The sequence below is a fragment of the Phoca vitulina genome, unplaced genomic scaffold (assembly GCF_004348235.1).
Source record: "Phoca vitulina isolate PV1807 unplaced genomic scaffold, GSC_HSeal_1.0 scaffold6, whole genome shotgun sequence".
NCBI classification, from domain to species: domain Eukaryota; kingdom Metazoa; phylum Chordata; class Mammalia; order Carnivora; family Phocidae; genus Phoca; species Phoca vitulina.
Genome location: NW_022589709.1, coordinates 16,422,860 through 16,489,025, shown reverse-complemented (window position 1 = coordinate 16,489,025; position 66,166 = coordinate 16,422,860). Strand labels below are relative to the sequence as shown.

Below are 66,166 nucleotides of genomic sequence, written 5' to 3'. Positions count from 1 at the left end.
TCGCTGGTATATGGTGTGTGCTGGGTCAGCGTGAGTCGCTGGTATATAGTGAGTGCTCCATCAATGTTAGTAGCCACTGTGATTGCCTCAGCAGCCAGATGACCCGTTAGCCCACACCTTGCAGACCCCTTTCTGAGTCTGGCCACTGCATCTGCCCCTGACCCCACTGCCACCTCTTGCGTCCTCCCCATGGTCTCATAGACTTTTTATGCCTCAGGGCCTTTACTAAAGTGGCTCCTTCTGCCTGGCTCATGCTTCCCTCTAGCCAACTCCCTGCTGCTCTCCTTTCTCCCAGTCCTTGGGCACTCTATCATATCACTCTTTTATTTTCTCCAGGGTCTTATTTTTGCCAGGATCTGAAAGGATCTTTCTCATTTCTTCTATTTATCTGTTTATTATCTGTCCCCTTTAGTTCGGAGGTTCTAGAAAGCATAGACTACGTCTTGCTCCCTGCTCTGATCCCAGCTCATAGTACAAGCCCAGGTACACAGTGTGTATTTGCTGAGAGAAGGAAGGAGGACAGGAAGGGAAGGTGGAAGGAAGTAGAAGAGATGAAGGAGAGGAGGAGGGCAGCAGTGCCTGTTTAAGGAGGCAAGGAAGAGGGGGTGAGCGTGGGGAGCCCCGCACCTCCTCCTCTGCTTCTCCACACAATCCTTTTTCAGATTTCTGTGGTGGCTTTCACCTGAGCCCAATTCCTTTTTAGTTTTTATTTTATTGTGGTGAGAACATTTAGATGAGATCCATCTTCTTAACAGGTCTTTAGGTGCACAGTACGGTCTTGTTAACTCCAGGCACTGTGTACAGCAGATGTCTAGAACTTGCTCATCTTGTGTGACTGAAACTTCATACCTTTTGAAGAATAACTCTCCTTCCCCCTGCCCCTGGCTCCCACCATTCTCCTCTCTGCTTCTACGAGTCCCGTACCTCATATAACTAGAATCATGCAGTATCTGTCCTTCTGTGACTGACTGATTTTCCTCAGCACAGTGTCCTCGAGGTTCCTCCATGTTGTTGCCTATAGCAGGATTTCCTTTTTTTTAAAGGCTGAATAATATTCTGTTGTATGTCTATACCACATTTTCTTTACCCATTCATCTGTCCAAGAACATTTAGGTTGTCTCTACATCTTGGCTATCGTGACTAATGCTGCACTGAGCATCAGAGTTTCTGCACAGCAAAGGAAACAGTAAATAGTGAAAAGGCACCCCACGGAATGGGAGAAAATATTTACAAACCATATGTCAGATAAAGGATATATATCCAAAATATATAAGGAACTTCTATGACTCAATAGCAAAAAAAAAATGAATAACCCACTTAAAAAATGGACTAAACACTTGAATAGGCATTTCTCCAAAGAAGATGCCCAAATGGCCAACAGATATATGAAAAGATGCTCAATGTCACTAATCAGGAAAATGCAAATCAAAACCTCACACCTGTTAGGGTGGCTATTATTAAAAAAAAAAAAAAGACAGCAAGTGTTGGTGAGGATGTCAAGAAACTGGAACCCTTGCACACTGTTGTTGGGAATGCACACTGGTGCAGCCACTGTGGAAACCGGTATGGAGGTTCCTCAAGGCAATAAAAATCAAATTATCACATAGAAACCAAGCTTACTTTTGAAGTAGCCAGTACTCTCCTTCCCCAGGCATCTATTGGGCAGAGGTCACCGTCCTACCCCCCCCCCCACCCCCCCACCTTGTTCCCACTGCCCCTGGGCCTGGGCACTTTGTTGGGCACTCAGCTCAGGAAGCATCTCCTGACGTGATGTAATGAGCACTGGGTGTTATATACAACTGATGAATCACTGAACTCTACCTCGGAAACTAATAATACACTATATGTTAATTAATTGAATTAAAAAAGAAAGCCTGAAACTTCTAAATCTGGTTTCTCATCAGTGAATGAAGATTTTGTTGCACAAGGGGCCTCTGTCGCCACCTACTGGGCATCTGGGGGAAAGGGCTCCTACATTCACCCAAAGAGCCCCTTCTGACATCTGGGCATTTATAAATAAATGCCAACAACAACAACAGCAAGAGCAACAACCATGATTACTCTATATCAGACATTGTACCAGGTGCTTTAAAGACATGTTGCCTTAATCTCCAACAACCTTGTGATGTGGCCGGGGTTATCCTCATGTTACACAGAGAGATGAGGAAACAGAAAGAATGGTCAAGGTCACACAGTTAGTGAATGGCCAAGTCTAACCCAGGTCTCTCTGGCCCCAAAGGGGAGCTGAGCAGTGTCCTGGAGAAAGGCAGAGAGGGAATGAGAGAGCGGGCAGGCAAGATGGGAGAACGGAGTGGAGTGGAGGGCCATAGAAGGCTCTAGAAACTCTTCTGGTGTCCTTCCCAGGAAGGTTCACTCACAGTCACTCTCAGGGCACCCATGCTGTCCCAACGCCTTGCTCTGAGCCCTCCTCAGGACATCCTCCCAGCCTATGCTGGGAAGCCCCCTCGCAGCCGCCTCCAGAAATGCTTTGTGCCTGTCTGCCTCAGGGCCTCCTCTCCCTCCCCGCCCCACCCGTTAGGGAATGTTAACTGAAGGAGCCCACTGAGCCGGGGCAGGCGCATCTCAAAATATGTATCTGATGAATGAATGATGCTCTGAAATGCACATTTTTATCCCCACCTTACAGATGAGGGAATTGAGGCTTGGAAGGGGGGAGGTGATTTGCCCAGGGCCACACAGCTCTGTTGGGGTAGGACCCAGACAGTAGCACCCTGAGTCACCTCCCAGAGGCATCCTCAGAGAGAGCTCTGGGTGGCTGGACTCCCTCAATGCTAGCTGAAGCCCCCAGCTCAGGCTTGGGATCAAAGGCAGCCCTGCAGGAAGCCCTTCCCAGGTCGACTTCCCCAGAACTGGGACAGGCTTTGACGTCAACAGGTCCACATTCCTGCCTCCAGTCCCAGGGCGGGGGCACTGGTTTCCTCCCTCCAGCCTTGGCATCACAAACAGGAAGCTGGGTCATGTGGGTGGGTTGGGGCGGGGCAGCAGCAGAACGGGGCGGGGGGGCGGGGGGGCGGGGGCAGATGCCCAATCCAGGCATCAGCTCCCAGCTTGCAGCCAGTGTCTACCTGGCCGGGGCCCCTGGGGAGGGCCAGGGGCTGGCATTAGGATGTGCCCCAGGGTCACACTGTTTCCAAGGCATGCCCAAGGGGCCCTCAGTGACTTCATCCCTGTTGGTCTCCTCTAGCTAATGCACTCGCATTGACTCCAATTGATCTCACTGATTAACAGTAAAGGCCACCACGGGTTGAGTGCCTCACTCATTCTCATAAACAATCCTCATATCTTCCTTTGCCAGATGAGGGGACTGAGTTATTGGCAAGCTAAATCAGTCGCCCAAAGTCCCGCAGCAGTGGGGAGTGGGCAGGGCAGGGACTCAGAGGGGCGCGGCCTCCTCACCAGCTCAGCCCCTGCCACTGCAGTTGGGAAAATGCAAATCGATTCGTGTCTCTCCTGGGCTAACCCCTCTTCCATGGCTCCCCATTTACCCCAGGGACAAAAATCTGTGCTCTAAGGATGGCATTCTATGCCCTTTTTCTCCTGTTGACCTCACCTCCCCAGTCAGCTTTCCTGCTTTCAGTGTATTGAGCCACTGCTGATTCTGGAAACCATCATTTTTTTCATAATGGGCACCTTTTATAAAGGAGGAATCGGATGGTCAGAGGGGACGGAATTTGTATAAGAGCCATAGAACTGTTGGGGGACAGAGTCAGAATAAACACTTAGGTGTGGCTTCTCCAATGCCTTCCATGTCCAAGGTTCCCAAATGTTAGGGGGCCTGTTCCGATGGCAGCTGCCTGGGCCCAACCTGGGAGATGCAGGGGTGTGGGGGCTGGTAACCTGCCTTGTCAGTGATCTCACCCTCCCCCTTCCCTGCCATGAGTTTGAGCACCTCTGCTTCCCAACACTCCGCGGCCACCAGGGCTGTCTGGTGGACTCCCAGTTGTCGTAGAAACTGTAAGACTTCATCCTGTGGGGCTTTTCTAGCCAGTGGGCCCTACCCACCCAGGGCTCTTATCAGCCAGAGCCCACCTCCCAAGGAACGCCTGACTTCTCACTCCCCTTCTCCCTCAGGGTCCGGCGCGCTTCCCTCCCCTTTGTCTCTCCTTCCCTGGGGGCAGGTACATTTCACAGACCTGAGGAAGGGCTTGATTGTGCTCCTCGTCCTGCGTCCTGCGGAGGGCTCTAGACACAGAAGGCCAGCCCCATCCCAAATCTCTGATTTGGAGGTCCCAGGTGATGCTGCAGCTGCTTCAGGACCACACTGTGAGAACCACAGGTGTAGAGGATGTGAGATGCAGGGGTGACCAGCCAGCAGGCAGGGGGTGGGGGTGAGGTCACCATTTTCTACCATGTACAGCTGTGCCTCAGTTTCCTCATCAACCAACATGGAGAACAAAAATACCTACTTCTCAGAGTTGTGCTGAGGTTTGAATGGTGCATGAGAGTAAGGGACTAGTAATTTGCTTTTCTTTCCCAATCAGAAGTCCTTTTCCAGGCTGGTTCCTTCCACAAATGTTTCTGAGCCAATGCATGTGTCTCCCCTGAGGTTCTTGGGCTCCGATTCCCACAGGGGCAGGGGGAATTTTTGCCATCACTCTGATTTCTGTGGGACTTAAAGCACTAGCTCTGTGGGGCAGGGGCTGGTGGTTCAATAACCCCATTTGACAGACGGGGATACTAGTGGTGGCTGAGCATCCTCTCTGCACACAGCTGGAAAATGGCAGGGAAGGGAATCAAACTGAGTCTCAGTGTCTAGTAGCCCTCAGTGCTTCTCAGGGAGACCACCGCGCTCACCCGGAAGGAGGAGACCCCCGGCGCCCGGCTTCATCCTCTGCCTGGGGCTTGGTGTAGACAGGGTCAGCAGGGCGATTTTTCAGGTTACGGCGCCCTCTAGTGGTCAGCGTGCAAAGGCGAGGAAGGCCTAGAGATAAGAGGCTTGAATTCCAGTAGCTAAGAGAAGGAGGTGGGGATGGAGGTGGGTATCTGTCGGAGTTTTAGGCAACAGGCTCAGGTGCAAAGGTCCTGAGGGCGGAGGAAGCCTGGTGAGTGCGCTGGCGGGATCTGGGCTGAGTGGGGCAGATGGGAGGGGGACAGTGATGGGAGAAAGAGAGTCAGACCCAACCTCACAGGGCCTTCAGAGCCTCCGTGGGAAGTTTGCTTGTCCCCTTGGTGCGCCAGGATGGTGTCATGGTCAAGGGGTGGGCTCTGGCCCTAGGCCATGTGGGTTTGAATCCTGTCTCTGTCTTATGCCAGCTGGGTGACCTCTGGCAAGTTGCTGAAGCTCTTTGTGTCTCAGTTTCTTCACTTGGGCAATTGGGATCTTAACAGAGCTCCCCTCATAGAGCTCCTGTGAGGAATGAGTCTGCACAAGTAATACTCCTGGAACGGGGTTGGGGGGGCAGGTTGGAAGCGCCCGGTGAGTGCTGGCGGGTGTTGTTGTTGTTCTAGTTATTGGAGGGTTCTGGGGCGGGGCGACAGGATCGGAATCCCAGTGGCAGGAGGACTCTGGCCTCTGAGGAGGGTGGCTTGAAGGGGCATGGAACCAGGGAGAGCAGGGAGGGGCTGCTGCAGCCCACCTGAGGCGAGATGGTCACGTGGACTGGGGTGCTGGTGGGGAGGAGACACATTCCACATGTCATGAGGAGGTCAGATCAGTGGGGCTTGGCTGATGGATTAGATATGGTGGGGTCCGGGCGTGAGGGAGAGAGCGGTCCCACATGACTCCCAAGACCCAGGACTGCACAGCTGGACAGAACACCAGCTGGGGACCAGGGGGTTGTTACTGGATGGATTGGTATTAAGTAACTGATGGGGGGCGGGGCGGGGCGCGTGCTGGCGTCTGCAGGAAGCGCAGGGCTAGTGCGCAGCTGCAGGGCGAGGCCTGGAGGAGCTGTCGGGGAGTGGACGGCTGGGAGGCCCAGTGCTCCAGGTGAGAGGGTTTCTGGGTCACCTGCGTCGAGGCCGCCACCGCGAGGGAGAGGATGCGGATGTGAAGGAGGCGAGGCCTGGTTCTGAGCACCAAGGAGAGTCCACTAGCAATGGCTGGTTAGGGAAGGGTGAGCTGGAAAAGATCCCTGGGGCTAGGGTTTCTGGACCTAGCAGCACCTGGCCCAGGAAGGCGCATTTCTGTCTGCCGGGCCTGAGCCTTCTTCCTCAAAAGCCTGTTCAGCTCCATCCACCATGTACATTCTTCTTGTTTCTTGTATTTTTGTTTTGTTTTAAGATTTTATTTATTTATTAGAGAGAGAGAGAGTGCAGAAGCAGGGGAAGCGGCAGAGGGAGAGGGAGAAGCAGACTCCCCGCTGAGCAGGGAGCCTGAGATGACTTGATGACTCGGGGCTTGATCCCAGGACTCTGTTATTTTAAAGATTCACCCCAGGGTGGGGGGATGGCTTAGCCCGGTGATGGGTATTAAGGAGGGCACGTACTGCATGGAGCACTGGGTGTTATACGAAAACAATGATTCGTGGATCACTACATCAAAAACTAATGATGTATTGTATGGTAACTAACATAACATAATAAAATTAAATTAAAAAAAAAGATTCACCACAAAGGCAAAAAACAAGGAAAAGATTGATAGCCTTGGCTACCTGAATTATCATTTTTTCTCTTTACGTATAAAACATCTAAGCAAAATTGAAAGTCAAATAAGAAACTAGGAGAAATACTTTCAACATATCTGGCCAACAAAGGATGATTGTTTTTACTAGTATTCTTACTCTTTGGGAATAACACTTAGCCAAAAAATCCGCAAAGGACAAGGAAAAGTAATTCACAATAAGATAGGCAGTACTCAAACAATAAAATGCAGTTGTTGCCAATAATAATACACAGTGATTGCAACATCAAGGAGAGGCCATATATTTAAAGTATCTAATTGATTAAGGATGAAAAATAAATCATACCCAGAGTTTGTGAGGTTATAGGGAAGTAGATAGTCCCACGTTGCTGGGGAAGTTGTAAATTGTTTCAGGGTTTTTGGAAAGTGGTTTAGCAGCAGAGGTCTAATGTCTTAGATCTTTGCATATTTTTTGACCTAACACTTCCTCTTCAAGGAATTCCTCCTATAGAAATTCCTATAGAAATTATCCTATAGAAATTGTGAAATGAGCAAAAAGAGCTTCAAGGACCTGCATGATAGGGCTGTTAATAATTGGAAAATGTTGCATACAATTAAAATGTTTATTAGTAGGAGAACGATGAATACATTATGGATCATCCAATCAATGGAATACTGTGCAATTCTTAGAATTAATGACAAAAATATACAGTACCAATTCGGAAACTGCCAACACATGGTAAGGACCCTGGGGAGCAGCTGCCCTAGAAGCGACCGCTCAGCTAAAGAAGCCTCGGGGCCACAGGAGTAGAGCAGGGTGGGAGCCCCCGTCCCTGGGAGACTCTCAGGGTGATCCCGCCATGCCTCCCAGCCCTCTGGGCCTTCTGTCTTCCGCCTATAGTCCCTGTACAACCCCTCAGCTGGCCCGATCCTGTCCATCTCCCTCTTCTCTCTCCTCCCCTCCCTGCCCTGCCCTCTCTCTCTTCCACAACACGCACTTCCGCGTTCACTCACACACACTCACACCCTCTCTCGCACATGTCCACACTCACGTGTACCCGCCCACATTCACACACTTAACACTCCCAGAAACTCACACCCACCCCCCCACATATAGGAACACTCAGCCACCATATATTCATATGCACTCACACACTAACACGCACACACCCTTTCACACCCGCACTCCCGCTCAACACATCCTTACACCACCGCTACACACTTACATACACATCACTCCCACCCACACATCCGCACACTCACCCACATATTTGCACATGCTCACGCTGACACCTGGTCTTATATTCTCCTGCACTTGCACTTGACAGGCACTCACAGGCTCACTCCTGCAGCCCCCCGCCCCCCTTCTCTCTGGGATCAGCAGCTGCTGCTCTGAGCAGTCCCCTCCTCTCCTACCTGGGCTGCCCCTGAGGACGGGCTCCCTCTAGGTATTTGAGGCGGAAGACGCGTCCAAACTCACGCTGGGTGCCTGGGGGCCGAGGATGGCTCTGCAGATTCCCAGCTCCCTCTCCTTGAGATTCTATCATCTGGCCACACGGTCCTCCCTTCTGCCTCATGGCTGCCATCTGCCACCCCACTGGACGCCCCCCCAAATCACAGAAGACTGGAGCTCACTTGGGGGGACCTGGATGCTCACAGGAGTGGCCCATCCAAATGCTGAGCTTCATGCCCTCCCACCTCCAGTGACCTTCTCTTCCCCGGCCCCTCAGCCCCCTGGCCCCACTGCACACCAGTGACCTGTCATCCTCAGAAACTACTACCCTGCAATCCCCCCGTGGCTCTCCAGGTTTCCTGTCCCACTCTGAGAACACAGCTTCCCCCGGCTGTCTTTTCTCAAGCCCCCTCCTTCTCCCTTACTCACAGCTGATGATCTCAACTTATTCTTCATGGAGTAATAGAGGTCTCCAGGGGCAAAGCTCACATTCCCCACCACCAAACCTACCACCTTCCCACATGGTGGACGACACCTCCTCTCTCCTGCCACACAGCAGATGTCCTTCTCCCCACCACAGCCACCTTGCCTTTTGGGCTCTGGGTCTCCTTGGGCTTTCTCAGGAGCCTTGCTTATTTGATTTTCCCTCCCTTCCACATCACTGATGTCTTCTTTTTTAGCTGATCTCCCTACAGCATCGTCCACAAACTATGACCCGTGGGCCACATCTGGCCTGCTAACCCCCTGAGTGCAGACCACCTCCATCTTTGTCCCGGACCACTGCGGTGGCCCAGCACGTCTGTCTGGCCTCTCCCAGCCCCCGGTCATTGTCCACAGCTTCTCCAGAGCTTGATTGAGCACCTACCTTGTGCCAGATGCTGGGGGTAAAAAGTGAGTAAGATAGACTTGTCTCTGCTTCCATCCAGCTTCTGATAGGGTGAGAGAGAAAGTAAACCGACAGAATGTGATAAATGCAATGAAGAAGGGACACCTGGGTGGTTCGGTCAGTTAAGCAGCTGCCTTCGGCTCAGGTCATGATCCCAGGGTCCTGGGATAAAGCCTCACATCAGGCTCCCTGCTCAGCGGAGAGCCTGCTTCTCCCTCTCCCTCTGCCTGCCATTCTCCTCCTTGTGCTCTCTCTCCCTGACAAATGGATAAATAAAATCTTTTTTTAAAATGCTATGAAAACGGGGTGCGGGAACACACATCCGCATAGTGTGGTCAGGAAGGGTATTTCTGAGTACGTGACATTTAAGCTGAAACTTTAACATGGCAAGACCTTGCAGGCCCTAATGTGGAGCTTTGGGCTAGATGACATAATCTTTGAAGGATTTTAAGCAGAGGAATTATGTAATTTGGTTTACGTTTTGAGAAACTCTCTCCAGCCGCTGTGTGGCCATCGGATAAGGTGGGGTGAGGTCAGGAGAAGGTGGGAAGCCTGGACCGGCCAGGCCACGTGCACAGCCCTCTGCCGGGGGAATGACACCAGCTGACAGCATCCACACGCATGGGAGTGGGGTGGGATTTGTCTCGTGGCGAAAATTGAGGTGCTGTTTCCCAAAGGAGGGGAATGAAGGCTGGGCAGGAAAAAACAGCTGTCCACGTCAGGGACCAGAATGGAAGGTATCAAAAGGAATATTACGGAGGTGAAGAGCATAAGGAAGGAAAGGGCCGTCTCCACCTGGGATGTGTGGAGGCTCAATGAAAGAAGAGCTAACATAAGTAGAAAATATGGAGGGCTGTGCACTCCGGGAGGAGAGATCTCTCTTCCCTGCTGCTGATTCAGGCAGAGATGGAAGAAGAGTTAGTGACGTTCTATGGTGGTTTCTCGAGGGTGTTCAAGCTTAAAAAGCTGTGGTCCACATTGTCCGGTCTGAGAGACAAGCCAATTTCAACAGCTATCAGAAATAACTCCCTCTTGGACACCTTCACCCGCTGTCTTCCTCACCTACCGGGTAGTCATTTGTTCAAGTGGAGAGCCATCTGGGGGTGCCTACTAAGAGGTGGGCACTGCTCTGAGCACCAGAGATCCAAAAGTGAACTAGATCTTATCCCTCCTCTTGAGGACAAAAGGTTTACCGAAGGAGACAGAGAAGTAAGCAAGTTAGTACAGATTAACCCAGCCCGGTGGTACAGGGGTGAAGGGTGGCATCTGCCAGGGAAGACTTTCTGGAAGAGGTCATGTGGAAACTGTGAGGTTTGAATGGAGAGCAGGTGAGTAGGAGTGACCCTGGTAAAATGTGTGTGAGTGTATGCACTTGGAGTGGGGGCAGAGAGGGAAGCATGTGTACAATTGGTATGACTCTCAATCCATAAACCCAGGCATGCATGAAATGAGTTTTTTTTTTTTTTTAAGATTTTATTTATTTGACAAAGACACAGTGAGAGAGGGAACACAAGCAAGGGGAGTGGGAGAGGGAGAAGCAGGCTTCCCGCGGAGCAGGGAGCCCGATGCGGGGCTCGATCCCAGGACCCTGGGATCGTGACCTGAGCAGAAGGCAGACGCTCAACGGCTGAGCCACCCAGGCGCCCCTGAAATGAGCTTATTTTCCTCACAACTTCATTTCTACTTTGAGACCCCATTCCACTGGGTTTCCCTCCCTTTTCCCCAAGGTCATGGCCAAGTTCCAGGGGCTTGTATCAAGCCAAGATGTTGATGGGGAGTGGACGTAGAACTCAGGAGCTGATCCTCAATTCCATCCATACGGTGACCCAGACTGGTCCTAGAGCATCAATTACCTGCGGAGCCTTTGTGCCCTTTTTGCTTTCTGCCCTGTGGAGAAGAGAGATCCCAGGTAAGGGAGGAGAGGAGAGATCCCAGGTAAGGGAGGGAAGTGCCAGGGGTCAAGGAGACTCAGTTAATATTTAAAAGCTAAGAGCCTCCCACTTTCATAAAATTGGCTTATTCTGGCTAGGGTATAACAAAGTGCAGGGTCAGGGTGATGGGCTGTAGGAACTGTAGGGGAGCAAGAGAGGGCAAGAGTTGGAGTGGACCCCACCCATCCTCGCTCTTTTATCCATGAAGGAGGGGGTGGCCTGAGCCTGACAGGGTCACTGTTCTCTCCATCAGCAATGGGTGGGCTCTTAAAGGCCATCTGGGGGTCTCACAATTTCACTCTTCCCAGATCCTGCAGTGAGAGGTCTTCTGGGTAGTTTGGGGCTACCACCTACCTCTTGTGTTACTGTAGAAACCAAGGGTAACAAACAAGTGCCAATCACTTTGCTGGGGTCATGGAGCTGACATAGCCCACTTCTCAGCCCCTACCCAGGGCACAACGCTGGTTTCCCTTGCAAACAAATGGGGAATGATAAACAGCCCTTGGACACTCATTGTCCTGATTTAATGATTTAACTGCCTAGCATTAGCTGGGCAATTTTGCAATTTATCAGGAAAACCACAGCTCTGGGGAGAGGCTTAAAAGGTGAACCAGGGCTTAAGTGTTTTCTATTTTATGTGAAGGAGGAAGGGAGAATAGCAAGGACTATTTACAAAGAAATATTCAAAAGCTATCATCAAGGTACAGTATACATCCTCTCCAAACCATCTCCTTATACTTTTGTTGTTGTTGTTGTAATTGGCCTGATAAATCACCCAGACTGGAATGAAGCTGCCTTGGGACTTTTGCACCCACTGTTCCATCTACCTAAAAAACCTTTCTTCCTTTTCTCCACCTGGAGACCGTCTGCTCCCCCTTCAAGATGCTCCTCGGGAGGTGCCTCCTTCCAGAAGTCTCCCTTGACCCTCTCAGGGTAGATCAGGGCTCTGACATCCTGGGTTTCGCCTGGTCGCTCTGCTGTGACATCTGCATCCGGTTCTCTCCCGCCCCCTGGTGGCGAGTTTGGTGAGGTCGAGGGTGTACTGTTAGATTAACCTGCTCCCTGGGCTGGGCTCCCCTGGGCCAGCTCTCTAGATGGCTGCCTCGCTTTGTCACATCTCTTTTCCCACTGTCCAGACCCTTCTTGCATTAAACAATGATAATGACATTTCCAGGATTCCTATGCTGAAACCCTGATCCGTCAGCGCGACTGCCTTTGGAGATGGGACCTTTGGGGAGGTCAGGAGGGTTAAATGAGGTCGGAAGGGTGGGCTCGTCCAGTAGGACTGGGGTCCTCATAAGGAGAGGAAGAGACGCCAGGGCACTCTTGCTGTACATGTGCGCAGAGGAAAGGCCAGGCCGGGCCGTGATGACAGGAAGAGAGTCACCAACACACCACCCTGCCAGCACCCTAACCTTGGACTTCCAGCCTCCAGAACGTTTCTGTGGTTTAAACCACCCAGTCTGCGGTATTCTGTTATGGTGGCCCCGGCAAACTGGGACACGAGTGTAGGGGAGCCCCCCGCCCCCCCGCCGTGGCCAGAGCAGCAGGTTTAGCAGCGCTGCCATCCTTCATCTATATTTGAAGAATTTTTTTTCTTTCCATTTTTTTCTTTCCAAATTTTTTTCTTTCCAAAATTGTGGTGGGGTGCCTGGGTGGCTCAGATTGTTAAGCGTCTGCCTTCTGCTCAGGTCATGATCTCAGGGTGCTGGGATCGAGTCCCACTATGGACTCCACGCTCAGCAGGGAGTCTGCCTCTCCCTCTCCCTCTGCTTCTCCCCCTGCTTGTGCTCTCTGTCTCTCTGTCTCTCTGTCTCTCTGTCAAATAAATAAATAAAAGCTTAAAATAAATAAATAAATAAATTAATTAATTAATTGTGGTAAAATACACATATAACATAAAATTTATCATCTTAACCATTTAAAAATATTTTATTTATTTGAAAGAGAGAGCAAGAGTGAGCTGGGGGAGGTGCAGGGGGAGAAGGGAGAGAGAGAATCTCAAGTAGACTGCACGCTGAGCACAGAGCCCGACGAGGGGCTTGATTCCAGAACCCTGAGATCATGACCTGAGCCGAAATCAAGAGTCGGCCGCTTAACTGACTGAGCTCCCCAGGCGCCCCCCATCTTAACCATTTGTAAGCATACAGTTCAGTGACATTAAGTACATCTTTATTGTTCAGCCATCGCTATCATCCTTCTCCAGAACATTTTTCATCTTCCCAGACAGAAACTCTGTGCCAGTTAAATACTAACTCCACACCCCCCCTTCCCCAGTCCATGGTAGCCTCTCTTCAGCCTTCTGTCTCTATGAATTTGACTACTCTAGAGACTGCATGTAAATGGAATCATACAGTATTTGTCTCTTTGTGACTGGCTTATCTCACTCAGCATCATGTCTTGAAGTTTTCTTTTTATTGCATTTCCTACTTGTTTAATTTTAATGTGCCTGACACAGGGTTGTATGTGTGGGTTAGACTGAGCCAGTCAGATCAGTGGCCTGAGGTGGGGACCAGAGTTAGGGGCCAGGGCCTGAGGGTTGTATGTGTGGGTTAGACTGAGCCAGTCAGATCAGTGGCCTGAGGTGGGGACCAGAGTTAGGGGCCAGGTAGCATCCTCCTAGTATTGCAGGGTCTGGGGAAGAAACCTGTCCTGGTCCTAGCCCCAGTCCTTCCCCAACAAAGCTGCAGCCCAACCCAGACTTTGATGTAACCTCAGCCCGGCCCCAGTGTCACCCTAACTTGTCCTCCTCAAGCTTCCCTGGACCCACAAGGCCATTTACAGGAGCCGGGATTCCCAGGTCATCTGGTGACATCTCCAGGATCTGCTAGGGGTGGGGTGGGGGCAGTAGATTCATCCAGCCCCTGGACCTTGACTGCCTGTCCAGCCGTTTCTTTCTGCTTGAGTCTTTGCTCACTCTCTCAAGACCACGAGAGGGCGACCGTGCTCCATCTTCTACAAAGAAACAGCCGCTCCCAAGGAGGAGCCAGGAAAACCCTCTTCTCTGGACCCCAGGACTTCCAGGTTCACGGCCTGGACGGTGAGAATAAGGAAGAACTCGTTGTTCCAAGGGGATGGGGCCCTCCCAAGGCCAAGCTGCTCCTGACCCCTGCGTAGGCTACTCCATTGCCCTGAGCCCTAGCAGGAGCCTTCTTATCCGGAGCTTGGGAAGCCTGGCCTGTGGGAGGAAACCTGCCTAGGAGCCAACTAGCCAGCAGAGTCCTGGGATCCTCTTGGAGGAAGAGAGGCTGGTTGTAGCAGAAGGAAAAGTCTCCTGGGGACCTCTGTCTGGGCCCTGGTCTGTTCTTCCAGCAGGCTGCCCTGCGTCCTCTGTGCTGGGGCAGCTCCCTTCTGCAGAGCGTGCTTGGGCCAGTCTCTGCTGGACGTCTGCTGTCCACCCTCCAAGGCCCAGCTCTTGTGTGACTTGCTCAGGGAAACCTCGACCCGTACCCAGGCCTCTGTTAAGAACACCACCAGCTGAAACCCCCCTTCCCTATCCTTTCTCCCGAAAGGGTGGAAAGACAGGAAAACTGGCCCAGGAAGGAAGGTCCTGGAGTCAAATCTGGATAGCTCTAGAACTACCTGGAACTACCTCTCAGAGGGGGCAGAGGCTGAAGGGAGACTAGAATTGCTCAGAATAATGGAGAGTGTTCTGGTTTTTTTTTGAAGGTGCAGGGTGGTACCAGAAAGGGAGAAGAACACCAGCTAGCAAGGGAGACTAGATGGGAAAGGCCAGAGACATCTCACTGGGAAATTTCTTTCACTTCTGTCCTGTGCTGGCAATGGGCATCTTCTATCTCCGCCCCTACCCCCCTCCCTGCTCCATCCGTCCATGGTGGGGCAGATCTCCCTGGGGGACGTGGAGGTGGGCATGGCCAGTGCTGAAGCTGTGAGCAAGGCCAGGCTGTAGGCAGCTCCCCGCTCAGTTGAGCTGGGGGAAGGCCTGGCCCTTCCCACGCCCCTCCTGGAATGTAGGGCTGCTCCTGGGAGTTGAGCAAAAGTGTGACTTTCCCTCTGGAGTCTGAGGTCAATCAGCCTCCCAGGCCTGGTCCAGCATTCTTGATGGGGAGCCAAAACAAGCAAGGGGCGAGGGGCCGGGGCAGACTCAGAGGGCTGGCAAGCCCCCGCCATTTGATTGCCCCTTGCTTTCATTCCTTGTGGGGAGGAGGTGTGCTAATGCCAGAAATTCCACCCTGGGGGGAGGGGATGTAAATACCAAGGTTCTCCTATTTGGTAGACCCTGCGCTGGTCACCTGTAGATGCTGCTAACAGTGTCACAGGGCCAACTCCTGAGGCAGTACAGGGCCTGAAGGAAGGCCCAGGGGACTGTGGAAGACAGGCCCAGCTGGGATGGGGGGGTGGGTAGTGGGACAAGGGAGGGAAGTGATATAGCACAGCCTATAATACTGGTAAAAAGAATAACCACCGTTACTGAGCACCTCCTGAATGCCAGCCACTTCCTGACTCAGTTGGTTCATCTTGACACAAAAGGGGGCTGAGACCTCAAAGATCCAGAAACTGAGGCTTAAAGAGGGTCAGTAACTTGTCTAAGATCCCACAGCAGAGGCAGGCCTGGCCCCCAGGCTCATCTGTCTTCTCTGCTATGCTCTCATCACCTCCTCACCTCTGCCACCCACCTCCCCGCTAGGCACCAACATGCTGGGAACAGCTGCTCCAAGCTGCGAAGCCAGGATGCAGACTCCCCTGGGCAAAGGTCCCCAGGAGACATTTTCTTTCTGCTACAATCGGCCTCCCTTCCTCCCCCTGCAGGCTTGAGGGGATGGTCCTACAGGCCCCACCTAGGAGCAGGGAAGTGAGGCATAGAGAAGGGGGCTTCCCATTGTACAACTCAAGAGGCCATATCCATGCAAGCTTCAGGATGAACAGCACCCCCGGGGGCCGCCTGGGGAGGCCAAGTGCCCCTGCTTGTTGGGGAAGAGTGTGGATGTGAACTCAGGTCAGTTCTGCGGACTCCTAAGCAGGCCCTTTGGACTCCTGGGAGGATGGCTCAAGCCTTTCCTGGGCAGTTGCGGGGAGGCAGGTGAGGGGCAGTCTGAGGAGCTCTACTCAGGGAGAAAGGTTACACCTGGGCAGGCCAAGCCAGGAGGGGAGGGGGCTGAGGAAAGCTGACTGGCTGCCCCAGGCACTTTGTGTTGATGCAGCTGCCCTGGGCTTCTGGAAGCTTCCCCTGGGTGCATTTAACAGCCAAGGCGGGGGCTCTGTTCCCACTGTGGATGCCTGGAATATTCGTGTTTTCCACATCCCTGTGTGGGAGCCAAAACCAGCTTCCAGGAGCCAGGAGAATTGAGCCTGAAGGGAGACGGGAAGATTCTCTGGCCCTGGAACTGGCCTTTGTGTAAGTAAGGGACCCAGCTAGGCAGATTTCTCTCTTTGTCCTTCTATGTGCACAGCCTGGTTCCCTCCCCTCCTTGCCCCACATTTCTTCTCTTTTCTCCTCCCCCTCCTCTTGCTCATTCCCCCCAACCCCCTTCTGATAATTTACCCACAGACAAACTGTGATGCTGTGGAAAGAGTCAGACCTGGTTCAAATTCCGGCTCCACAGCTCACAGCTGTGTGATTTGGGGCAGGTCATTGCCCTCTCTGAGCCTCTCTTCCTTTGTCTGTAAAATGGGACTATAATATCTATCTGACAGACTCTTGGTGGGGTCAGTGAAATCACAAGTGCGTATGTTCCGGGACCATTTGCCCTTGAAAACCACTGGATCTAGATCCTGGGAACTACTTTGGTCTTTGAGAGGCCATATGGAATGGCATAAAGTTACTTAATCTGAGTCTTGGTTTTCCCTCGTATAAAATGGAAGTAATGTTGGGACCTACTTCAAAGAGCTAGAGTGGGGAGTCAGAGATGTCATGGATGTCCTTAGCACATGGTAAGTGTTCAGTAGGTGATTTGTTATTATCTTTGCGGAGGATTGTTTGTCCTGCAGGAACCCGGGGAATGAGGGAAAGAGAAGTCTCCATATAGAACTCCTCTGAGGCTAGCTGTGCTTCCAGCAGTGGGGTGGTGAGGGTTGGGGCACAGGCTTTGTACATTGAAGCCCTAGAATAGAAATATGATGTACCAGGAAGCATGACCCAGGCATTAGTGAAAGCCTGAACAGCCCGGAGAAAGAAGGATGTTTAAATTATATCACCAAATGATCTATAGTCTTTATGCCTTGAATTCAGTCTGTCCTAGCAGCCTCAGGACCACGCTGGTCTGAACGTGTCTGTTTATGAGTCTGCCTTCCCCTCTAGATTGGTTGGTCCTTGAGGGCAAGGGCCATGTCATCCTTGGTTTCGTGTCAAGTGTGGGTATGTGACAGAAATTGATTTAGAGATTGGGCTTTTGATCCAAGGGGTCAAAAGACAGATGCCCTGAGACTTTTCCTGAAAGGTTTCTAAAGGGTCACTAAGCTGGTATGATATGAGTGAGGAGCCACTGGGGACCATCTTGGTTACCACAAAGGGAGAGCCTGCCTGAGAGTGATGTCAACCCAGAGGAAAGCAGAACTGAGACAGAGGCAGACGCCTGATGACATAGTGTGAGCACCTGGATCCAGCCATTCCTGAAGCAAGGGTTGACCAGTTTAGTTGTGTGAGTTGTTTCTTAAGTTGTTTTTCTTGAGTTGGGTTTCAGTCTCTTAAAACCCAAAGAGTCTAGATTAGTATGGTCTTTCCCCACCTTTATTTAAAAAAGAAAAAGTCTTGATTATCAGAAGATAGCTATGAAAATGTCCCCTGGCCTAGTAGAGATAAGTGATATCTTTCAGAGGCACATTTTGCCTTAGCTCTGAAACAGGCACATCTAGGGTCCAATCCTTCTTCTACCTTGAAGGGACCCTGGTTCCCTTACCTGTAAAATAAGACCAACATTGTTGTGAAGAATCATCGAAAGAAGTAGGAAAATCATGGTTTCTTCAGCTTCATAAATGCAACTTCATTTCTCTTACCCCATTGCTCCCCAAACTCAGTGTCACCAAACCAGGCTATTTCAGCAAGCCAGGAAAAACAGGCCTAAGCAGCTCCACCTTCTCCCTTCGCCTGCTACTCCTGATACCATGCAAGGCTCCACCCCCAGAAATCTGGGTCCTAAAGCCTGGTCTGGAGGAAGCCCAACCAAACTGGTCAGCCTGGCCTGGTCTCCACTGGAAGCTTGCAGGCCTTTATCTCCACCGTGACTAAATTTGGATCTCAAACTCAGACAATCAGCCTGGGAATTCCTGACGAATTCCAGCAAGCGTTAGCTGTTTTCATTGGTTTTTACAGAGACGGGAGATATTTTTTCCAAGTAACAAGTTTAAAAGCAATAATTTGTCATTAGAGAAAATTTAGAAAACAGGGGGAAAAGTCCAATAATACCATTATCCTGACACAGGCCCCATGGAGATTTTTGCTTCTTTCCTGTTGGTTATTCCAACACAGTCTTGTTTGGAGGCTGTTGTTTGTTCGTTTGCTTGCTTGCTTGTTTTTACATCCACGAGATCAGAGTGTCTGTGCGGTTTTATATCTTAATTTTCCCACCATGTTTTGACCTAAACATGTTCCCGGGTTACAAACTCTTTGCTGAGTGCCAGACGCGGTGCCTAGCACATCACCAGCATGATCTCGATAATGCTCACGCCCATCCTAAAATCAAGAAACCTTACAATTCTTTCTTTGCAGATGAGCAAACTGAGGCACAAAGAGGTTAAGTGTCTCTCCCAGTCATGGTAAGGACAGGGCTGTCTGGCTTCACGGGCCATACTATTAACTAGGTATACATGTGTATCACAGTGCGTTCAACGTTTCTTAGAGAGATAGAGATGCCCATTGCTCCTGCCTGCCCAGCACTAGTTCTTCTCTGGAGACTGCGATTTCCTACTCTCAGTTCTAGGAGAGCAGCTATTGGGTGGAGTTGAGCGCCTATGCTGGGTCTGGCCAATCAGAGGCCCGTATCTCCCTGGCCTCTGCGATTGGCTCAGGAAGGGACACGTGATCCAGGTGGGCGCACACAGGGAGGCTGTAGGCTGCGCCCGCGTTGTGCTGTGGCCAGTTGTCTTCAGAACCTGCCTGGGAATGGGCCGCTGCAAAGGAGGACAGAGCGAGAAGCGGGGGAGACCAAGTCCCGTTGCAGCATTTCAGATTCTGGATCCAGTTGCACCTGAAGTGGGTTCTTGGGTTCATGATACTGGACTTTGCAGTTAGCTGAGCTTTTTAATTCCCTTAAACCAGTTTGAGTTTGGTTTCTGTCACTTGCAACCGAGAGTTCTGGCAAGTTCACCATTGCTGTTGGACGTTAGGGTGGCTTATACAATTTTTTTTTTACCATTATAAATAATGCTGCAATGAACATCTTTACATATAGAGCTTATCCTTGATTAGAACTATTTCCTTGTGATATTTTCACAAAAGTTACTTGGCAAAAGGATCAAACATTATCAGGATTCTATGGACATTTTGCAAATCGTTCCCTCAAGGTCGGCAATGTTTTGTATCCCTCACCTTCACTCCCCAACAGTATGTGCAACTGCGATTTTTAAAATTGAGTTCTGAAGAAGCTTTCTTTTTTAACAAGCCAAAGTTGTATTTGTTTTTTAAACAGAAAAATTATGTTAATATAAAACAGGTAAAAATAGACAAAAACCAAAACACACAACACACAAAAGCACAACACACAGGACCAGTGCAAACCCTTTCCAACCCACTCCCCCCAAGTTTTAAAACCTTTATTACAGATCCCCAAAGATTAGATTGTATTGGAGAAGTCACAGTATTGAATCAGAAAAATAAGAAAAGAGACATTTTTAAAAAGGTCTGTATACAGGTAGTGGGGGGATGGGATGAGAGAGTACACTTCATCACTCCTACATCAAAAACATAATGCAGAAGGGTTTCAGTGATGAGCACATATGTCTAGAATACTACTATGTATGCTAGTCCCCTGCCCACTTTTTAAAGTTGCTTTTAAAAAGGATAAAAAGTGCACAGACACTTTCATAAGGCACAGACAGATTGGTGTACAAGTCATTTCATTAGGGGCTTGGGGAAGACAATTAAATACCAAGAAATGCCACATGTTCCTGAGCAGGCATCCCTCTGCCAGAACTGGGGCAGGGATGGGATTGGGCAGGGAGAGGTTACTGCCTCTCGTTCTCCAAGACTGCACAAGCCCATTCTCAACTGGAACTGATGGGGCTCTCTGGGGACCTAGGTATTGATTCCAGCAACCACTCCCAAGCCTGAAAGTAGCAGGTAGCCATCTCCCCACGGGTCTCCCTGGTGGGACCTGAGGGTAATCATCCAGCGGTGGGGCCTTTGAGGGTTCTGCCCAAGGCCATTTTGGCAGCAGCTCACTGACTACAAAATACCTGGCATTTCTAATGCAGAGGAGGCTTCTCAAAGCAGGCAGGAGGCTCTGGGTCAGGAAAGCAGTCATGGGCACTCACCAGAATAGATCCCCAAAGGCAACAGAATGGCCAAAAAAGCCCAAAGGATTCTGTCCCTAGCATCTCATTATCCCCTAATGTCTCTACCTCTGAAGGCAGAGCTAGGGTGCTGTCCTCTCTGCTCCGCATTCCCAGCACCCCACACCTAGTAGGCACGCAGCAGATGCTTGTTGAATGACTTTGTGTGCATGTATATGTGTTTTACCAAACCCCTGAGCCCTCGTAACTTGATTTCGGATTTCTCCTGTAAACCTTTAATGAGTACCTACTATGTGCTAGCACAGGACCCAACGCTGGAGGGAGCAAATAAAAGTTTACAAATCCGTCCAGCTCCGGACTGTCCGCTCCCTGCAGCTCTGTCTTTAGGCCCAGTTTCCAACACTGCATGCAGAACCCAGGCCATGCTGATGAGCGGGTGTTTAGCAAAGTGTTACCGCACATAGAGGGGCAGCTGCCCTGGGCAGCTAAACCCCAGCAGCCTCCCAGTTCTGGGAATGGACTAGGAAAAGGAGCTTGTGTTGACTTGGAAACAGCCCAATTTCTCTGGTGGTTCAAAATAAGCAGGCACAAGACCACAACAAGGGAGTATCTTCTGGTCACCCCCTTCTTAGCCCTAGCGTCCCTGCCTGAGGGGGTGGCAGTGTTGAGGCCCAGGAAGGTGGTGGGACAACGCCCTCAGCCCCTCCACGAAGTTGCCCCGTATGTGCACCCCTGTGTCACCAAAGGAGGCCTTCAGGTTGGACTCAGGATCTCACATAGCTCAGCTCTGCCAGGAGAAGGCAGGCAGCGGGAAGGTGAGCCTGAAAGGAAGGACACTTGTCCTTCTAGGGTATGGGTGGCAGAGGGACCACAGCCTGGGGCTGGAAGCCTCCATACAGGCGCCAGTGCCCAGGCTCTCTCCAGGGGCTGCCCAGAGAAGTTTCAAGAAAGAAAACTCAAGGCAGTCTCAAGCTTTCCGGGGCTTGGGGCCAGGCAGCGGAGAGAGTGGGATTCAGCACCAGACACTCCTGGGTTTGAATCCCAGCCCTACCACCTACTGCATGTGATCCTATCACTTCACTCACAGGACCTCAGTTCTCTTACCTGTCAAACGGGAATAATACCGTGTTTTGTCAATTCTAAATAGCACAGCTTTTTTTTTTTTCACATTTCAAGTCTCTGATTAGAATGAATCATATAGCTGTGGTATCTTACAGTTAAAATTCGCATTTTTTCCCTTAGCGGTACATAAAATGGTGTATTTTACAATCAGTGGTGTTTTAGATGTGACTCAGTGGGGTAAGAAGACCTGCCTCACAGGAGTAATGCGTGGAGACGCCTCTCCAGCCCAGCGCCGAGGCACATAATGACGTGAAGTGAAAGAGAGGGGTTCCCTTTCCTCTTTCTCCCGCCATGTGGGGGCCATGTGAGCAGCTCCTCTATAGCACTGAATAAATCAGTTTAGAGCATCAGGAAATGTCTGATTTTTAGAAGACAAACACCCCCTTAATTCCTCTTGGAAACAGGGAGGCTATTTATAGCAGCTGCGGAGCAAGTTAAACAGGCCACCAGCTCCTTTTGATCCAGGTAGCAGGTCACCAGGAGCATGGCCCGGTCCACGTCGGGTCCAGGCCCTCAGTCACTGGTTTCCTGGTGGTGGCTGTACATGACCCTGGCTGGAACCCAGGGGTGGGGGCAGTTAGGAAGAGCAAGAGGCAGGGGAGACCAGCTGCCTCCCGCTGGCTTCGAGGACCACCAGAGCTTGTGATTGGCTCAATCCGGTCAGTGGGCACTGCTGCCTGGAGAACCAGCTCTGGTGGGGAGGAGGTCACGAGTCCTCTCCCACATGGTCTGGGCCCATACATGGGGAAATTGGAAGGCTCCTGCTGGCCAAATGCAGCTGGGCACTGAGTGCTACCCAGCGTCTCCGGCTCTTGTCCTCCCCAAAAACTTCCGTCACAAAATTTAAAGGTGGGCATGTTTCCCAGATTCACTAGGGGGACAATAACCAATCAGGGGTTCTTGCAGGGGCAAGAGTGGGGGTTCTGAAGTTGAGATCAGGTCGGAACACTATGACCACTCCAGGCAGAGAAGAAGCAGTTGGTCCAAGACCTAGAACATTACAAAGACCACCTGGTCTTACAGGCTTTGATTTGATGAGGGCCCAGCTGAGCTGGGCTCTGGGCCCCCCAGACACCCAGCACACATGTGTTCTATGAATGCAGAAACTCTCTGAATGTTCTCCTTTCTCTGCCGTCATCTGTGCAGCAGAGGAACAGATTAGGAATTGTAGTAAAAATGTTACCTGTTCTTTGTAGGGTGTCTTGGGCTTTTTAGATGTTATGCTGGTTCCCTCGTGGGTTCTGGAGTGGGACGGACAGATTGAGAACTGAGAATCAGAGAGGCCCAGGGGCTTCCTTAAAAGTACAGCACAAGATAGGGCAGAGGTTAGGCCCTGAACTGGGGGCAGAAGGGAGGAGTGGGCCTGGGCCAGCCTATCAGCCCAGGGGTGGTCTGGGAGTCTGCAGACATGGGCCTCCGCAGGGGTGCGGAAGTCGGGGACAGGGCCAGGTCCCAGGAAATGCCTGCAAATGGCCCTGGGAAGGGGGAGAGTCCCAAGGTCAGCATTTTAATGTCTCAGCTCTTAACATCTTAATGATCATTTAACATCTTAGTAATCAGCAGCGAAAGGGAAGCTGAGAATCAGAACCAGCTGCAAAGTCTTTTCCTCCTACCGTTTCCCCAGCAGGCTGTCCTAGTGATGCCCACTGCTGCTGGTGAATGCCAGGCCCGGGCTGACAACACGAAATGTGAAGAGCCGTCTGCGTGATGGGGTGGCCTTTCCAACTGCAGGTGAGTCACCTGCCTCCAGGATTCTTTCTCTCCCCCAGGAAAAGAGAACCTGCTGCTTGCCTTCTTCTTGGGGACAGCAAGGGATGGGACAGACGAAAAGCATCTAGAGGGACCGAGTCAAGGTGCACTATGCTTATTATTAGGCTGTCTGGGGTGAAGGGGTGAAAAGGCTTCTGGGGATGACACCACCCAGAGCTCTCGGTGGGCCGCAGCACCCATCAAAACTCCTCTCCAGGACTGAGGAAGAAACTAAAAAAGCAAATTGTTCTTTTCTGTTCTCCACCCACCTTCCCCCCAAGGCGTTGCTGCTTTGGAGCTGTAAACAATGAGCTATTTTTTCCTTCCCTTAGAAAATCCGAGTGTCCCTTTTCTATACCATCCAAGGGAGTTCTGTTTAGGTGCAGGCTTCATACATTCAAAACCAGCTGACGTTACAGCCCCAGAGAGTGAACAATTTCTAGTCACGCTACCGTCTGGGCTCTGGATTGCACATTCCTTAGTGTTAAATAACCTCCCAGAGCCAGGATCCCTGGATAAATACCTATGCGTTCTCTCTCACTCGTTCTCTCACACACATTCTCTCTCTCTTCTCTGGCCACTCCCTCCCCTCACCCTCTCTCACACACACTCAACCCAACTCCAGCAAAAAGCATTGCACAGGGAATGCTGTTTCCCAGCCGAGAGGTCACCGAGGGACAGGGTGGTCTGCTAGGCAGTTCCTGAGCTTGCTTTTGGGACGGCCTTTTGGGGGCAAAGCACTTTTGAGCCAGAAGCAGCCCTTGCCTGGGCTCAGACCCCCAGGGCCTCATCTCCATGACTGTCACGCCTTGCCCACCATTGGAGAGTGGCAGATGGGATGGCCACTGCCCTTGGACTCCCTGGTGGCCATAGCAGTTGCCTGGCTCAGGGGGCCTTCAGAAAGGTGACCTTGCTCTGGCCAAGGCCCATTGGTGGGCCAGGCTACGGCCTGTAGATCTTAATGACATCCTTGATGGGTCGCCGGCAGATGGGGCAGCAGGCGCGGGCCTGCCTCTTGAGCCGCAGGCCACAGCTGTGGCACAGACACATATGTCCACACGTGTAGATGACTGTGTCCACTTCCCCGTCAAAGCACACCGTGCACTCGCCATTCTTGCTGCCTGCCGGCTCCGGTGGGGAGAACACAGGGGACACTGGGGGGCTCAGCGGGGAGCTGGGTGCGGTCACTGCAGAAAGGGAGAACAAGACAGACCTTAATAATGTGGTTTTCACGTGGGTTCTGCTGGGGCAACCCCAAGAAGGCAGAGCTTCTATGGCCGAACTTGTGGGGAAACAATTTTGAGAGACATCAATTTGGGGTTTTTCTCCTGGGCTTTGCCCCCTTCCCTACCCTCCCTCCCCCAAGCATCAAGCACCATGATCACCCTTTGGGATACGACATGGAGATTTCTCCTCCCTCTAGATGACTGTACAGCCGAGGAAGGAGAAGATGCAGGGGGAAAAGGTGGCCATCCTTGCTTAGCCTCAGGAAGGCTCTGGCACAGCTGAAGGAGCCAGGCCAGCCACCAGCCCCTACCCCCCCTAGGGTTTATACCTCCTTACCCAGGGATGACTCAGATGCTGAGGAGGACTGGTTGACACTGAAGGCCATATCAGAATCGCTATCATCCTGGGAGCCGCTGAGGGACCCTGATGGGGACGTGGTCGCAGGGCTGGACTGCAGGGTGCCTGAAACCAAAGAGACTCCATCAGGGGTGGTAGAAGGTGAGTCCTGTTCTGCTAGTCCCTGGCTCTTCGCTCTTTTGCACCTTAGCTTCCCCATCTGTCTAATGGGGGGATAAGAGTTACCTCCCAGGTTTCTGCTAATGATTGATGGAATTGTACATGTGTGGTGGACACCTATTCTTTGCCTGCTCGGCCTCCAGTCCTGTTTATTTCAGAAACAGTACCAGGATTTTTTGTTGGGGCACTTACTTCACCCTCACTCACATGATCCAGGCCAGGCCAAGAAGAACTTCCACCCCTTGGTCTCAATGATGGTTTAGGTAAGGCTATATAACCCAGTGAAGGTCAAAGAGGTCTTCATGAGAACACTACAACTGTTGGGAAAGAAGGGGTGCATCCATTGGGAGGTAGGTCTGGCACTATAGAGCCTGCCTGAGAGTGAAGCCAACATAGGGGAAAGTGAGCTTTGGGATGGGATCCTGAGGACATGCTTTTAAAACCTCGATCCATCTGTTCCTGAATCCATCCAATATACTCCCAGACTTTTGAGGTATGTGTACCCATACATTTCCCTTTCAGTTTAGGGCACTCTGGGGTTTTGTCACTTGCAACTACAAGATTCCTAACTAGTCGTAGTCAACACGAATGAGTTTTCTCCCTTATGTTCACTGCTGGTTCAGATAATAATGGGTTATTTCTTAGGTGAGAGAGATGCTCCTTCCCTTACCCTACTTGAGGATGGATGGACAGATAATGCAGTGCTACGGTTGCTGTCAGGTAGAAATCAGGAGGGCAAGTCCCTGGCCTCCAAAAGAAGTCACTTCTATTCTACCTTCTCTTCCTGACCACTCAAGGACTCATCCTGGTTCCTCTGGAGGTGCTGGGGAGGAGGGTAAGGAAGACTGATTCTAGGCTTAGTTCTTGCCAAAGCCCCAGGGGGAACTTAGGCAACTCATCTCAGGGTAAATGGTGACTATGTCTGGTCATTCCTTAAAAACAAAAACAAAAAACCCCAACAAACGATACCACCGCTTCCTTGTTCCTCCTCTGCCTGCAAACAGCAGTCATTGTTGTTACTACGTATTAAACATGCTGAAGGTGGCAGGCACCTGCTGAAAGCATTATATGCACCTCATCATTTCATCCTCATGACAATGCCAGGATGCAGGTAATTGCTCCCTCTGTACACAAAAGGAATCCAAGGCTCAGAGAAGGTCTGTGATTTGCCCAACATCTTCATGGCTGACAAGCTATGTGACTGGGACAGTCAGTTAATCTCTATGTACTTCAATTTTCTTATCTGTGGATGGGATAATGATTTTGGTTTCATAGAGGCATCAGGAGTATAAAATTGAATGAGATAACAGGAAATGTTCATTCTTTCTGTTACCATTTGGACTGACTTCTTGAATCATGAAAATGGAGCTGTGCTCTCTGGGAACCTTCCCTGACTACCACCTCCATTCTACCAAATGGGAGAGAAGCCCCTCTGCAGTGGCCCACATCACATGGTGCAGCTCTCCATTCAGGTGTGTCTGTAAGTTCCTGCTGGGCATGGCCTATGTCCTGTCCTCTACCATGCTCCATCCTGGAGCCCAGGGCCTGGCCCACAGCTGGTGGGTGCTCCGTGTCTATTGGTGGCATGAATGAAGGCAAAATCATGTCAAAATAAGATGGTTCAAGCCTCCATCCCATTTTCTGTGGATGCTGTTATTCTGATGTCCTCTTTTAAGTGTAGTTGTGTTTACTTTTTCTCCTACAACTTAATATTCCTCATGTATATAAAAAATAAATGTGATATAAGTCATAACAGAAATAAAAATTGCACTGACCATTTACCGACTGCATAAAGCCTTCCAGGCCCTGACCCCAGTGGGAACTTAGGTCCTCGTTGGCAAAGTGTGGGCTTGGGAGCAGCAACATGGACATCCCTGGGACACTTGTTAGAACTGTATTTCGGGGCCGCCCCTACTAAATCAGAAACTCTAGGTGGAGGCGGAAGGGCGCTAATAGGCGCTCAAGCCTGGGAAGCGGGCCTGGGCTTCAGCGGTGCGGCTCGAGCTACCCAGTGGCGGCCCGGCGCACGCGCGGTCGGTCGGGGAACTCACCGAGGAGGCGCAGCTGGCCGGCGGCGCCGCCGCGCACGGCGAAGAAGGCCCAGAGCGCCTGCGTGGTGTCGACGCACAGCAGGCGGCCACGCGGGCGCCCGTTGACGCCCAGGAGCACGTCGCCGCCAGGCCGCAGCGTGAAGCTGAGTGCGTCGCCGCCGCTCGGCACGGGCCCGGCACGCGCAACCACCCAGTACTCCTTGCGGTCGAGCAGCGCGTCGGGGTCGGCCGGCAGCTCCGCGGGTCGAAGCCCGCCCGGGTCGCACGACGTGATGCCGAAGGCCAGCGCGCTGGGCGCCGCCAGCCCCGGGCGGCCCACCTCCACGAAGAGGCTTTCGCCGGGTCGCAGCGGGCGTTCGGAGAAGACAAGCGTGCGGCCGCCGTCGGGCCGCGGCGCGCAGGCCACTTTGCGGTCGGCGGACAGGCTCACGTCGGGTCCGCGCGTCGCGTGGAAGCGCAGGTCAGCCTCGAGCAGCGCCGGCGACGATGCGGGCCGCGGGCGCTCGCGAGGCCCGCACGGGATGGCGGCGGCCGAGGCGTCGGCGGGCAGCGGGCCCGGGGCGCGGCCCAGCGCCAGGTGACCCAGCTTGGCCACCACCTGGTTGTTCTCGAGCTCGTTGTTGTCGAAGTTGGCGGCGTCGTGGCTGCTGGGCGGCAGGCAGGCGCTGAAGCGGGCCTGGCTGAGGCGCGCGGGCGTCAGCGTATCGGCGAACGCGCTCTCTGCGCCAGGGCAGAAGGGGGGCCGTGAGGGTGCGGGCCGCCGGCGGGGAGCCCCCGGCACCCGCGGCCTCGGTCCCCCCACCCTCCCCCGCCCCCTCCCCACAGCCCCTCACTTTTTCTAGTTCACGTGTGTATTGATTCAAGAACCACAGGTGCACAGCATCTGAATAAGCACAATCCTGTGTGACTTCTCTTTGGGATGGGCGGATAAGGCCCTCCCTCCGTTTTTCCTTCCTTCGTCCCTCCCTCCCTCCTTCCTTCTTCCTCCCTCCCTTCCTTCACCCTTCCTCCCTCCTTCTTCCTTCCCCCACTCCAGAGGTTTTCTCATACTTTGGAAGATTTGAAAACCCTTTATTGTTGGCCTCCCTAACTAGAACATAAGCTCCAAGAAGTGAATCCTTCTGCTCTTTATTTATGGCCTTATATGACAGGCGCTATTTTAAGCTCCCTTCGCGTGTTATCTGAGTCCTCACACAACCTGTGAGGTGTGTTCTGTTATTACCAGCCATTTAACAAAGAAGGGAGGTGAGGCACAGAGGGGTTAAAGAATTCGACCAAGCTCACACAGCAACTGGCAAAGCCACAACAAGAACCCAGGCTCTTCAACATGTGCTGAATCTGAAAGAACAGAGCCCAGTGCTGCACAAACATTGAATATGTTAGCTTTCTGCAAGAGATGGTCTCATTTTATAGGACAGAAAACTAAGTTTTAAGTCACCGTCATGAAAATATTTTTGAATAATTTTTAGTGGGATGGAAACATGTTCTTGATATTACATATTATATAGTTAAGTAAAAAACAAAATAGTGTTTCATTTAGGTAATACAGGTCCTCATACTTTGGTAGATTACTTGTCCATTGTCTCCCCAACTAGAATGTGAGTCCTTGCCTGTCTGTTCACCACCACCTTCTCAGGGCTTAGCAGGGTTCTGGGCAAAGAACCTTCATTCTTTATTGTATGAATAAATGAATGAATGAGGTTTCTAGAAGACTGCCACTCTGAGTAACAAATCAGGGAAAGAAAGAAAGTCACTAAAGTATTGTGAAGTTTTTTTAGTGATAAAAATATTCTCATTAACCATAATAAGTAAAGCAAGAAAAAGTGTTTTTCAAACTTCTCTAACTAGACTCCTCTAGCTAAGATTTGTCATTCTGTAATTTATATCATGGAAAAAACTATTTCTTCCTCTTTAGTTTTCCAAATATAAAATTAAGTCATAATAGTGAATATGCTTTTTGAAAAAGCATGCCCTAGCCCCTAGTGAGAGTCTGATAAGTTACTCCCTACCCCACCTGCAGAAATCCACAGGGCAGATTTTATAAACTGGCCATCCACGTTCTGACCTGGCTCACAGAACTGTTTGTTTGGCCTACTGGTGTATTATCCAGTATTTCTACAATAAATACGTATATTACAAGTCTTACCAGAAAACCCCAATATTTTAAAAAATCTTTTTCAATTACTAGTTAATAATGTGGGAAAACACCAATGATATAAATTAAGTGAACAAAAGAAGATACAAAACAATATATTATTTGATTCCAATGGTGTGGGAAATGTATATATAGGATGCATAGGAAAAATACAGGAAGGATATACATAACAATGTGAGGGTGGTTATCTCTGGATGGAAATTTGCTTTACAGTTTTTAGATTTTCTCACTTTTCTCTAGTGAACATGTATTGGTTTTGTAATCAGAAAAAAAAAGGCACATATAAAAGATTAAAATAAGGTTTTCTGTTTGTTTTTTTAAGACATTTTAGATAAGTGGATGTTTCTGGTATAGCATCCACTTCTGGTGGAGCCTCCTGGTGTGATGCACTCTCCCAGGGCTCTCTGTCCTACACATCCTGCTAGGCCAAGCCTAAAGGCACTGGCCGTGGCTCACCCTGGGTCTCTGCCCTTGCCAAAGTCTGCTTCTGTCCCACCCCAGTGCTCCTCCTCCTTGCCCAAACAGCTCTACATAGGAGTCCATCCTTCAGTGCAGCATTCTAATTAAGAGCATGGCCTGTGGAGATGGTTCAAGTCCTAGGTTCAGCCTTCCTGGCTATGTGACTTTAGGTAGGTCACTTAATCTTTCAAAGCCTCAGCTTCCTCAGCTTAAAATGGAATAATCCTGGTCCCCCTCCCTCATGTTGTTACAAAGATGAAATGAGATGTTTTTATGAATAGTGTAGCACAGAACATGGGACAAAATAAGTGCTCAAACCATGTTGTTATCATTATTCCTTCAATGTTTTTTGAACAAAATGTATAGAGCACTCGCCATGTGCCAAATGCTGTGCTGGGTGCTGGGTGAAGAGAGGTGAACAAGCAGGCACAGCTCCTGTGTCCATGGAACTCCCATTCCAGTGGGAGAGACAGACTTTAATGAAGCATTGGACATAAAACCGTGTAAGTACAAACTGTGGTGAGTGCTACTAAGGGCCACTGTCCTGCACGGCTCTTTAAAATGAGCATGTTTCAGTGGGGGAACTCAGACTCTGAAAGGCATGGTGAGTTACTCCACGTCACGCAACCAGAGAGTGACAGAACTGGAGTTCTCTGAGCGTGAAAGGGGAACTTGGTCAGAAGTGAGGCCACAACGGGTCTTTGTGACAGTGAAGATGGAGTGAAGACCTGAAGGCCACGGGAGTAGACTGGTGCCTGGGAAGTGGGGTATAACCATTCCAGGCAGAAGGAATAGATTGTGTGAAGGAACAGCATTTCTGAAGTGAAAGCTTAATCTGCGAGCCTGGTGTAACAACATATGTGACAGCATTTAGCCTGATACCTGGCACACAGCAGCCCCTCAGAAAAGGTTGGTTCTCCTCACTTATCTCTATGCAAGCAGCTTTGTCCCCATCAGGCATTGTCCCTGAGTGAGACAGGCCCAAGACAGCACAGTGCTGGCCTAGGCCTGACACTTCAGAATCCATCTCTCAAAAGATTCTCTGTGGAGAACCAGAAATCCCACAATACCAAGAGGCCCCCAAGGGAGCTTATCAAGATTTCCTAACTTTTAACCTGTGATTTGCCTACAAACTCTCTAGACCCGATGAAAGTATATACAGATATTTTTTTGAGACCCTACCTACCAGATGCAGTTCCGCACATTATCCCTATCAGTCCTCACCACTATCTCATGTAGCTCTGTAAAGTGGGCACTTTTCATAGCGGGAGAACACCGAGGCTCTGAGAAGTGGAGCGAGTTATTTAAGGTTGCACAGCCAGGGGTGACAGTAATGGGATTCCTTCTCAGGCTATATGACTCCAAAACCAGATCCCCTGACCACTAGCAGTACTGCCTCCAAAGTTCACCTTTGTTCTACTCTTAGAGCTGCCAGCACGTGGACTCAGCCTCCAGCCAAATGGCTCTTGGAGTTGCAGTCCCCACGAGTCTAATATGACCCCTGAGAGAATGAGTCTGACAATTCTGCCCCCACCCCAAACATCTGAATAGCAGTCCCAGGCCAGGCACAGGGGAGACTGGGGTGGCTAGGATTGGCTCCACAACCTCCCACTCTCGCTGGGCCATGTCCAGAGCCTGGCTCTGGATCTGGGAGAAAGCTGGATTCTTTCCTTTCTTTCCTTTCCCTAGCTCTCTCAGGTCAAATATGTCTGGGACTGGAAGTAGAACAGAATTTATGTCTCAAGAGAAACCATATTTGTGTGAAGACAAAAGAAACCTAGAAGAATTAGAGACAGAAAGGGCCATCCATCAGTCACTTCATTGTCTCCAAAGGTGATTGAGGATATGCACTAGAGGCAGAAGGGGCAGGGCATGCTGGCAGAATGGATGTAAGGCAAGGAAAAGAGGAATCAGGAATGACTCCTGAGGTTTTGGACCAGTCAACTAAGTGGGTGGTGCCCTTCAGTGACAGTGGGGATGGCTGCCTGAATGTGTTCAGTGTGGAATACCTTTTGGATGGTAGGAGGAGATGTGAGTAGGTAGAGGGAAGTCTGGACTTCAAGGGAGCCATCAGGGCTGGGAATATGGATTTGGGAGCCAACATCCTAAAGATGGGATTCAAGGCCTGGTGACAGGCTTGGATCATCATCTGGAGAAAGGGTAGATGGAGAAATGGTCTTGCTCTATGATGGCTTGTTAAACTCCATAGATGTTTTGTACACTTTTCTACATGCATATTGTATTACATGATAGAAAAGAAAGCTGACAATAGAACCCTAGGGTTCTCAGCATGTGGAGACAGGCAGGGAAGGAGCCAAAAAAGAAGCCAAGGAGGAGCAGCCAGGGAGGCTAGAGGAAAACCAGAAGCTTGTGAAGCCAGGAGGCATGAGCAGGTCAGAGAGGCAGGGAGAGACCACCTGTGCCAAAAGTGAGAGGCCAGGTAAGAAGAGGAGGCTGAACTCTGGATCTGGCAGCCTAAAGTCTGGTGAGATAATGAGGACAGCTTGGGAGCAGCCAGATTTCAGTGCATGAGGCAGGAATTGGATAAAATCATTGTGAGGAGGTACATGAGCTCCAGCTACCCCATGTGTCACTGCTGCAGCTAGGAACAATTTTCTTCAAAGTACCTGGTGGTGAACTTAACCCAGGAGAAGATGAAGGACTAAAATGCTGACAGAGCTACTAGTCATCAAGATCAAGTCCTGCCAGACAGGGTCATTGCTAATTGCATTGGTAACTGGTAGAGACCAAATTTTGAACCTCCTCAGTATCCATTTTTTCCTGTACATATTACAAAGCCCTAAGGAACATAAGTTGTTTTTGGTTCAACTTCAAGAGGAAGCCTTGTTTATAGTCCCTAAAAATTACAAGCTGGTAGTTATATCATTGTTTGAATTGTATGACAATGCACCAGGCTATGGATCCATCATTTCTTGTCTCCACCTTCTGAACAGGTTCAGTTTTATATGCAGCTGAATTCTGTGCAGTGGTGAAACAAGCACACAGCCATACACAGTGTAGAATAAACATGGTAGAAAAGTCTTTTGGGGATTTCTTTCCCACTCCCTAAATTGCTATCCACTTTTACTGTTTGAATAGTAGAGTTAATGTGGAGAACAAAGTGTTTGACAAAGACTTGAACTTATGGATCCAGATGCAGGGCCTAGAGGTCAAATGCACCACCAATTATACATGGCCACATATCCATATATATAAATGGTATAAACATATGTGATACATAATTTATTACTGTTTCTACTCATACTTCTTTGTACATTAAAGAAAGTGGACTTTATTTTAAATTTCACATTAAACTTTTAAAAATAAAAAAATACATATTACTGGGATGAGCTAAAGAGGATTGGGATGAGGGAGGTGGAGAGGGTGGCAAAGATATTTTTGAGAAACTTTTGCTCTGAAGAAAGCAGGGAAATGAGAAAGTAGCTGGTGGAGGAGATTGCCAATGGCATTTTAAAAATATATATATTACTTGAGAAAGAGCACGAGCCAGAGGGATGGAGGGAGAATCTCAAGCAGACTCCATGCTGAGCACACAGCCCAACATGGGGCTCAGTCACATGACCCTGAGATCATGATTTGAGCAGAGATCAAAAGTCAGAAGCTTGACCAGATGAGCCATGCAGGCGCCCTAAGGGTTTTTTTTTTTTTTTTAATGGAAACCAGACCTCTTGTGTGTGCTCATGGGAATGATTTTGTGGGGAGGGAGAAAGTGAGGGTGGAGAAAGGGACAAATGATAGGAGCAATGTCTCCAAAGAGGCAGGAGGGTACAGGAGCAGAGCTCCTTCAGCCCTGGCCACAGGAGGGCTTGCAGCAGGGCAGGGGTATTGGGGCTTAAGAAGGAAAGATGCAGATGCCAGGTCTGTGGGCCACTGAGCCCATGCTTTTCCAACCGAAGAAGGCTGGACCAGGGGATACAGACCTCCATTGGACTCTGTCCGGTCCTGGATGTGACCTCAGTTTCCTTCTGCAATGTGAGGGCCTTCACCCCCGTCTCATAGGTCTGTGGGAAAAGTTAATGGCAGATCTGTGGAATAACAATGTACTTGGCACTGTGCCTGGCACAGAGTAGGCTCTCAGGAGCCTGGGAAACCACATTCCTTCAGGCCACCCTGCCAGGCAAATGCCTTACTATCAGGCAGGGAGTTGGGTGCTGGCCTGGACTGGAGAGAATACATTAACTGCAAAAGCCAGTTTCCCTGTGCTGTTGCCCACTGAGGCTCTGGATGAAGCCACCTGCAGCCATTCCTCCTGTGTGATGTGGGGTGCTCACAGGTCCCATGCTGAGGCACCCCCACCCCCAGGGTCCTGGGCCCAACCCCCTCCCTTATCATGACCACTTATCAGCTGGGTGACCTTGGGCAAGTCCCTGCCTCTCTCTAGGCCTCAGTTTCCTCACTTGAAGCATGGGGTGGTGCATTTGACCTCTAGGCCCTGCATCTGGATCCATAAGTTCAAGTCTTTGTCAAACACTTTGTTCATAACGCTAATAAAAAACAAACATGAACTCTAGCACCACCAACTGATGGGTAACCTTGGCCAAATTATCCATTCATGCAGGGTCTGCAAATGGGGATGATGCTATTTCCTGCCTCATAGTGTTCTAGTGAGGACTGGAAAACATCACCCAGGTAAAGTTCCTGGCATAGTTCCTGCTGCATAGTAGGTAACTAAATGAAGGGGCTCAAGGCTTTCAAAAAGGGTAAATGACTCCCTTACAAGTCCTATACAGAGCTACTGTTTCTGGGTGTATGACATCCTCTCCCCCTTCTTCAGGTCCCAGCACCCGGCTTTTCTTCTAGGAGAACTGCCCCCACACCCACCTCCCAGTTCCACTGATTACCTTGAGGAGGAGGCCTTAACTTGGCCAGTCACTGTATCGCATCCTCCTGGCAATGGAGAGCAATGAGGCTAAACCTTGAACTTTAGCTAGACCTTGTAGGAAAGCAGCTGTCCGGCTAGATTTGTTAATCTGGTGGGATGAGAGACATGGGAATGGAGCTGCTGGTGCCCCCCCTCCCCCCCCTCCAAAAGGGAGCCCAGCTGAGGATGATGCTAATAAAGATGACAGCAGGGCAAGAAATAAAGGCAGGCCAATATTTCAGGTGCTGTTCATTGGACCCCTGCATCAAGCCAGCCTTACAGGCAGTCGTTCCCCTGAATTTTCAGTCACATGAGACATTAAATTTTTTTTTCCTTGCTTAAGCAAGATTGAACTGGTTTTTGATACTTAAAACCAAAGATTTCTGACAACATAGGCCACAATGCCATGGCCTTGGACTGGTGTTGCTTATTTGGTCTGACCAGCCTTCTACCACTGGGCAGAGGAAGGACAAAGGGGCTATATGACAGTGACCACTACTGCGTTGTCTGTAAGAGGGACAGAGGTGCCTCAGGACATGGGGCCTGAACTCCAGAGCTCCAAGAAAGAGCTTCTCAGAGGAGCCAGGGAGAGGAGGGGGAAACTTGGCCATACCTGCCTCTCTAACTACTAATTCAACAGAATGTCATTTGCCTGGGCTCAGCCCCTTCTCTTTGGCCCAGAGGAGCATCTAGAGAAATCACAGGTTCTCAAGATGGCCCACTCCGGGATCCAGCAAGGCCATCCTGGTCCGTGCCCCAGAGAATGGTAAACCCCAGAAGCCACAGTACAGCCTTGGGGGAGAGTGTGCCCTGCAATATAGTTTGCTTGGGTGGGGGGGCTGGTGGCGCCCGAGTCCGTCAGTGCAGGAGCTGCTAGGGAACAAGAAACCAGACAGATCTAAAAATGGGGCAAGTGAAAAAAGAACAATGGAGTGATTCTTTGCCCAGTCCCATGCATGTAAAACTCTACTTTTTTTTTTTTTTTTTTTAAATACTAAACACCAGAGTGGTGCCTATCTGGGCAGGGGAAGGGGTGAATGGGAATTTAGAGTAGGGGCTGGGGGTGAAGTAGAAAAGTCAAACAAGAGAAGGGGCTTTTGTGGTCCAGGGATGACCCCCATGCCTTGATCTGACACGTCTGAAGAACTCAGCTCGGCACCCAGCAGGGAGGAGAAACAGGCGCCCGTGCAAAGGTGACTGTTGTGGTCACAAGCCTGGCTATGCCCTGGGATCACCCGAAGAGCCTTGAGAGATCTAGATGCCTGGGGGCCACTCCCTGAAGCTCTGATTGAATTGGTCTGGATACAGCCACGGCTGAGAACCACTGAACTAACGACAGACGACAGACGGACGCATCTGCGTTCTAATCCTCGCTCTGCCACTCACAGACTTGGTGGTTTTAGGCAAGTCACTTCCCTTCCCTGAGTCCTGAAGTCTTGGGGCTAAATCCCCTGTCTTGAGGAGAGAATGAGCAGGTCACAAGAGAAGGCACACCAGACATGGGGGTCTGCAGCTGGACCCCCCTGCAGGAGGATGCTGGGCTAGGAACATAATTGCAACAAGTGAAAGAAATACATGAGGCCTATGAACCTTTTTCTTTCTGAGACTTAACTTTATTTAGCTCAAGTTCCAGGACAAATAAAGGGTCCCCCTGTCCCACAAGACAGGGGGATGTTTCTCAGATGAGGGGTGCCAGATAAAATCCGGGATGCCCAGTGACATTTGAATTTCAGAAAAACAAATGCTTTTATAAGTATGGCCCAAATATTATATGGGACATACTTGTACTAAAAAATTATTTTTCTGAAATTCACATGTAATGAGGTGTCCTGTATTTTTATTTGTTCAATTTGACAAGCTTACTTAGATGATACTTGAGCTTGTTGGTTTTCAGTCTTTATCTACTGGTCTAAGAGAAGTGAGGGAGGGGTGAGGGGTCTCTATTCTGGAGTTTTCCATTCTGGAGTTTCACAGCTGACAATCACTAAAGGAACTATGTCACCTCCTTGTTCCTTGTGAGGAAAAGGAGATCAGAAGGCTCTGGATTGCACAAACACTGGCTGCCTTGTATTTATCCACTTGGTACCTTAGACACCATCATTAGAAAGCCCAGTTCTAAGAATTGGGAGAGGGAGATCCCACTTAGGATGGGATTTCTGTGGTTCTCATGTTGCCTCACCCGTTGCCAGCAACAGTAGGGTATTTGTTGCCTGAACTCAAGCCAGAAAAATCATAAAAGCTTAGCTTTCTTATTTTTATTATAACTTTTTTTTTTTCCTGATCATGAGTCGTTAGTAACTTTGGTGGTAGTGGTGGGGATCACCCATAATCCCTTTACCCAGATGTCCCCGATGTCAATTTACTCTTCCCCTGGGAAGGAAACATTAAGCTTTGATCACATGCCAGAAACTGCCCCATTATCTCATGTAACCTTCAGAAAGAAAAATAACTTTATTGCCCTTTCTCATTGTAAAAGCACTATAAGCTCTTCACACATTTTTTTTTTTTTTTTTTGGTAAAGTAACTCATAGATGTATAAAGAAATGAAATTCACCTAGAATCCTATCACTCAGAAATGGAATTCCTTTGAATCTCACTTGTAAACCTGGTCCTGTAGCACAGGGCTTCCCATCAACCAGCACATCTCCAGCACTACCTGAAGATAAGGAAACTGAGGATCACATCTACCACGTTACACCAGTATTCCAGGGGGTTCTCTCCCTTTCCTCCAAGGGGCTTGGGGCATTAAAGGGGGCTCAGTAAAAGTTTGCTAAGTGAACAAATGAATGGGGGAAGAGTCCATGACTCCTCAGATTAAGTCATCAAAGGTTCCTTCCAGTTTGTATTTTCAAAAAACCCTAACCCACTTGTGCAAAATTACGGGGTGGATATGATTTCTTGGCGGTTACCCCAACACATGGGCTATATGAGGGAGCAGGTGAATGAGGTGTGATTGTTTCCCTGCTCTGAATAGAGAGCTCCAAAACAGAGTGACAGGAGATCTAGGAGGCTTTAGAAACCTACATCTCTTGGAGGTGAAATGCAAAACCTTCTATGGAAAACTTGAGTGTGGGGCAATGTGGTTAAAATGCCCAAGTAAGGCCCCAGCATAACAGGGTGGGTAGCTATTTGTAGTCTGGTCTGCCTAAGCCTGGAATTCAGACGTGTGCTTAGCCCCACATGCAAATGGGCAGAGATTCTGATTTCTTAGCTGTTATTTCTTGAGTACCTTCTATGTGCCAGGTACTGTGCTGTGTCCCTTTCATATACCCTCATGTCCCCCAACAAAGCCAGGAGGTAATGCTACCGTGAACCCATTTTACAGATGAAGAAACTGAGACGCATAGAGGTTTAGTCACCTGGCCAACCCCACACGCTGGCAAGTCGAGAGCCAGGTGTGGAACAGAGGTCTGTGTGACTCCCAACCTTCTACTCTTAACCACTCAGAAGTTCTGCCTTCCTTCTTCTGGGGAAGGAGGGCACAGCTGGGATGCGTGTCTTTTCCCTCCTTGCCCAATGGTGGCGTGGGTGGTAGTGGAGAGCAAGGAGCCTAGGCCAGAGTTTTCCCTCAAGGTGCAAGGCAGAAAAACCAGAAACAGCCCAGACATTCAGATCCAGCAGCTATGGTACATCTAGATCTTGGAATACTACTCAGCAATTAAAAAGGAACAAACCACTGATTCACACAGCAACAACATGGATGAATCTCAAAAATAATGTGCTGCGATAAAGCAGCCAGACAGAAATGCATATATACTGTATGATTCCATTTACATGAAGTTCAAGAATAGGTGCAACTAGTCTATGGTGAAAAATCAGAACATGGGCTGCCTCCAAGAAAGAGGGGAACTTTCTTGGGTTATGGCTGGTGTGTAAATCCGACCAAACTCAAACTTAAAAAACAAAAACTTTAAATCTGTGTATTTACTGAAGGTAAGTGACAGGTAGGGCTGTGTCCAGATCCCCTGAGAAACCTGATCTCTCTTCACTTCCTCAGAAATCAAGGTTGGGCTGGCTCACATGTAACCTGTGAGTTCAAGAGCTAAGGCCACAAATACAAAGGTCAGTGGTTGCCAGGGGCTGGAGGTAGGGGAGAATGGGGAGTGACGGCTTAATGGGTATGGGTTTCCCCTTTGGGGTGATGAAAATGTTTTGGAACTAGAGGTGATTGTTTCCAACTGAATGCCACTGAATTGTACACTTTAAAATGCTTGCTTTGAAGTTATGTGAATTTTAAATCATTTAAAAAAGTAATAAAAGAGGGAAAAAAGGTCTCAAGGGCTTCTTCCCCAAAGATTCTCGCCACCAGGATTTTAACATTAGTGGCTGCCTCCTCTGTTAGAGCCAGGGCTAGCCTGGCTTGTCTGCCTGCCTCCCCAGTGGACCTTGAGCCCCTTAACGGTGGCCACTGTAGATAACTCGAGGACTGGGGCATAGATTTGATTGTTGAGTAAGTGGATGTGTGAGTGACTGAATGAATGAGCAAATGAATAAGTACCTGTGTGAATGACTGAATACACGAATGAGTGAGCAAACACATGCATAAGTGAGTGAATGAGTGAGCAAATGAACAAGAGAGTGAAGGAATTAGCAAAGGAATGGACAAAGACTGAGTGAGTGAATGAGCACAAGTACCTGATGTATGAGTGAACCTGAGCCAGGGCCTGGACTCTGGACCCAACCCTTGTGGGTTCCAGTCCTGGCTTTGCAACACAAGTTATTTAACCTCTCCATGCCTCAGTTTTCTCACCTGCAAAATGAGTATGGCGGGTTGTGGTAAAATAATAATAATAATAATAATAATAATAATGAGTTAAAATGTGTAAACTGCTTAGAACAAGGCTTGGCAAAGTAAGCCCTTCGTGTTTGCGAATATTAAAAAAAATACACATCCATGCGCACAGAGGCCCAGTGCCTGGACGGCGCGCGACCTACCGAGGAGCTGCACCTCGTCGGTGATGCCGTAGACGTCGATGAGCGCCCAGAGCGGGCCGCCCACGGCCACGCCGCAGTGGAAGAGCACGGGCTCGCTGTCGTTGACGCTGTAGAACACGCGGCCGTGGCGGTCCGCCCAGTAGGCCAGCACGGTGTCGCGCAGCGCCAGGTTCTCGGGCAGCGCCTTGGCCCAGTAGCCAGGCCGCGTGACAAGGTCGGGGCAGGCGTACTTGGGGATGTCCTGGGCGCTCATGAGCGATGGGTCGTGCGCCGTGAAGCCGAAGCGCAGCGCGCCGCTCCAGCCCGGGCGCACGGCCACCAGGCGCAGCCGCACCTGCTCGTACAGCCGGATGGGCCGCTGCGTGAACGTGACGCCGTTGCAGAAGCTGTTGCGTCGAGTGGCCCGGCGCGAGTGGCCATCCAGCCGCACGTTCTTGCCTTTCGCCTGTGCGTGGAAGCGCGGCGCTTCGCCCAGGACTGGGCGCCGCTCGGGGCCCGGGCCGCAGCACGGCCGGGTGGCCAGGAGGCGAGCCGGCGGGCTCGGGTCTGCGGGAAGAGACAGGCAGGAGGGTTAGAGCCCCTCAGAACTCCGCGAACAGGTTCGTCTTTTCATAGTCATTTGCATTTTAAATTCCATCTTAATTAGACCCGTAATAAACTTTGAGAAGTTTCCAGCTACCGCCAGCCTGCCCAAGGCTGTCACAACAAAGTCACTATGATCTGTGACTTCCCCTCCCATTTACCCATAGAAAATGAAGGCATTCTTTATAAGCAAGGTTGGCTTTTCTAGAACATGCACCTTGGAGGGTTCGTTTCTAAGGGAATTTTGCACCAAAGGACCTGGAGAATCTTGGGAGGGTCTCTTTTCAAAGGAGCTGGCTGCTGGCCACAAACTCAGGTGGCTGAGTGTTGAGGTGGGGGCTTCATCATTACCACCTGTCCTCCTCCATCCCAGGGGCAGTTCTGGCTCTGGCAGCCTGGGAGGTGGCAGGGTGGGTCATTACTGCACGAGTCTCTGCTGCTCATTCACAACAGCAGCTGAGTACAATTTTCGTGGCAAGTGCTTATAAATCGCAGGCAACCCCTGGCACACAGTGGTCTGTAATCGTGGCAGAAGAATAGCCACCTCAGGGAATGAGAGGCCACTGCTGGGACCACTCCTCCCACACCCAGCCATGGGGTTCACTGTGCTCTGGGCACGTTGCTGGGCTTCCATTAATACTGAGACCAGTGGGAGCGAGGGCAGGGGAAAATGAGAGATGTGAGGACAAGGCAGGCAAGCCATGGCTCCCCTCCCCAAGCCCATGGGGGAGGATGCCCCAGTTAGGAGGTAGAAAGCCATGCTGGGAAGCTGGAGGCCCCTCTCTAAACAGAAGCCAGTGATCCACAGAAGACAAAATACAAGGACTGAAGCCAAGGTCCTGCGTAAGAAAAACAAACAAACTTAAGGGACTTTAATCGTTCATTCATTTAACAATGTCTAGTGAGCACCTAGTGTGTGCAGGCACCATGCTAGGCACTGGAAATACAGCAGTCACCAAGAGGGATAAGGTTCCCACTCTGAAGGAGTGGGCATTCTGGGGCGGGGGGCAAAGTCAGACAAGAAGTAAAACACTCTACCTGGTGCGAGGCACCACAGAGAAAAATGCAGTCAGGAAGTGGGGGGGAGAGAAGTATTAGGATTTTCACAGAGGGCCTCTTTAAGCGGTGACTTTTGAGCAGAGGTGAAGGGAGTGAGCCATGAGGGTAGCTGGAGGAAGAGCTTTCCAGGCACGGGAACAACACGTGCAAAGACCCTGAGGCGGGAATGAGCTGGTGTGGCTGAGAAACAGCAAGGCAGCCAGCTGGGGTGGTGTGAACAGGTGGGGGAGGTGGAGGCAAATGAGAGCAGGGCCCGAGCAGTGAGGGGTGGCAGGGAGGGAGGGGGTGCTGTGGTCGCTGCTTGTTTTTTCTTGAGCCAGTTTATCCTACGTGAGAGGGACATTATTAGGGGTTTCGGGCTGAGAAGTGGTGAGACCGCTCAGGCTGCTGTGTGGAGAGGGGACTATTGGCAGGGGGGTGGCCGAGGAAGCTGGGGGCTAGGGCAAGGCCACTGGATTATCCCAGGCACAGATGAGGAAGGCTGAGACTGGGAGGTGGGGCGGTACCTGAAAGGTGGTGAGAAGGGGTCAGATCCTGGATATGTTTCGAAGGTAGTAGAGATTTGGAGTTTTAAGGTTTTAATGAGAGATGAAACATTCCGTGTACTTGCTTTGGATGGTTAAAATATAGTCAATAAATAAGACTAGTAATGGATACTTGACGGGGAGGCAGAGGTGGTGAGGAGGGATAGGGAGATACTAGGGTTGGATCCTGGAGGGCAGGGGCTTTTCCATTTCCTCTTTGATTCTCCCGTGCTCAGCAAAGGCCAGTCACACACCAGGCACTTGATAAAAGCCACCTGCCGCCTCTGTTATGTTAGAGCTAGAGCAGACCTCAGAAATCATCTCTGATAAGCCCATTTTACAGGTGGGGAAATGGGCCCAAAGAGGGATGGGGGCCTGCCAAGTTCAAGGTCAGTGGGCGTCTGGGCAGGCCGCCTCTGAGGCAGGAGGCAGAAGGGCAGAGGTTACTTTCACCCAAGGAGGATAAGGAGAGCACTCTTTGGCTTATAAGCCAGCTTGAGCTAGGTTTCTGATCTTTGCAGCCCAAACTGCCTTGATTGGTAGGAACCTTGTACAGGACAGCAGGGAGAGGGAACCACAAAGGGCTTTCGCAGAGCAGGCCCAGCACTGCCTGGTAGGGAGGGGCCCCCCAGGCAGCACAGAGGGTGGACCCAGAGCCACACTGCGGGTCATCTCCAGAAGCACAAGGATAAGAGCAAGGGCCCACTGGAGAGCTATTTTGGAGGACAAAAATCAAACAAGTCGGGGAAATACGACCCGGTGTAAACCATCAGGAGAGGCCGCCCAGGGACCAGAGCCCACGTTCTCCATGCACGCTGTAGCCTTGTGCAAGCCACCCAGCTTCTCTGGGCTGCAGCTTCCTCCCGTGTCCACAGGCCAAATCCTCCCCAAGGTCCCCACAGCTGACACACTCTCCAGGGAACATTAAATATGACCACAGATCAAAAGCCCTTCTGAGCACCAAAGCTCACAAGCCACGGTTATATGATTACTTTCCTCTCCCCCTGACATCTCTGCTGTTTCCCCATCCTTCTCTCTCAACTGGAGAATTTCTTTACCAAACAGCTTGGGAATCCTAAGTAGATACCCTTTCAGAGCGACCTGGCGGTTGAAATGAACACTGGCTGGGGAGACACACTGCTTTGTTCCTACAAGGGGAAGCTTCCTGTAAAACCAGCTATATGTTAGGACAAAACACAGCCAAGTGACCTGCGAAGTTTACATATTTGTTAAATCTTGATTGTACGATCCAACTTCCTTCAGGGAGCGAGGGATAAGCACTCTTTCTACCCCCTCAGAGGCCAGTGTCCTGACATGAGGTAGAAAGACCAGAGTGAAAGTATCTAAGAGGATGTGTTATTTATACAAATTGAAAATGCTTAAGATGAAAGAACAGTAATAAGTAATCTCCAAATTGTACACCACCAACTGCTTTTAGCTCGGCTCAGGGAAAGTGGCTTCCACAAGAAACAGAGAAATGTGAATGCGGGCCCCAGGGGCCCCGCAGAACATCCTAGTTCAGAGATGTTAACGGAAAACCCGCCGTTTAAACACCACAGCCACGTGATAGAAAGTTCGGTGAGGAGGAGGAAAATCCCTCCTTTTTCCCTACCTTCACAGCCTAACTCACATGGCATTTTCCATGGTCTCTGCGCGGCCCTTATCCATGGAAGAGCCCCTGGCTGTGCCCTCCCTGTGCGCTATGCCTCATGCCAGAGGTCTTCTGGGACATGGGATTGTAGCTACTTCTCAAAATCCTTCACCTGCAGGATTTTCTAGGCGAGAAACAAAACTCCAGGCAGCAGAGACACTTCCCCTCAGCTGCGAGAAGCAGTGTAGAGATGTCAGCCCAGCAATGTCTGATCCCAAACCAGCGTTCTTTGCTCCAGTCCCAGCCTGTTTCCACAAGCGGTGCGGAAGTACTGAGTACTAAGTAGTCCTCAGCACCTTTTCCAACTTCACTGCAGTCAGAGCCTGCATCCAGTTTTGCTTCCTGCCTTTTTGTTTTCTAACTCAACATTACATAAAAAGCATTTTCCCCACATGGCTCCTGAACACTCACAGTGCTTAGGTTTCTTGGCTGCAGAATATTCCATCAAGGGCCACAGTGTCCCCCACCGTTCCCCTCCTGGGGATCACTTCAGCTGTTCCCCCAAATGGCCAAGTCTGTGGGCACAGAGGTTCCTAGCTGCTGCCAGCAGCACCAGATTCAAACGGGCACGCTGTCACTGGTGAGAAAACCTTCTGCCAGGAAGAGGCCCCCACGCCAGGCCAGGGAACAGGCCCCAGGCCCCTGTCTTCCACCGAAGGCTGAGCACCCGCTGGCCTTGTGAGGGTGCCGCCTATGGCCAGGGAGCCCCCTCCTCTTCTGGCTAGGAGTCAGACCTGGGGACTCTAAGGACAAGGCAGGACGGAGGGGGTGTTGTGCAGTGGCAGCCCAGGAGACCTCTGCAGTAGCCTAGGAGGGAGCAGGAGACATTCCTGGCCCAACGTCACAGTTGACCAAAGGCTGCTCCAGCCCTGCCAAGACCAGAGGGGAGGGTCTTTCCAGCGTTTCGTCAAGGAAGCAATGCCTCGACTCTACATGTAGGGGCAGAGATTGAGGGGGGTGGCACTGAGTGGCTGTGGACAGTTAGGGAGGACGGGACTCTATTCTGACTAAATAAATGTTGTCACTGCCCAGCCTTGGACAAGTCCTTCGGTTAGACAGGTGGACATGAGAGCAGCTCGGGTGGTGGCTCATGTGTTTTTCCCGCATCTGTGCTTTAGAACACACCTCGTGGGCTCTGGGTTCGAGCCTGTGCTTTGCTGCTCATTTGCCTGGGGGCCCTGGGCAGCCACGTCACTTCCCAGCACCGCAGTTTTTCATCTGGAATGGCACGTGACCTTAGACCCCTGTCTCGGGCTGCTGAGAGGCTGGGAGAGCGTAGAGAGATCGGGCAAAAATCCTGGCACATAGTAGATGATCACCAAATGTTCATTTCCTTCCCCGTGGGAACAGCAGATCCAACTCCTGGGTGAGCCCTTCACCTCCATCCCTCCCAGAGTTTCATTTCCTAAATGAGGCAGTTAAAGAGAACATAGGCTTGGAGTCAGACAGATCTGGGTTTAAATTCTGTTTTGTCATCTCATAGCGGTGTGATATTAAGGTCCATGCTTAACTTCTCTGGGTCTCCCCTACAAAACTGGCAGGAGTCCTCACTACCCTGCAAGACCGCTGTGAGGAGTTTTGAATTTGCGAGGTAAATCCGTCAGACACGATGCGTGGCACGTAGTAGGTGTTCACTAAACACGTGGTCTCTCCCATTAGTCACCTTACTTCGTTCCTTTGACAAGAAGGTTTCTGATGTCCTTTGACATCAGAGACGTCTACTTGTAGGTCTGGGGAAATACATCTGGACATGTTTCTCCATAGAGGGCTGGTGACCTTGGCCAGGAAAGTCCTCTTGAAAACCCTGGGGTGGCCTTCCCTTAGTGTCCGAGGACAGAAGCCCATTTTTAGGACGCCGCAGCAGCATCCCAAGTGTGCCTCGCTCATTGCCCCAGCCCGGGCTCTCCACTGATATAAAAAGAGCCTGAGCAAATGGCATCCACGGCCAAGAGGATGGCAGGAAGCAGCGCTCCAGCTTCTCTGGCCGCCAAGATGACAGCCTCCAGCGTGCTGGCATTCAGCAGATGGCATCCTGGCTGAAATTTGCAGCAGGTTCCGCTCCACAGGGAAAGGGACTCGCCAGCCGGGAGAACGGTCTATTCTGTACCCTCCTTTCACACGCAGCCTATTACTGAGCCCCTTACGGGCCGGTGAGCGCCTCTGTTTATTCGATTTAGTCTTCGGTCCCAAAGACTAAAGGGTAGGTTTTACCACCTTCGTTTTCCAGAGGGGGAAGCCAAGGTCGCAAAGCTGGGCGGTGGCAACAGAGGGCCAGGCCTGGGCCCTTCCTCCCACACCCCACCCCTTCTCCAAGGCAGCCCCCTGGAACCATTGGGAGCAGGGGTCGTGGCCCTTGTTAAGGGCTATAAAAGCTGTATAAGCCTTTCTCCCCTGAAAAATACCCACACTCTGTGCACACAGTTTGGCATACAATTTCGGGGGCTTCCTGGACTCACACACCCTCTAACCTCAGACAATGCACCTCTGGTGCGAAGTCGCTGGTTCAAGTGACATTTGCCCAGGTCCACAATTCAAATCAATGCTGTTGGCAGTAGGAAGCAACATGGTGTGTGCGTGTGTGTGTGTGTGTGTGCGCGCGCACGTGTGAGCCTGTTCTTTAGAGAGGAAAACGCAAGGCTGGTATTGGCAAGGCTTCCCTCCACCCAAAGCAGGACAAGAATATCGGTCTTCTCTGGCAACAGGAAGTACCTTTGCCATTGGTGGGTTTGGAAGTGGGCTAGAAAAAAACTAACCAGCCTTCCCTCACCTCTGCCAAATGGGGCAGTGACGGGCACCCAGGAGACAGACGCCAGGGGACTGGGACTTTGTTCTCTGCTTCAGAGGCCTGGTAGGCCAGCACCCAGGATGGAAAGGGGCCAGCCCACACTGGAAACTGCCACCCTGCTCCTCCCCGCCCCTTTTCTTTGCAAACAAAACCCGGTCACCCCAGTGCAGCCGGGAAGGCCCCGCGCTCCTGTCAACAGTTACGAGGAGGCTGGGGAGGGAGGCCGGAGGTCACGCGACACTGCTTGTTGGGAGCAAGGCCCACTCCTTCCAGGCCTAAGTGGCAGCCCTCTTGGCTCAAGTGGGCTCAGATGCGCCGAGTTCCCAGGGGGTGAGGTCATGCCAACGCCCCCTCGAAGTGTGCTTAGTGGAGTCAAGATTTCCTAGCCCTTTCTGACCCTCTGCTAGGCCCCTTCACTGAGGTCTCTTCCTGATAAACTGCCCCAGGAAATTCGCAGGTGCCAGTTCCCAGTTAGGGCCTCACTGCCATAGTGGGGCGGGGTGGGGGGAAATGTGCCCTCATTCTTTCTCAAGCACATCACTTCCTCCTTCATCTGACATTTAGGGAGCGTGCACTCCATGTCAGGGCCTGCACTGCTACAGGGACCCATACGCTGACAAGCCACACACGGTCCCTGCCCTGTGAGCTGAGACCGGCAGAGGGACAGACACCGACACCAGGACTGTGCAGGGTGGGTGGTGGGGAGGGCCCGGGCCATGGGGACACATCTCAGAGCGGCCACTCTACAGGACTGAGGCAGAAGTGGCTGGGAGGATGATAGGGATGGAGAAGTGTGTTTGATGCGGAGGGAATAGCATTTAAGGAACTAGAAGGAGTGTAGGGCAGAAGGGAGAGGGGAAGCTGGAGCCAGAGTCCGGGGCTGCATCACAAAGGGTCTTAAAGGCCATGCAAAGGGGGTTAAGTTCCTCAAGAAGGCACTGGGGACCACTGAAGTGTTTGGAGCAGGGAGGAACCCCTGCGGATCCACCTCTCCAAAGAATGAGAGTCAAGCCCAGTTTCTTCCCATAGAAACTGTCCCTCTCTCTCTTCTCTGCCTATCAGAATGACCCAGCATAGCGGGAGTAAGAAAAACAGTTCAGGTTGTTTTGTTTTTTTAAAGATTTTATTCATTTATTCGACAGAGAGAGACACAGCGAGAGAGGGGACACAAGCAGGGGGAGTGGGAGAAGGAGAAGCAGACTTCCCGCTGAGCTGGGAGCCCGATGTGGGATTTGATCCCAGGACCCCGGGACCATGACCTGAGCTGAAGGCAGACGCTTAACGACTGAGCCACCCAGGCGCCCAACAGTTCAGGTTTTGAATGTTGCTTCCAACTGCTGGTCCAGTCCTGCCCCTTGGCACCTGCTTCTCCTCCAGGCAGCCCCTGGCAGCCGCCTGGTGATAAGCTGGCTGAGCCTGCCCCCTTTCTCCTTCTCTTCGCCTTGAGTGTAGCCTCTCCCCTGGCCTGGGTGGGGCCCAGCAGCCTGACTGCTCACTAACCTGCAGGGCTCCATCCCGACTCTTTGGAACAGCAGATCCACTGGTCCTTCTCAGGGCCAAAGCAACGCTGGACAAGGAAGCTCTCCTTGAACTCCGCTGTTCTGGCTCCTGGAGCCGAGGCAGTGTTCTTCGCAAGCCCCACTGCCGGGCAACGTTTGCTGACTCGAGGGGCGGGGAGCCCGCGTCTGCGGCACACCACGTGTGCGCCATGTGCCTGCCGTGCGGCCCATTCACCCCTCACCACCCGCTGCCGGCTGGCTTCCAGATGGCGACACCGAGGCCCCTCTCTGCACACCCTTACAGAGGCCCCCCGGCGTGTGAGGGCAGCGTCTGCATTCACATCTGGTCCTGTCTGACTCCAAAGGCTGCACCTCTCCTGTTGTATGCCTCACTCCACCCCAAGGTCTCTTAGGGTGCCTCCTGACCTGCAAGAAAAAAGCTAGACTATGTCCAAGTAGCTTAAGCCACCTTCTGGTAGAAGAGGTGGAGGGATGCCCTGGCTTGATCTCGGGGAGGGCTGGGGGGGGTGGATGTCATCAGTCAGCTTGTTTTGAGCTGCTCAAAGGCCACAGTTTGGCGGAACTCAAGATGAACAATAAGCAGCATCTAAAAAAGGAAAGCGGGTGACTGATTACAGCAGGGCAGGGATGGAGCCCCCGTGCCTCACGTCCCTAAGGCCCAGAAAAGGAATTGGGGGTGGGGCTCGGTCAGAGAGACAGACTTTCCGGGGGGCAGTGCAGAGACTACAACTGGCCCTGCGCTCACCAGACCTCCTGTGGTCCTCCTGGGGGAGGTGACTGCCACCAGACCCATTGCCAGTGAGACAGGGAGGCTCCGAGAGGTTGGGAGAGCTGCCGAAGGCCACACGGCCAGGACGCGGTGGAGTTAGCGTTTGAACCCAGACCAGCCTGGTTCACAAGACTAGGCAGAAGAATGCTCTGGCTGCTTCGGGCAAAGTGTAGAAGTCATCCCTGCACGGAAGGATCAGAGCACAGTGCCCGGCACACAGTAGGTCCTCAGCTAATGTTTCCTTCCCTGCCACGTTTGGCTCTGAGGCCTGCAAAGAAGTGACTCTGAAGGATGCCTCTCCCACTCCGCTTCCTTCTCTGAAGACCTAGCTTTCTCGTTTCCCTCCGCCGCCTCCATCATGCTGACCATCCTCTAAGAGAGTGAGGATTGAGGGTGCTGCAGGAAACCTGTGTGGTTCAGGTAAACAGCTGGGTCAGGATTGGACTCTGATGTGAATCTGAAATCCATGCATGCTCTTGAGCATTCTTCAGAATTGCTTCTCTAGCCAACCAGCGGGTACTTTAGATCTCTCACAGGGACCTGAGAGGAATAGGACTATTGGTCCTATTGTTCCTCCCACCTCCACCCCAGCCCCCCATTGCAGGAGCACAGATTCCTTGCCTTCAAGGGGACTTCTGGAGTCCTCGTCTTGTGTTGGGCTCAGACTTCTCATGGAGTTCCCTATTTATACCTCACTGCCTCCCTGTAAAGGAGGTACCATCATTATCCCCATTTTAAAGATGAGGAAGTAGAGGCTCAGAGAGGGACATGCCTTGCCCAGGGTGACCCAGGTTCGATATAGTAGAACTACTTGAACTCAAGGCTGCCTCCAAAACCAGTGCTCTTTCCATCACCTCTCTTGGGATTCCAGCCAAAGACCTCATCTATAATTGTTCTGGGAACCGGCACAAAGTTCTGGTCCCCAGTGTCCCATCTGCCAGATAGGAGGTAGGTTCTGAGCACTCTCTGGTCCTAGGAACAGAGCCCCTGGGGGACTTGTCTGCAGGGATGAAGGCCTCGGCCATCCTCAGAGTGAGGGAAATTCCGCTGTCCCATCTCCTGACCTTGAATTGCCCCGAACCTTGAGGGGAAGGGAAGCTCTTCTGTGGAGTGGAAAGTTACCAAGCAGACCCGGCTTGGGAGATGCAGGGTATGCGTGTGCCCACCCATCTCTTAAATCCATCATCCTTGGGGGAAAAAGGAAAGAAAACATGTGCCCAAGGGATAGAATTGTAATATAAACAATGCGTAATGTTGAGGATATAAACAGAATACACTTGTGAAGAGCTGTGGGCACCCTGCCGAGTGCCAGTACTGCCCCGGACACCCCCACCCCACCCATTTCCCCAAATGGCTTACTCATAAAAGCACTTTCTCCCCACTGCCCAGAGGTGAGGCAAGAGGCCAGCTGAGTCCCAGTAATAAGAATGAAGAGTGAGGGGCGCCTGGGTGCCTCAGTCTGTTAAGCGGCTGCCTTCGGCTCAGGTCATGATCCCAGGGTCCTGGGATCGAGCCCCACATCGGGCTCCCTGCTCAGCGGGGAGCCTGCTTCTCCCTCTCCTGCTCCACCTGCTTGTGTTCCCTCTCTTGTTGTCTCTCTCTGTCAAATAAATAAATAAAATCTTAAAAAAAAAAAAAAAAAAGAATGAAGAGAGAAAAAGGGACAAGGGTGAGCTGGGACTGATGTCCAAGGATGACTGTCCCGGACCCTGGTGAGGGCAGGTGGCTGCATCTTTCTGTGCCTCAGTGCCTGAGCTCTAAAATGGGCTGAAGAGCTTCCAACTTGAAGAACTGGCAGGAGGATGTTATAAATGAAAGACTGTGAAGGGGCCTGTAGGTGTTCAGCAGGTGAACACCGGAGAGCATTCCCTTAAGACCCCAGGGTCAAAAAGCACTTTAATGAACAATTCATCCCAGACCCATCTGATCCTCAGTTGCCGCTATGATGTCCATATCAAGTCCCAGCCGGGCTAAACACCAGTGCCACTCCAGCTAAGGGCACTTCCTCCTCACGCCCTCGTTCCACCTGCAGACTGCGTCCACAGTTATAAAGTTCTTCCTTTGAGCTGAAATCTGCCTCCACATGATGGCCCTGCACTGGTCATATCTGTGTTTGGTCCACGGTGCCCTTCCCCATCAGGTCTGCTCTCTGACCGCCGGGATCTGCAGAGAGCTCTCAGGCCATATTGCTAGGGATTCTCTGCTCCCCTGGGGATGACATGGGCCTCGCTTTGCTGTCTAGAAAGCCCTCAAGACATCAGCTGTCCCCTGAGCTGCTTTGAAAGGGGGTTGGAGATCTACACATCAGGCTTCGGGGACTATCGGCTGGGGTCCCCTCAGTGAGCCCCTAGGCCACTTGGAGACCGTCCCCACCCTGCCATGCCCAGACGCAGGATGTGAGACAGACACCTAAAGAAGTAAACAACCAAAACCGAATCTGCCAGGACACTTACAGATTTCTGCTTAATACCACGAAGGCTTCCAGTGCCAATGTGAAACAGTGCCCACCTGACCTCCCACCCTGACTCGGCAGGCATCCTCCCCAGACTGACATCCTCTCCTAGCAGCAATCGTGTTGCGCTACCGGAGCTGTGTGCCCTTGGGCAAGTTATTTTCCCTCTCTGTGCCTCTCTGTTCTCTCAGGAGTCAAAAGGGAGTAACAACAGTAGCTGTCTCCTGAGGCTTGTCCTGAGGGTCAAATGCGGGGACCTGCTCAGAATAGTGGCTGGCACAGACCGGCTGCGGGACACAAGTTAGTGGTTCTTCTCTGGGTCTGTCTCCCTCAGGAGCACAGGGCTCAGCGCAGAGCAGGGGCTGCTTCCCCAGTGAATTCATAATCATAACAGGCACCCCGTGTGAGCCCTTACTATCTGTCAGACGCTCCGCATGCCTGCGAAGTAACATCATCATCCTCTTTCTGCAGAAGGGAGAACTGAGCACAGACAGGTCGAGTTGCTTGTCCGGCTCCTAAGGGGCAGGACCAAGACGCAGCCATGAAGGGCCACAGCCTGTGCTGTTCCCAGCTCTGCCGACAAGGACAGCACGGCAGGGGGCCAGGACGCTCCTCACCTGCGGGTGGGTGTGGACGACAAAGGGCTCACCCGAGCCCCATGCCCTCGCTGACAGATGGGTGGCCACTGGCTGGCCCTCTGGGCGCCCAGGGCCCTGTGAGTAGCTGGGCTCAGGGGAGAGGGTGTGGGTGCACCGTGACACCTGCAAATGGCAGGTAGGGGTGACCAACCGCAGGCCAGTGTTCACCAGGCAGAAACATCAGGAGCCTGAGCCCGAGAGAGGCAGGAGGAAGGGGTACAGAGTTCAAGTTCACCCTTCTCCAGGGCAGGATTCCCAGAGGCCACCTCTACCTTTTGAGTTTCAAAGTCTACAGGCCTGGGGTGAGGTCGGGAGGGGTGAGGGATGCACCTTTCCTATGGGCAGCTTCATTCTGGCTGCTGTGGACAGAAGTGATTCATTTTCCCAGGACAGAGAAGGTGGGAAGATGCACCCGCAGGCAGGACATGTTGAGAGCTGGGGCTCAGGATGAGGACAAGGGGCAGTAGCCCCAAGAGGCCACAGGGCGCCGTGCCCTTTGGCGATGGAGGAGAAGGAGCTTTGGAGCTGGCTAGGCCTAGGGTCAGATTCCACTCTGCCATTTCCTGGCTGCCTGTCTCAGGGCACGTCTCCTTTCCCCTGTGAGCTCAGTTTCCTTATCTGTGGAATGGGAGACTACTGGAAGGCTGATCCTGACGGTTTAAAGAGGACGAACGAGATAAAGGGCCCGGTATGCGGCAAGCATGCAGAAGCTCTGAGCGCTCTACTGTAGGCCAGGTGAGCGCCTACTACCTACAGGGCTGTACCCAGGCCTCCTTCCTTTTCCCTCCCCGCTTGAAGCACACACCTGGCTTCTGGGCTTCTATTTTAAGCCCTCACAGAGCACAGCGAAGTACAGAAAGCCCTTTGGTCCAAAAGAGGGCAGAGCTGACTCTTCTTGTCAGTGGGGAAGATTAAACCGGGGAAGATTAGACCGTGCTTATGGCCAAGCCTGGTGAAAATGCTACGCCCCTGCTGGCAAGCTCGGCCCATCAGCCCAGCAGGGAGCGCGGCAGCTAAGAAATCTAAGCCTCCTGACTGCGGGCTGGCCTGCAAGAAACCATCCCCTCCTCTGACTTGGCCTCTGCCCACCGCTCGAACCCCACGGATCACCTCCACTTGCACTGGGACCCCCAGAACGCCACAGCTCCCCACGTATGCCCTGTTCTCCCTCCACTCAGGCCTCTGCACATCTAGCCCCTCTGTCTTGAACAGCTTTTCTCATTTCCTTCTCTTGGCTAACTTACCTGCTTTCTGGTCTCATCAGACAGCACCTCCTCCAGGAAGCCTTCCTGCATCCTTTTCTGGGCTCTCAAGGGCCCCCACTTACGGTAACTGCCCTGTCCTTGTTGGTCTTTCCCACTAGACCTTGAGTCCCTAAGCCCAGGCTGTGACCCCAGGCTCAGCACAGAGCCCAGCCTGGAGGTCTGGTGAACAAATGGAAATGGCAAAATGCAACGTGCTAAGAAGAGTCTTCTCATCAGAAATCTGGTGTCCCAGACAAAGCTGGAGAAGCCTTGGGAATTGCAGCTGTTGGTACACATGAAAGGGATGCCTCCCAATCAAGTCCTGGGTTCAAGGCTCATGATCACCTGGGACTGGGCTTTCAAGGCAGGAAGTGAAAGGCACCTCTCATCCGTCCCCATCCAGGGACCCCAGGGGTAGGTTCAAGTCCTCTCTTTCCACAGCGGCAACAATAACCATGACCATGAAAGCCCCAGCCATTGTGCTAAGTTTACCTGCCCTATTCCATTTAATTCTTGCCACCCCAACCACCAGGGAGCTACCCCTATCATCCCCACTTCACAGTGAGGAAACTGAGGCACACAGAGGTAAGTACCTTGCCCAGAGTCACTCTATTGAGCAATGGCTGAGCTGAGATTTGAAGCCGGGCAACTGGACTCCAGGATCTGTGTTCTAGACCCAAACACCAGACCTCCCGCTGCTGTGGACCAGCGAGTGGTCCCACCACAACTCTTCATCGCCGGGGCCCACGGAGTCCAATGCACACACATGCACACACAACCGAAACAAAGTCTATGAAGCAAAAATTCTCCTTACTACCTCAATGCACCGTATATTTTTTTATTCTATTCTATGTCATTAAGGATTTTTTTAAAAAGTTGGTCACGCATGACCCACAGTAGACAGACCAGTTGGTCTGGTGTCCAGGCCTTGTTTGGGGCCCTGGGCCCCTACCCCTCCCTCTCTGAGGCACAGGGCAGCCGCACTTAACCACCTAACCAGCTACGTGTCCTATTCTATTCCTGCATCCTATTCCTCTTCCACTAGAGGCCAGCTCCACAGGGGCCTCCGGTGGCTTCCATCCCATTCACAGCTGAACCCCCAGGGCCTGGCACACGACAGGTGCCCACAAGATGTCCGTTAAATGAATGAAGGTGCACACTCAGGAAAACATAGGGCAGGACAGACCCCAGAGTCACTCCAGCCTGGGCACATGGCCCCTAAGGACAGATGTTGCCTGCCTGGAAAATGGGACTAAATATAGCCCCTCTAAAGGGTTGTTACAAGGATTTAAAATAGATAACATGGGTAAAGCCCCTGACTCAGAGCTTGGCACAGACCAAGGTCAGCATACTTCCCTCACTCCAAGCTCCAGGATGCCTGACTATTGAACGAACACTAAAAAGGGCCATTGACTTGGTTAAGCATGGACCAACTTGATGATTAAACCCAACTGGCAGTTTGAATTCTGTCTCTTCTCCAACCAGAACTGTGGGTGAGCCCGAGAGGCGCGCTGAGGGAAGGGTGGCAATGTGCTGGTGAGAGAAGGGGCAAGAGCCCCGCCGCCCTGGAATTCCAACCTCTCCCAGCCCCGCTTGTTTACACTTTTATTTTTTTCCTTACAAACCCCAGATTAAGGGAAACGGGGCCCAGAGAAAAGGACCATATGGTATTAGGAATAAGACAGACCAGGGTCTTCTAAACCCAGCTTTGCCAATGCCTACCTGTGTGAGTTGGGTCAAGTGTTTTAACCTCTCTGTGCCTCATTCTCCTCATCCATAAAATGGAGAAGAATGGCACCTTACTTTGCAGTATTGAACTGCAACTAGAAAGAGAATGGGTAACGCACACAGTAGGAGCGTGGCAAATGTGAGTTTCCTTGCTGGCTCCTGGACACTTCTCTTTATAGGGCATTCGTCTGAATTTGCTGATGCCCTTTGTGAAGACTGCCAAGGGGCTTCCCACATCAATCATAAAGGACCCTCCCTTTCTTTGACATGTCATTATTGCACACAATAACATGACATATTTACTTTGGGGCACCCAACACATGTTGTCTGAACCATGGATTGGGAGGATACTGCATGTCGGAGGAAGAATGTAGAACTTTGGAGCTAAATCAACCTGGATTCCAATCCTGGTTCTACCAACTGGATGAGCCATGTGAGCTGGGATGAGTCATTTTATCTCTCTGAGCCTTGGTTTCCTTATCTGTAAATGGAGATGATGATCCCTACCTTGCAGGGCTGTTGCAAGCATTAAATTCATTCATTCATTCAACAAATATTTACTGAACATCTGTGTACTAGCCACTGCTCCGGGTGCTGAATATACAGCAGTGAATAAAAAGACAAAATCCTCCCTGGGGAGACAGGTGATTAAACAGCTAACTACACATATCGTGTGGCACATGGTGATCATGCTAAGGAGAAACACCAAGTGGGGGCGAGCAGGTGGGGCATGCCGGGGGCAGGGGTGATGGCAGGACCCGCACTGGAGCGGAGAGCTAAAGGAAGCGAGGGGGAAACCATGTGGAGGTCTGGGGGAAGAATGCTCCAGGCAGAAGGTTCAGCAAGTGCAGGAGCCTTAAGGAGAAGCATGCTTGGCATGTAAATGAAGCCACATATGCAGGAAGCCTGGCATGGAATCCAGGTGCTCAGCAAATGCCAGCTCTCTATTTCAAGTCCCATAGAAGGAACCCCACGCATGTGTCCTTTTCCTGAGAACGAAAGCACAAGGATTTCTACAGGGCAAGATTGAGCCAAGTGTTCTTTCAGCCTAAGATGCAGGCAACATGTGAGCTCTACGACTGGTTTTTGAGCCCCTGCCAGCCACTAGGCTCTGGGTTGGGCAACCAGGGATACAAGATAATTGAGACACAGTTTCTGTCCTCAGGCAGCCCTGAGGCAAGTTCTGGACAGGGGTAACGACAATGCATTGTGGTCAGATGAACAAGCCAAGCCTTAAGAAGGTATCTAGGTAGCAGAGCAAAGGGTGGGATTGGTGTGGGTGGTCAAGGAAGGCTTCCTGGAGGAGGTGACAACTAAGCTGAATTTTAAGAAATGGACTAGACAAGGAAGGATATTTCAAGTGTGGGGAGCATCACATACTGATCACAGAGTTGTAAGAAATGGCACAGTGTGTGTGAGAAACTAATTACACACAGGTGGGAAAACAATAAATGGCCCTTCATATTCTCAGCACAGCAACCTGATGTGTCTCAGGAAGTCCAGCTCTGTCCCCTTCCTCAAACTTAGGTCAAGCTTCAGCTCCAGTGGAGAATTTTAATTTTTCACACTTAGTTACTGCAGTGGGTAACAACCTTAACCCTCGGCTCCTAGCCCAGGTGGCCCAGTCCACAGAGCAAGAGCCCTGTGGGATGGACAATATATAAATCTCGAGCTATTTTTAGCCTGCCTGGCTGTGTCTGTCCCTTCATCCACCCTACGGCTGACCCACAGGTGGCAGAATGGCTTTTTTACTAGAACAGCATAAATATTTTTAATTAAGAAATCCTACAAAGGGGCCCATGCTGCAGCCAGGTGTCTGTGGCTGGGAGAATATCTGCTGCCATATTTGCCAACAGCCCTGGACACCTCTGGACCGGGTGGGTGGGTCCTTCCATCCCCACCCAGTCAATATCTCTGCTCATAAGAGGTGGAGGCCACTGGCCCAAAAGTGGACCTGGGTTCAGATCCCACCTCTCCCTCCGACTAGCTGATGACCCTCTCCTGGTGACTTTACCTGTCTGAGAATATGGGGGTTTTGAATGCAGTGGCCCTAAAGCTGCCCAGAAGCTTATAAACTAGGAGTTGGCTCCTCTTGCATAGGCCAGCCTTGGGCACATCCCGGGCACAGCATCATCCATTTTAAGACCCTCCAGAGGAAGAAACAATGATTTTTTGATATAAAGCCTAGAAGGGGGGACTATATGGGAGTGTTAGAGCACAGACCAGTGATATGTCTCTCTCCTAAAACCTCACAGTAAATTTGCACTGCAGCCGACTTGCTTCCCCACTGAGCTGGGCCTTGGTACTTTAAAAATACACACATCTCTCACTTTCTGCCTAAAAGATGCTACCAATGCCCAGCCTTAAGCCAAGATAAAGACTTTTTCTAAAGACTTGGGGTGTGGGGGACGACTGGGCAGGCAGACAGGGGGCCCAACCCAGACTCACCTCCTATTAGCAGTATGACCTTGGGTGAGTCATTTCTTCTCCTCGGAGCCTCAATTTCTTTATTTGTAAAATTGGGATAAACATCTTTACCACGAAAAGCTGCTTTGCATGCCGCCCTGGCCCTGGGGTATGCAAAATGCCTGACACAGAGCCCCCAGTGCAGTGATCTGTCACCCAAATCACCAGGTATTCTCTAGTAAGTCCTCCTCTGCCCCCCACTCCCACCTTCCCACCTCACCCCCATCCCCTTACTCTAGCCCCGGAAATTCTAAGGTGATGTTAACTAGGGGGCGATGCGTTCTGCAGCGGTGACTCCGAGGGACTAGAAAGCCCCCAATTGAGCGGACACCAGAGGGGGGCGCAGCCGGGGTGCGCGTGGGAACATGGCCAAACCAAGGCAGCATGTGCCGCGGGGGCGCTGGCGGCTGGAAATTGGGGTACCCCTGCAAGCGCCCCCCACTTTCAGCAGCAGCAGTCTCGGCACAACGGGTGGTTCTGGCCGTCGGAAGCCCTGGGGAGCCCGACTCCTGTCACCCCCCAGGGCGCCCCGGGCTCCCTCCTCAGCGCCCTCGGGCTGAAACAAAGGCGAGGGGGCGAGCGGCAGCGCCCCAGCAGCCCCTTCGCGCATCTGGCCAAGCAGGGAGAACGAGGACTGGGGTCCCCAAGGTAACCAGGACGCGGTACCCGTCCTCCCGGAGCGCAAAGCCCAGCCAAGCGGCGCGCGCGGAGCTGGGGTCCAGGAGGCACCGAAGACTCCAGCCCGCTGCGCGCCGAGGGCTCCAAGGGGGTGGGGTGGCTCTCCGGAAGTCACCCAGCGGGTCCCCTGGGGAGAGGAGAACCCCAGCGCCCGCCTCCCGGGCAGGGCTCCCCGGCGTACCTGGCAGGGTCCTGTGCACGGTGTTGCCCATCGCTGCGTCGGGGCGCGGCGTTGGCGGCGGCGCGCTCCGGGTGCACGGAGGCTAATAACGCGGTGGGCCGGGGACCCGGGCCAGGGTCGGGCCCCGGGGCATCGCGGCTGCACGGGCGAGCCGGCGGGCGGCAGCTGGGGCGGGCGCCTGGAGGGAGGCGGTGGCAGCCGGAGGAGGAGGCGGAGCCAACCGGCCCGAGCCCGCCGGCTCCGCCTCCGCCTCCCGCCGCCTCCAACCGCGCAGGGAGAGGCGGGGCGGCGGCCGCCGCATCTTTTGAAAGTTTGGACCGGGCGGCGGGAGCAGAACCGCCGAGTCTCCCGCTCTCGCCGCTCCCGCGCCCGGGGCAGGAAGACGTGCCGCCGGTTGGGTGTCCTCGGGGTGCCAGGCCTTTCATTCATTCCTTCCAACACTTCGCTAAGGCCTAGTGTGTGCCAGGCCCTCTTGCAGGCGCTGGGCCCCAGGGGGCCAAGCCCTCACCCTGACGGTGCACTAATGAGGGGTGCGGGGGGTGGGGTGGGGATGTACACGCAGGCAGAAGGTCGCCTAGGGCAGTGTAAAGGGCGGGGTGACCGTGGTGGGGGTGTGCTCACGGACCTACAAATAGAAACCTAGGCAGTATCCAAAGGTTGGGAGGAGGGAACATATTAGAATATTTATTAAGCGCATGCCAGGCACTGTGCTGGACACTGTAGGTAGAGACAAGGCATGTAAGTGGTGAAAACAAATAACAAGCACTTTATTATTTTTATTTTTAATTTAATTTTACTTTTAGAGTTTTGTTTTTTTTAAGGTTTATTATTTTGAGAGAGAGGGAGAGTGAGCAGGGAGAGGGCGAGCAGGGGGAGGGGCAGAGGGAGAGGGTGAGAATCTCAAGCCGACTCCCCGCTGAGTGGGAGCCCAAATGGGGGCTCCATCTCAGAACCCAGAGATCATGACCTGAGGCGAAATCAAGAGTCAGAAGCTCAAGAGACTGAGCCACCGAGGCGCCCCAAAATAACAAGCAATTTAGATCACACAATATAATGATCAAAGCCAACAAGAAAATAAGATAACTGTGCTATAGTAACTTTGGGGGGCTCAGGGAGAACCTGGGGCCATGGCAGCTCCATCTGAAGAAACAACAAGGAATCAGCCATGGGAAGAGCTGGGGAGCATATTCCTGGCAGAGGGAGTAACAGGTATTCCTCATTCACCCCACAGGTATTCTGAGCAGCTCTTTCCTGTACAAGAACCCAGACCAAACTCAATGGGAAGTGAAGCCTGCTAGTTCCTGCCTTCACAGGGCTCTGTTTTGCAGATTGGAACACTGAGGCTCAGAAGGTGCAATGACTTACCCGAGAAGACCCAATTCTCAACCAGTTTTTTTTTTCCAACTCTACTTTCCATGCTCTTGTATCCTTTATGAAATATGTGTTATTACCCCCACTTCACAGATAGGGAAACTGAGGGTCAGGGAACGGAAAAGAGGTGCCCAAGATGTCCCAGCTGGTAAGGGGCAAAGCTGGCCTGGAGCTATGTGAATGAAAGAGGGATATCTAGGACAGAACCGCCAGCTCTGTTTCTCCAGTGCCTTCTGCCTAGGATTCCTGACGCATCCCAGAGGGTTCTCATTCTTCAAGGTTAGCTCAAAGCCTCCACCTCTGGGAAGGCTTCTCTATACCCCACCCACCCTGACTCATGTACGTCTGCACATAAGGTTGCCTTGTATTTGAGTTACTGATTTCTCATTATTACAGGTGCTCTCTCAGTTACTTAATTTTTAAACACAAGTCCTGTTCGAGAAAGGTACATTGGTTCAAAACACCTTCAATCCATATGAGTTTGGGATGCATAAACAGGTCAGAATTATTACCTAAGAAGCCAAGGAAATTTTCCTCATGCAAAGCAATGTGGTGCAAATGGGACTTTGTGACTACAAGGGTCACAAAGAGAGGGTCACAAAGGGTGACTGCAAGGGAGATTGGTATAAACAGACCGTTTAAAGATCACTTTCAGAGCATCCAAGTAAGCGGCTGTGCTGTGCAGACCACAAAGGACATCTGCAGCAAATAAAGCCTCAACTGCCCCAATGTTATGCAGATGGTCCCTGTGGAGGGGATGCTGTTCGGTGGCCAACTGACACGTATATCTAAAAGGGCCGTGTGTTAGCCTCTTGGTCCCTGTGAATAACATCCGCTGTGGAGGGGCACCTGGGTGGCTCAGTCGGTTAAGCGTCTGCCTTCGGCTCAGGTCATGATCCCGGGGTCCTGGGATGGAGCCCTGCAAAGGGCTCCCTGCTCAGCGGGAAGCCTGCTTCTCCCTCTCCCTCTGCCCCTCCCCCCTGCTCATGCGCGCTCTCTCTCTGTTTCTCCCTCAAATAAATAAATAAAATCTTAAAAAGAAAAAAAGATCTGCTGTGGAAACTGAAAAAGCACCCTCCAACACACACCAGATGATGGGGACACTGGCATCAAAGCCACACATGAAGAGTTTGAGCCAAACAGTTTCTTGAAATTTGAGCGTGGACAAAGGCAGTCTTTCCAAATTAATGTTTTATGTAAAAATTATTTAAAATCTGTATGTCTCGCTAAAGAAAGAAATACTGTAAGTAGATGTCTATTTTATCTCCACCCTTTAAAGTTTATATTATTCAACTTTATTGTACATCTTCTCATTGGAAGAGAAGGGATTGCTCTTAACCTTTCCTTGGGTTGCCTTATATTTGTGCATGTATGGTCATTGCTCACCCCTCTGAGGTACGTCTGCACTTTGTCCTGTCCCTCAGTTATACCCTCAGGGCAGGTGCCATAGCTGTTACCCTTCCATTCACTCCACTGGCAGATGGTAAGCCTCCTGTGGGCAGGACCCGGGTCGTATTCATTTATAAATCTCCAGTGCTCAGAGCAGGACTGGTGTACACAGATGGTCAATACACCTTTGAATAAACTGATTGCAGAGGTGCATTGCTCTGAACTGGAAAAAGAAATGGCAGAAGAGAAGGGCAGGAGGGAGGATGGGTAGGAAAGAGCTGTGAAGGAATGAGAATTAGTTGGTAGTAGCCTTGGATTCTGGTGTGATCACTAGTGATATGGGTGGGGAGAAACAAACAAACAGAATAGGGGTCACATTCCCAGAAGTATAGTCTCTAAAACAAAGCAGGGGCTTGCTGCTCCAGCCATTCGAGGAAACGAAGCTTTGGGCACCGTACCTGAGAAGCGAGGCAAAGCTGGTCCACAAAGGTGGGGAAGGAGGCTTTGGGAGAGAGAGATCCCTGGCACAGGGGGTGTGCAAACAGAAGCAGGGGACAGGGGAAGCATCCTTGGACCTGGGCAGCAGCCTCTGGTCATAACCTCTCCCGCCTTTGAATTCCACGCCCCCCCACCCTTTCCCTTAACCACACCCAGAACCCCACAGACCGTGCTGCCCTCCTTTAGTACCAGGGCCCGTGCTTGGGTTGCCGGGGCCCCTGGGTGGGGCCGACTCTCTTGGTTGTGCAGTGTTGGCACAGCCTCCCAGGGCGGTGGGTATGGAGGGGAGGCCCTGGCCAGGTTTACTGGCGTTACTCCCACAGGGCATGCCCTGGCACGCGCTGCCCCATGCAATAGCAGGCAGTCAGGTGCACCTCGTAAAAAGGGCACACACTGAGCTCGGGGGGAGGATGTGTGAAAAGACCCCTTCTTCCAGGGAACCGAAGGGTATTTGCCTACACTCCTCCCCGCGACTCACTCAAGAACACAGAATCCAGGTTGCAATCAAACCACAAAGCTGGGTGTTTTAAATTGCTACAGGAAGGCTCTACCTTTCAGTAAACTCCGCCTATCAAACCCTCAGTTCCCGGCCCCAGCAGGTCTTCACCCACAACAGCAACATTTTTTAGTTCCTGGTTACAAAGCGCCAACCGGGGAGCGGGCACCAGGCTGTGCCCTGGGAGTGAGCCTCCTCGAGATCTAACAGTGTGGTCATTGACACAGTTCCCATCTTGCACGAGAGGAAACTGGAAGCAAGGAGAGAGGAAGGAACTGCCCAGTTCACACAACCAGGAGGAGGCAGAACTCAGAGGGTTCTCTGTCCTCTCTTTTTACAGAGGAGGAAACAGGCTCAGAGCGGTGAAGCCACTCGGCGAACCAATCATGCTTGTGTGGAATGGAATCGACTGCGCATTACCTGGCAGCCAAGGCAAAAAGGGAAAGAGGCTCATCCCATGCTTTACTTGTCCTGTTCCCTTGCAGACACACACTTGGTGCCGGAGCAGGTGCCAAAGGGGAGCTCTTCCCTGGCGTGTGGGAAGGCTGATGGGCAGAACCTTCCTCCTGACTTTGCCTGAAGACACATCAGCAATGTCCTGATGGATGGCTCCCATGCTGGCCGTCAGAAAAGAGCAAGGGCTGGCCGTTTCCTGGAATCCGGCAGAGGCAGCTCTGTGAGAGGCTGGGGGCATAGGTGCCTGGAACTCAGCTTTCTCATGACACAGGGACAGAGCTCAGACACTCCGAAACACATGATCATTTTGGGTAGGTCACACGAGCGAGGCAGTGGCTGAAGGGAAATTAATTTATGATTCCAATAGCTGGCACTTCCTGTGCACTTACAGTGCTGATTGTGACACAGGCAGAGCTAACATTCGGAGTGCCAGGTGCTGTCCTAGGTCCTTTAGATGTATTAAGCTCACAATAGCCCTAGGCAGAAGTACTATTAATGGGCCCATTTTACGGAGGGGGAAGCCGAAGCCCATAGAATGTAGGTAGCTTAACCACCAGCACACAGGCATAGAGCGGTCTGACTGAACATATTAGGCTGATTTATGTAATCCTCACGACAACCCTATGAGCTAGGAAGGGAGATAAGGGGTAAGGTGTTGCATCCCAGCATTCGTATTGGTCGCTTTTTAAAATCTTCATCTCCATTCTATGGGGCCTGCTGGGAAGCTCAGAGAGGTGAAGTGATTTGCCCAGGCCTCACACCCAGGATGGGGACCCAGCCCGCTCTGACCTCAGAGTCTATGCACCCCTCCTCTTGGCCCCTCAGGTAGCCGAGAGTTTGCAGAGCCCAGCCCATCCTAAGAAGAGCAACCTGCAGGCTGGCCTGTGCTGACCCATTTTCAGAGTCCAGTGCCCAGCCCTGGTCTGACCCTGGGAGAGCTCACCGCTCCCTGCTGACTTCCTGGAGCTGTGGAGAACCCACCCAGGGGAATGTGGACTTTAAAGAAAAACTGGAATAATGTATTGTAAAGGGCTTAAGAGTCTAGGTTCAGATCCTAGCTTGGCTACTTACTACCTGGGCAACCTTGGACAGGCTACATCTCCTCTCTGTGCCTCAGTTTCTGCATCTGTAAAATGGAGCTGCTAAGAGCCCATATTTCATAGGATATTTAGAAGAGTAGATGTGTCCATCAAAGTGGCCTGGCATATAGTAAATGGTCAGGATAGGTGAGCTTGGGAAGGGCTCGTCTGTTCCTCTGCTCTCCCACTCCTGGACTCACCCCTGCAGGCCCACAAGCTGGTTGCAGCCCTTCTCTGCCCCAAACCCTTTCCACTGCAGAGAGGGTCCAGATGGGGCCAGAGTGGGCTGGGTTCTAGTCCTGGTTCTGTTTCTTCCTGCCTGGGTAACTCTAGGCAGGTCATTTCATCCCTCTGAAGTTTTACCTCCTTCTCTGTAAAATGGAGAGATCATCTACAAGCTGGCCAGACCTGTCCGGGCACACGAGGTCCACTGCCTCCTGGCCTATGCATCCTCTAGTTTCACTGATCCTCCCATCTTGTTGGCTGTGTGTCTTTGTATTTTTTTTTTTAAGATTTTCTTTATATATTTTAGAGAGAGAGAGAGCACAAGCAGGGATGAGAGGCAGAGGGAGAAGCAGACTACCCGCCAAGCAGGGAGCCTGATGTGGGACTCAATCCCCGGACCCCGGGATCATGACCTGAGCCGAAGGCAGACACTTAACCAACTGAGCCACCCAGGTGCCTGGCTGTGTGTCTTTGTAGTTACTGAACCTCTCTGAACATCAGTTGCCTGATCTCTAAAGTGGGGATGGTAATAATGCCAACCTAATAGGTGATACAAGCTTTTGGTGAGATTGTCTTTGGAATATCCTTCGCACAGAACAGGTGCTCAATAAATGTTTAACGAATGAATGGACGGACAATCCCAGGGGCAGGAACTGGGTCTCACTTACAGATCATGAGGTGTTGGCCAAGAGTTCAGGCCCTGGAATCAGGGTGCTGGGTTCATTGTCTGGCTTCCCTCTTATCTAGTTGTGTGACCTTGAGCATCTTACTCAACTTGTCTGTGCCTCGCTTTACCCATGCATAAAATGGGCTAATAGTACTAGCCTTATAAGATTGTTTTGAGGATTAAATCCTTACATATCAAAGCTTAGAACAGTGCCTGGCGTGTGGTAAATAATAAAAGTAAGCCATCATTATTATTCATTACTGATTTTTGTTATTCCTGAAGTCAGTTGCTCAGCAAAGAGGCACATTTTCCTAGAGGAGGGGAATAGAGTAGGGGACTCAGGTGGGCCTAGTGGGGGAAGCCGTCCCTCTTGGCCCTGAACGCTGCAGTGTCTCCATGTCTTGGGGCAGCTCCTCTGGGCCGGGCCGGGGCTGGGGGGTTGTGCCAACCTGGGGTTGATACGAGGAGCGGGTCCCACCTAGTGCACCGGGACGCTTGGATGCCTATTGTCCTGTGGTCTTTCTGGCAGTCTCCGTTGCCCTCAGCCAGCCCTACACTGGCCCAAAGCATCAAAGGAGTCACAGAGGCCCCAGGGCTGTGTGAGCGGCAGCAGGAACCTGAGCTGGGGAGCTCAGGTTGCCAAGGATTTGAAGCAGAGTGGGGTCGTGGGCAGCTGGGACATGTGTGTCCTCCCAAACCACACCTTAACGTGCTGGGTCCTGTTTGTTCAGAGGGCAGGCACCCTGCACCGCTGACGGGTTCAGGTGGGCTGTGGGAGGGTGGGGGGGGGGCGGGCAGACACAGGGCTTCCTCCAGCTCCGGCAGGGATGCTGCAGAGGGGAGACTCCCGCTCTGGGCCCCAGCTTAGGTGCCTACCCAGCCTGCTACTGCCCAGCTAAGGGTCCCTCAGCATATCACGTGCCCACCCTGAGCCTCAGGTTCCTCATCTTCCCAGCTGCCTGAGGTCAGAACAGGCTCATGTGTAGAATAAGATCCAGTGTAAAGCACACCTTTCCTCCCAAATGCTTGTGTGGCATAAAGCAAGATTCAGCAGCATTTCTCAGGGCATTGCCAGGAGCTTGGCGACACCATTACAAGGCCGGAGAAGAGAGGCAGACCTCAGTGGGACAAGATGAGCTGGGGGAAGAATGTAAGCCAGGGGCCGTAGCAGGTGCAGCAGGCCCTGGTCTGGGGCCCTGGGGCTAGATGGCTTGGGTTCAAAACCTCCTCTCTACCCTTCCTTGGCCATGTGGCCTCTGGCAAGAGACTTCCTTCACTGAGCTTCTGTTTCTTCCCCTGAAAAATGAGAAGAGTGGCAGGGTCTGTGTCCCTGGTTAATAGGAAAAGTAAATGAGACCAAATGGCCCTTCTGTTGCCTCAGCGCCTGGCAGGGAGCCTGGCACAGAGTGGCTCTTTAGCTTCAGGAACCACCACTACTGTCCCAGGAGAAGGGCTGGGGCCTCTGCTTTCTGTGCTGAGGGACTATGCTTCTATTTAGGGATCCACAAACCACCCCTGCCCATGCTGGAACCTTCTCACTGTGGCCTGGCTTTTGCTTCGAGGTTTCTGTCCTGTGCAGCTCGAGGAGAGATGCCTGTGTTCTGTGGCCAGAGGAGCTCAGGCACTGACTGGGACTTGAAAAGCCCAGGATCAGCTCGGGGCTGCAGGGGCCTCAGGCAGGCCTCAGGCTCCTCATCTGTAAAATGGCCAAGAAAAATAAATCAGAGTTGCAGGCTTGTTGTGGGGGATCAGATGAGATTCGAGTGGGATCGTGATATCCAAGCTATGCGTATCTCAACCCCACAGTCGGATGCGCGGGGCCCGGCTGGCAGCCCAGGCTTTGGTCACATAGACCTGGGTTCAAATCCTGATTTTCCCTCCTACTTGCCCTGTGACTTATGTCTTACTTGCCTTTATGTCTCAGAGCAATGCGGACTCAGTGACAGGGCAAACTCTGGGGAAACAAGGACCCTGCATGAGTGAGGGCCATCAGTGCCCACAGAGGTGTAGAAAGAGCAATGTTCTCTTCTCTCCCTCCTCTCCCCGACAGTTCCTAGTCCCTGCTTGCTCGGCCACCCCTGAGATCTCGGGAGGGCTCTTGAAAATTCCATCCTGCGAGCATTGTGGGGGCACCTGTTCTGTGCCAGGCCTAGTATCAGACGCTGGGGACCCCAGGATGAGCAGCCACTCCCGCTGAGCCACCAGCAAGGATTGCCCACCGCACCCCATCTGGTTCCAGAGAATTGGTCAGTCAAGGTGAGGTGGCAAGAGCTGGGTCCTGGGCCCGTGGGGGTAGTGACTGGGAGGGAGCCTCCTTTCTCCTCTAGCCCCCAGAGCTCATGCAAATGAAC

At 51.7% G+C, this 66,166-nt stretch overlaps 1 protein-coding gene and 1 pseudogene across 1 annotated transcript; one reads left to right on the top strand and one right to left on the bottom strand.

Annotated features, from left to right (window-relative positions):
• Positions 1 to 17,101: 17,101 nt before the first annotated feature.
• Positions 17,102 to 57,800, bottom strand: NEURL1B (neuralized E3 ubiquitin protein ligase 1B). The gene is made up of 5 exons (XM_032403721.1): positions 57,635 to 57,800; positions 39,358 to 39,903; positions 26,927 to 27,646; positions 24,696 to 24,821; positions 17,102 to 24,319 (listed from the first exon to the last, which is right to left on the bottom strand). The coding sequence occupies exons 1-5, from the start codon at positions 57,663 to 57,665 to the stop codon at positions 24,075 to 24,077; spliced, it is 1,668 nt and encodes a 555-aa protein (XP_032259612.1). The 5' UTR covers positions 57,666 to 57,800; the 3' UTR covers positions 17,102 to 24,074.
• On the top strand, positions 31,457 to 32,630 carry LOC116631974 (annotated as a pseudogene).
• Positions 57,801 to 66,166: the final 8,366 nt, after the last annotated feature.

Excerpts from the sequence above, each read along its gene's own strand:
- NEURL1B (XM_032403721.1), bottom strand. The coding sequence starts at position 57,665 with ATGGGCAACACCGTGCACAGGACCCTGCCAG. Across the intron at positions 27,647-39,357 it reads CGACGAGGTGCAGCTCCTCG|AGAGCGCGTTCGCCGATACG; the intron begins GTAGGTCGCGCG and ends GCCCTGGCGCAG. Across the intron at positions 24,320-24,695 it reads AGCATCTGAGTCATCCCTGG|TGACCGCACCCAGCTCCCCG; the intron begins GTAAGGAGGTAT and ends CCCTTTCTGCAG.